Source organism: Schistocerca cancellata, chromosome 7 (genome assembly GCF_023864275.1).
Source record: "Schistocerca cancellata isolate TAMUIC-IGC-003103 chromosome 7, iqSchCanc2.1, whole genome shotgun sequence".
Taxonomy (NCBI): Eukaryota; Metazoa; Arthropoda; class Insecta; order Orthoptera; family Acrididae; genus Schistocerca; species Schistocerca cancellata.
In genome coordinates, this window is record NC_064632.1 from 285164647 (window position 1) to 285236735 (window position 72089).

General features: G+C 41.5%; 1 protein-coding gene and 1 pseudogene across 1 annotated transcript; one reads left to right on the plus strand and one right to left on the minus strand.

Moving 5' to 3' along the window:
• Positions 1-21403: 21403 nt before the first annotated feature.
• Positions 21404-26205, plus strand: LOC126092068 (ornithine decarboxylase 1-like). The gene is made up of 10 exons (XM_049907482.1): positions 21404-21649; positions 22005-22195; positions 22409-22593; positions 22734-22830; positions 23041-23117; positions 23252-23424; positions 23532-23829; positions 24444-24695; positions 24809-25017; positions 25139-26205. The coding sequence occupies exons 3-10, from the start codon at positions 22504-22506 to the stop codon at positions 25371-25373; spliced, it is 1431 nt and encodes a 476-aa protein (XP_049763439.1). The 5' UTR covers positions 21404-21649; positions 22005-22195; positions 22409-22503; the 3' UTR covers positions 25374-26205.
• Positions 26206-37991: 11786 nt separating this feature from the next.
• Positions 37992-40849, minus strand: LOC126092736 (ornithine decarboxylase 1-like; annotated as a pseudogene).
• Between the last annotated feature and the right edge of the window lie 31240 nt (positions 40850-72089).

Consider the following 72089-nt stretch of genomic DNA (forward strand, 5'->3'; position numbering starts at 1 on the left):
CATCTGTCATGCACCTCACGATGGTTTTCAGAGTATTCATGTACAGGAAGATGTAAAACTTTAATTGTGTGACCGTGCTGTCCATAGCTAAATACTTACCATACTTGAGACTCGCAATTAAGTTGAATTATAATCATCTTGCTGAGACTGGAAGATCTTATTTTAGTTTAATCACATTCTCGAATTAAATTTAGGTTAAAAAAACTCCACCTTCTGCAAAACAAAACTTTTTTGTTTTAGTTATTATTTCCGATATATGTTTCGACAAGTATGTGTCATTTTCTGTGAGCCTCGTTTTAATTACTGAAGATGTGTTAATTTAAAGGTTGTATTGTACAAAGTGGTCTGCTGTTACGAATTCTGCAACTTCAGAGCATGTCGTGTGTTTTGTATATTTTGTATCCTTAGTGTGCAGAATGGACCGGTCCGCACACAGTTTTAATCTGCCAAGAAGCTTTACCATTTGTGTGTTTCGTGAACTGCAATTACAGATAATGCATTTTCGCACCCTTTACTACTTCACTGTTACCTGGTATCGCAAGACTCATTGCTCAGTGAGTGCGGCGTCATAAGTGTTTCCAAATTTGTTTTGTGAATTAGAACATGAAATACCAGGTGATAACGAACTGTCAAAAACTGCGAAAAACGGTGCATATAATTACACACCTCAAAACACAGCAAGAATGCAAAATATGAAAAAAACGTGACATGTTGTGAACTCATTAAATGCGTAACAGAAGACCATCATTTACAACGAAACATCTAAATTAATGCAAATTCAGAAATAAAAAATAGATCCACAGACGATGACACATAGGAAGCGAAGCACCTAGGGATAAATATCGAATAAAAAGAAAAAACATTGAGTTTTGCAAAATGTGGAGCTCTTTAGAAAATAAATTTTAGTTAAAACGTGGTTGTGTGAGTAAAACTGCGACATAATTGGCAATTTAAATTTTTGAATTCAATAAACATGCAGTCAGTGTGAACGATAGGTGGTAGCAGAGACATTCTCTCTTGAGCAAGGGAGTAACTCGAATTACTTCGCTTGTAAAGGTCCGTCTTGACCAACCAATTCACAGTTACCGGTTTCGGCTGTTGCCATCTTCAGGTCTGTTATAAAAAGAAAAAAGCTGCGACAAACTAAGTTCAATTAGCAGAAGCTAATTCTACAAAGAGCCTAGGAATACATAAGAAATAACAAATAAATAATAATATGACCAACAACCACCCTATACCAGCCATACATACCATAAAAATATACTGATATGAGTATCATTGTCAATATCTGTACAACTACTATTGGCGATGGCCAGAAGGCATCCTGTATTTATACACATAACTCTAGCCAGTAAAGGACATCAACGCCGGGGTTGAGGTGTAATCAGTGTCGTAAATTCCCGTAGTTAAAATGCAATATGCGTAGTCATTAACCAAAATTATTTCATGTGGCAAAATAATCATCTGGCAATAAAACATAAACTGACATACAGTATTTGGAAATAGTGCTTGACATCCACATAAAACATGTAAAGGGTACTAATACACTGAAGGGCCAAAGAAACTGGTACACCTGCCTAATATCGTGTAGGGTCCTTGCGAGCACACAAAAGGGCCACAACACGACGCGACGTGGACTCGACTAATGTATGAAGTACTGCTGGAGGGAAATGACACCATGAATCCTGCAGCGCTGTCCATAAATCCGCAAGAGTACGAAGAGGTGGAAGATCTCTTCTGAACAACACGTTGCAAGGCATCCCAGATATGCTCAATGACGTTCACGTCTGGGGAGTTTGGTGGCCAGCGGAAGTGTTCAAACTCAGAAGAGTGTTCCTGGAGCCACTCTGTAGCAGTTCTGGACGTGTGGGGTGTCGCATTGTCCTGTTGGAATTGCCCAAATCCGTCGCATTGCACAATGGACATGAATGGATGCAGGTGATCAGACAGGATTCTTACGTATGTGTCACCTGTCAGAATCGTATCTAGACATATGAGGGTTGCCATATCACTCCGACTGCACACGCCGCACCCCATTATAGAGCCTCCGGCCGCGCGGGGTAGCCGCGTGGTTCGAGGCACCTTGACACGGGTCGAGCGTCTACCCCAGTCGGAAGTTCGAGTCCTCCCTCGGGCATGGGTGTGTGCTGTCCTTAGCGTAGTTAGTTTAAGTTAGTTTAATTAGTGTGTAAGCCTAGGGACCGATGACCTCAGCAGTTTGGTCCCATACAACCTTACCACCAATTTTCAATTTACAGAGCCTCCACAACTTCAACAGTCCCCTGGTGGCACGCAGGTTCCATGGATTCATGAGGCTGTCTCCCTACCCGTACACGCCTTCCGCCCGATACAATTTGAAACGAGACTCGTCAGACCAGGCAACAAGTGTCTAGTCATCAACCGCCCGATGTCAGTGTTTACGGGCCCAGGCGAGGCGTAAAGCTTTGTCTCGTGCAGTCATGAGGGGTACACGAATGGGCCTTCGGCTCCGAAAGCTCATATCGATAATGTTCCTTTGAAGGTTCGTACTCTGACACTTGTTGGTCCAGCATTGAAATCTGCAGCAGTCTGCGGTAGGGTTGCACTTCTGTCACGTTAAACGATTCCCTTCAGTCGTCAATCGTGTCGTTCTTGCAAGATTTTTATCCGGCCGCAGCGATGTCGGAGATTTGATGTTTTACCGGATTCCTGATATTCACGGTACACTCGTGAAATGGTCGTAAGGGAAAATCCCCACTGCACCGCTACCTCGTAGATGCTGTGCCCCGTCGCTCGTGCGCTGACTACGTTCAAACTCACTTAATTCCTTGATAGCCTGCCATTGTAGCAGCAGTAAGCGATCTAACAACTGCGCCAGACTTACATAGGCGTTGCCGACCACAGTGCAGTATTCAACCTGTTTACAGATCTTTGTATCTGAAAACTCATGCCTGTATCAGTTTCTTGGGCGCTTCAATGTAAAAAGTTCCTAGCCTTGTAAAGTAAATACTACATCATTCTGTAGAAGTCAGAATAAAACGTGTAAAAGTAACAGCAACTTTATTAATAGAAACCTTTCAACACTATAAAGCAATGAGACATAATCGTAAGTCGAAGATAATCAACAAGGCAACGACTAAGTTATTAATTTTTCGATGCTCAGTAGTCCATTCGGAGTGCTATCTCGGCATCAGTGGCGCTACCCGTGCTCTCTCTGTTACGTTTTTGTCTGTGGCGAAGCTCGCGAAAGAACGCCAGGTCTCCCTGCCGCTGGTGACCGGCGCACACAAGAGCGCACGCCAAGTTACGGCGCACGGCGCTGCTCACACTGCCAAGACTCAAGATGCTGAATACATCAAAATAAGCATTCAAGTTAACCTCGCTCTGTTCGTTCAGCAGTAATCCCGGTTGCCGTTTCTCGTGTAGAAAAATTTTCATTTCCTCCATTAGGTTGCATGGGGGCTTAATAAAATATAATGCAAATATTTTTTTTAGTAGTAGCTGTGAGTCCGTTTACGCAAGTCTCGTAACCGGCTGGCCCTGACAACTAATTGTTACGCTATCTGACTGCATAGAATGACAACAAAGAATGAAATGAAAATTTTCGTTAACACAATTACTTAATTAAGTCCCCAGCAACTATAAAATCTACGAATCCAACAAAGCACAAGTGTAACTGTTCTGTATGTGGTAGTATGACTCAACGCACATCTGGCACGGTTCTTCTTCAATAATCAAGAATTTTTAAATATCAATTATACTGACGTGATAAAGGAAAATTAGAAATACTATAACTGTGCAAGAAAACCAAAATTACACTCTAATACAAGAACACAAGCCAGATGCTTTGTTGACTGAACCTGTAATGAAGCATTATTCAGGACACACAAATAATAAGAAAATAAGAACATAGTTAGTTACCTTAATTTATATTGACGAAAAGCACTCAGATCATTACAATATCTCCATTGGATCAACATCTGCTATCTCTCCCATCAAATAACTGCATAACATGGAACAACACTCACTACTACCGCATATCACTCTGACTGCAGCTACAATCAGTGTCCACCACAACTGCTCGGCAAGAACTGTCTGCCACTACCTCTCAACACGCACTGCCAGTGGAGGCGACGGAACAATATTCTCTCTGGCGCGATTTTTGGCGCTGTGGCTCAGTGTAGCCACCTTTCATATGCCCTTCCTCCACGGGCTAGAATTTGATGGTATTTTTGCCAGCATTGGTGGTGAAAATACCACCAAATTCGTCAAAAAAACAATATACAGACAAAAATAAAAGATAATATTAATACGTAAATATCATATAACTAGATAAAATTTTGGCTTTGCACTGACCTTTCAATAGCCTAATATATAAAATACACTAAGCAATACAAATTCTTTCATACATGTGACTTTACATAATAGTTTACAGAAATATCATGTGGTTAAACAATTCAATCGATAACGTCAGCAATGACGAATATGAGCAGGTAAGAGTCTTATAACTTTCACAAACAGTAATACACAAAAAAATCAGTTAATACAAATATTCACAACAAGTAATTCACAGTTCCAGCAGTAGCACCCAGCACTGTTGAATAGGTGCTGACAGCAACAAGTGACATCATCTCAGTAGAAGCAGTTCATCAGTGGCACCCAGCATTGTGGAACAGGTGCAAACAGCAACAGGTGACATCATCTCAGTAGAATCAGTCCATCAGTAGCACCCAGCATTGTGGAACAGGTGCAGACTCCAACAGGTGACATCATTTCAGTAGAAGCAGTTCATCAGTGGCACCCAGCATTGTTGAACAGGTGCAGACACTATCAGGTGACATTATGTCAGTAGAAGCAGTTCCATCAGTGGCACCCAGCATTGTGGAGTAGGTTCAGACTCCAACAGGTGACATCATTTCAGTAGAAGCGGTCCATCAATGGCACCCAGCAATGTTGAGTAGGTGCAGACAACAACAGGTGACATCATTTCAGTAGAATCAGTCCATCAGTGGCACCCAGTAATGTTGAACAGGTGCTACAGCAACAAGTGACACCATTTCAGTAGAAGCAGTTCCATCAGTGGCACCCAGCATTGTGGAATAGGTGCAAACAGCAACAGGTGACATCATTTCAGTAGAAGCAGTCCATCAATGGCACCCAGGAATGTTGAGTAGGTGCAGACAACAACAGGTGACATCATTTCAGTAGAAGCAGTCCATCAATGGCACCCAGCAATGTTGAGTAGTGCAAACAGCAACAGGTGACATCATCTCAGTAGAATCAGTCCATCAGTGGCACCCAGCAATGTTGAGCAGGTGCAGACACCAAGAAGTGACTTCATTTCAGTAGAAGCAGTCCATCAGTGGCACCCAGCATTGTGGAGTAGATGCGGACCCCAACAAATGACATTAAACAACTATCACTGATTACACCGTTCCTAAGCACAAATTAAACATGTCCTAGTGGCACCAATCATGTAGAAACAGTACAAGTAACAGTCCATAATTTCATCCCTACTCAGACAGTTCAAGCATGAACAATAGTTTGAATACACTTACAAATGCTTTTACAATGCTTTTACACTAAACATACAAATCATAACAAACACACAAATGATATCAGATAATTGTTATATTACTATTACAAATACACAAACATCAGTTAATATTTTTGGGTGTCAGTGCAAGCCACTACAAACAAATAAAATAATATTTAGGAGATAGGTGGGTAGGATTAGGAAAGGAAAACACACAAAACACACTCACTCATCTTTCATCCACATTAAGTACTACTGTGTAATTGTATAGTGTTAACTGTCTGAATCCACTTCTGTCAAATTTCATGTTCATCATGTGTAACAAGTAGTAGTGACAGCAATGTATAACAGTCAATAATTGTTAAGTCAACGTCATAGTCATCATGTCAAGACCAATGTTTGCCAAGCCAGATCAAAATGTATGGTTGCTGAACAACTGTCAGTGTGCCAAGATATGCAATTCTCTCTCCAAAAAAAAGTACATACTGCTTAGTGATTTAACAAAGTGTGTGTAGACAATCTTCCTTCATTTTAGTGTTCTAGTCTGCTATCTTCATCCTCCTTGTTCCATATAGACCAACAAAAAAAAAAAAAAATATGCACCTCACTTATTTTACCTTTTATACACATAACTCCAATCAACTTCACATAATCTCAATACCTCCATAATACCTCTTCAATACGTCAATACATATAAACCTTAGCACCAATATCATTTCACTTCCATAACAACTCTTTCCTCAAGTCAGTCTCCTCGAATAAGTACAGATAAAATCCTAATGCAAACCTCCTCATCCCATACAATCCGAAGACACACTGTCAACACACAACCACTGTGTAATCCATCTGACCAAAATCTTCTACTCATTATGAATTATAAACAAAGAATGCATACATGGCCTCTAACAGACTTAGTTCGAATAACTCTCAGTAAGTAAGTACGATTACGGAGTGTGAATGATCCTAATATTTCACAGTGTGTACACCACTTCAAGAATTATGGCAAACAGAAGCAAACATTTGGAGTATTTATTGTGTCAAGTGTCACTTCCTATTTCAATTGCTCACGAAAAATGCAGTGTAATAACTGTGTTGGTATGTCATGTCGTTAGCTTCCTTCCTATTGGCATACATTTATACAGCTTTCCTCAAACCTCCAGCTCATGTGACTTCTATGAAGTTTCTTGTACTAATGTCGTTCGTCGAATTATAGCAGTTCATTTTCTTATCTTAAAATATAAAGCACTGAGCGTAAGCAAAACAAGCAACAGCGAGTAAATATACCAGTAGAGAACAGAATGTCAACAATTGGATGCAGCACAAATCTTACAACGAGGCTCTGCCAAGCGAACAATCTGTAAATAGTACCATAGTGTAACCTAAACTCTATGTTTGTACACTGTACATCAGCATTGCTATATACCAAATTAAAGTATAGTTATGACAACAAACAGAAATGTATAAATATGCAATCCATAGGCATAGCAGCAAACATATCTTACGTAATAAACAGGTCATTAGCATCGTATAACCGTAAGCAAATAAATGTTCTTATGTAATCTTAATAAATAAACATGAAGGCGCAAGCAAATAAGTAAACATGAAGGCGCAAGCAGATAAATCACAAAGTATAACTTACATACCTAACCACATCAGCACAATTAATCAGGTGACAATTATAATTTAAATAAATAGGCACAGCACGCACATAATTAAAAATATGACATCAGTGAAAAAGCAGTGCAGCCAAGCGATGCATAATATACACAAGTAACAATCCAGTTCATTAATAAAAATTGTCAAAATCAGTTAACGTACGCAAGCACGTCGCTTCACAAGTAATGTCATAGAACATGTAATTAGCACAAAGTATGAATCACGTAATCGCGAGCAGCAAATTACGTCTAAAGTACGTACCTAAGTGGAAATATGTTACCTGAAAAATAAACTCAATTAATAATTACCTTTTTAGTTTATTACTTTCTTCTTCGAAATGACATTTTTCCTGAAATTTTCTCGATAGCAAGTCGTCTTAACGTCGGACACGCACAGAATTTACCTGAAGTTCTTAAATATTTTATAGAACTGTATCCTGAAAAATACTGAATGTTAATAACAGAATTTATCAAGTCACTATAGCTTTATACTGAATTTAATCGGAGAAATTAGACTGTGTATTTATTTACGGCTGTCAGTGCATTCGCACTGAGCGCTCGATCAGCTGTAGGCGCGTGACGTAGGAAGTGATTGTTTGCGGTCAACGACTGTCCTGTGCGGCGCGCAGACTTCACTGTTGCTTTGAGTATGTGCCGCCGCCAAAACACAGCGCGGTATCCTTGTACTCTCCGTGTGTTTACATACAACTGTTAGTTTCTCACAAGTATGTCATTCCTAAAAAAATTTTCAAAAGTATATCATTCCACAAAAATTTTAACGTTAGATATATGATGTATTCCTTTAGAGCGTCGTGATTTAAGGGTTTCTACTTCAACAGTGTTATCATGAATAATTTTGCGAATCCTATATGGACCGTTATAAAGCAGAAAAAATTTCCGACACAAGCCTTTTCCTTTGTGAGACAAGCGATGAGACTTAATTAACACCTTCTGACCAACTGACAAGATTTTTAAACGACCAGGACGCTTTGCTGATTTCACTCTTCTAGCAGCCGCAGATGCAATATTTTGTAGAGCCAGGTTGACAACTTCAGAATGCCGCAGTTTCCGTGAAGGTGGAAAAGGAACGATTTCAGATATGCGATTTGTCGGTGCTTTGTTTTTTAATATCAGTATAGGCGGTAAAGAAGTTGAGTCGTTAGGAAGTTCATTCAGAATGTTTTGAAAAATATGAAGATACTGATCCCAGGTTCTGTGATTCTGATGACAATAAAGACGACACAATTTATTGATTTCCTTCATCCATCTCTCTGAAGCGTTAGATTGAGGGTGAAAAAGTGAAATGAAGATTGGTTTAATTTTACGACGCCGTAGAGTACGAAGCCAAATTTTAGAACGAAACTGTGATCCATTATCTGATATAACCTTATCAACATGACCCACTTCTTTAAGAAAATGTTTGATGAAAGCATTAGATACTGAACGAGCTGTTGCTTTGCGTAACAGTGTAAAACACACATATTTTGATGTCAACTCCACTGCTACGAAAATGTACGCAAAACCATTAGTAGATCGAACTACTGGACCGAACAAATCAACTGCAGCCATGTCCTTTAATTTTGCTGGAATAATAGGAAACAACGGTGCTCTGTGAGAAACTGTCGGCGGTTTAGCCTTTTGACATAATTTGCATTTGGCAAGAACAAATCGAATACGTTTTTCCATATTATTGAAGTAGCAATTTTCTCGTAATTTATGAAAGCATTTTCTGGGACCAAAGTGTGCATAACTGAAATGCGTATACCAAATCAGCTTATTAACCCACTCATCAGGAATACAAACCAACCAAACAGAGTTGTCGGCCGATTTTCGTTTGAAAAGAATGTCATTGCGAACTAAATAATGCTGTCTAATCGCTACGCTTTCCTTTCTCCTCCACTTATCCTTAATGTCCTTCCAGATTGGATCCTTATTTTGCTCCTTAGCAATATCCTGGAGCGAAGACGAAATAAAGTTCTCAAACGCAACACCTTGAATATACATCAAACAATAATTGTTTTCCTTGCTGTCCTCTTCAGCACTTTGTTTCAAACCCATAGGTGCACGTGATAAAGCATCGGCAACAATATTTGAAGAACCCCGTATGTAAACAATACTAAAATCAAATTCCTGTAGGTACAATGCCCATCGTGACAATCTGCCGTGAGTTAATTTTGTTGACATAAGAAATTCCAAAGCTCGATGATCGGTGTAGACCTTAGTATGTCTGCCAAACAAGAATGTCCGAAATTTTGTAAAAGCCCAAACAACAGCCAAAGCTTCAAGTTCCGTAATCGAATAATTCTTTTCTGATTTAGAGAGAACACGACTTCCAAATGCAATAGTTTTCTGGACTACAACGCCGTTTTCTTCTATCTCTTGAAATAAATGTGCACCTAGTCCTTTGTATGATCAGTCCGTCGCCAAACAAAAATCTTTAGATAAATCCGGGTGTGAAAGAAGTGGAGCAGCAACTAAAGCATCACGAAGTTGTTCAAATTCTGACTGAGCTTCCTCATCCCAACACCAATTAGATTTCTTTCCAGATAGTTCACATAAACGAGGTGTGGCCAAATCGTCCAATCTAACAAAGCGTCTAAGAAAATTACAGACACCAAGAAAACTACGAACATCACGTTTTGTGGTAGGAACAGCATAATTACGAATAGCGTCAAGTTTTTCTGGATCAGGAAGAATACCTTCTGTAGAAATAATGTGACCGAGAAATTTCACCTGAGAACGACCAAATTCGGATTTTTTTAAGTTCACTGTAATGCCAACTCTTGCAAAAATACGTAACAATGAATCCAAAATTTTGTTGTGCTCACCCCAAGAATGTTTAGCAATAAGAATGTCGTCAACATATGAAGTAATATTGTCACGAAGATAAACAGGTAAAATTTCGTTTAAACTACGAATGAATGCTGCTGAAGATACAGTAAGTCCAAACGGTAAATTCCAAAGTCACTTTTGGGTAAAACAGTCATATCCGGTTATTGTTTATCTACTCTCTAGATAGATTGATAGTCGAAGAGTTGTTTTGATAGATGCAAAGAATAGTAAAAGAGTAGGCAGCGGTACAGAAAACTAAAAGAGAAATAGCACCACTACAGCTCGGGGCCCTATGCTCGCTACGGCACATATTCACTTAAGAGTAGTGAATCCCCTGAGGACCTTAATATCTGCACATAAATTTCAGTTTGTGACTTAGTGGCAATTTTGGCGGAAGTGCGTACGTAAATTGATCTAACCATGCACATGGATGTATGTCATTCTTCGAGTTGCGGAAGATCTTAAATTTCCGAACAGTCAAAAAGTGTTTAGAGTCAAAGTTTTCGTCTCGTGGCGACAAAGACCTACCGCGTCTGTCCCAGTCCCAATGTCGATTATTGTCAAGTTCGCGCGCCTGTCTCTCTCTTGTTGCGTCCCGTAAATGAAACAAATTGTTTTCTTCAAACTCCTCTGGTATCTGTGATTCTAAATTTCTTCTGCTATCTTTTCCTACGATTTCGCCTTCAATTTGTTTGACTTGCTTTTTTAATGCCTCAAATTCCCTTTTCACGCGTTCATTAAATTTTCCCTGATTTTCAACATGTTTATTTATGCTCTGGTACTCTTCGGTTTCTGAAAATGGCAATGGAGCTGTATCATCTGAATCTCTGTCCCCATTTAAACTAAGATTTGTCAATTTATCTGAAATCTCCTCCACTCTTTCCGATAAGTCGCCAATTTGTTCTTTCTGTTTATTTACGTCTTCCGTAAGTGTCGCGACTCGCGTTTCAGTATTAACGCATTTAGTAGTTAACTGTTCATACTGTTGTGTTAGGTTATTTAATCTGTCATTTGGTACGGATTTCTCGATTCTCTCAAATATTTCCTCCTTATCGTGTGCACGTTGTAAATTTAACTCTGAAAAATTTTGCACTATCACGCGATCTCTTTCTTCCTGTTCTCTATCCTGTTCCCTTTGTCTAATCTCTACTGCAACCAATCTATTATTGTGAGCATTCAAAATCGGTTGTACCTCTTCTCGAATTTCTTTCTTTAATTCATCTTTCATATTTTTGAAACATGTCCCTATTCGTGAATCTAACCGTGTTTCCATTGTCCCCATCTGCGTTTCTAGGCGTGTTGCGACCGTTTTCAATTCAGATCCTAACTGTGATCCCAATGAGTCTAACCGTGTTTCCATTGTTTCCATCTGTGTTTTTAATTCAGATCGAAACTGCTCCATTGTTCCCCTATCTGTTTTTAATTCAGATCTAAACCGTGCTTCCATTGTTCCCATTTGTGATCCCAAATTTAATATTGCACTCATCAACTGCTCCGTGTTAAGTTGTTCGAAATTCTTTTCGCCCCTAACATTTCCCACAAAACTAACTTCCTTCTGCATAGCTGTAAGGCTATCTCTGTTCGATACTACTTCAGAATCCTCTATCGTTAATCTCGTATTCTGTGAATTTTCTGACTGAGAAAAATTTTGAAATGGTTCTGGACTATTCTCCCGACTTATTAAATTGTTTTCAACTTCATTATTCATCACACTGTTGTCCTGTGTTGGCGAGTTCGCCATGTTAACAATTTCGTCATTCTCACTATCCATCATTTTTGCCTTTTTCATCGACCGCGTAATCATTTACAAAATGTACAAAACTCGTCACTATATGAAATTTATACACAATGACACTTTATCACCAACAATATCAATCACACGAAATGCTTCCTTCAAACACGATTAACGAACAATAGAAGAATGACAATCACCAAATCTACACATGCAAAATAGACTACAATTACTAAACTACAAATTACTACAACAATACTACTATCTACTATTTTTTTTTTATTACAATCAGAAGAATTCCAAGGGACGATCCGAAGCAGCGGTCGCCACGTGCATGGGGGCTTAATAAAATATAATGCAAATATTTTTTTTAGTAGTAGCTGTGAGTCCGTTTACGCAAGTCTCGTAACCGGCTGGCCCTGACAACTAATTGTTACGCTATCTGACTGCATAGAATGACAACAAAGAATGAAATGAAAATTTTCGTTAACACAATTACTTAATTAAGTCCCCAGCAACTATAAAATCTACGAATCCAACAAAGCACAAGTGTAACTGTTCTGTATGTGGTAGTATGACTCAACGCACATCTGGCACGGTTCTTCTTCAATAATCAAGAATTTTTAAATATCAATTATACTGACGTGATAAAGGAAAATTAGAAATACTATAACTGTGCAAGAAAACCAAAATTACACTCTAATACAAGAACACAAGCCAGATGCTTTGTTGACTGAACCTGTAATGAAGCATTATTCAGGACACACAAATAATAAGAAAATAAGAACAGTAGTTAGTTACCTTAATTTATATTGACGAAAAGCACTCAGATCATTACAATATCTCCATTGGATCAACATCTGCTATCTCTCCCATCAAATAACTGCATAACATGGAACAACACTCACTACTACCGCATATCACTCTGACTGCAGCTACAATCAGTGTCCACCACAACTGCTCGGCAAGAACTGTCTGCCACTACCTCTCAACACGCACTGCCAGTGGAGGCGACGGAACAATATTCTCTCTGGCGCGATTTTTGGCGCTGTGGCTCAGTGTAGCCACCTTTCAAGGTTCAATAATTGTCCTTCAGGCGCCTTATGCAACACTTCCATATTACCCTGTACATTTCACCCCACATGTTTTTCTTTCTTATCCAAATATGTAGCGAATGCGCTCTTATTTTACTTATATGCGTGGTTTTTAAAGGGTATCTTGAAATTTCTCCCCATGTGACAGATCTATGTAGGGGTTACCCAGTAGTAGGATTTTAGAAGAATTATCTCGAAGAAAATAAGTTATTAACAAACAGCCAACACGAGTTCAGAAAATGTCGTTCTTGTGAAACACGACTAGCTCTTTATTCTCACGAAGAAATGAGCGCCATTGACAGAGGACGTCAAAATGATTCCATGAAACTTCCTGGCAGGTTAAAACTGCGTGCCGGACCGAGACTCGAACTCGGGACCTTTGCCTTTCGCGTGCAACTGCTCTACGGACTGAGCTACCCAAGCACGACTCACGCCCCGTCCTCACAGCTTTAATTCAGCCAGTACTTGCCCACGAAAGGCAAAGGTCCCGAGTTCGAGTCACGGTCCGGACCACAGTTTTAATCTGCCAGGAAGTTTCATATCAGCGCACACTCCGCTGTAGAGTGAAAATTTCATTCTAAAATGATTCCATGTATTTAGATTCCCAGAGGGCTTTTGAAAAGGTACCTCGCAAACGACATCTAATCAAATTGCGTGCCTATGGACCAGTGCCTCTGTCGTGCGACAGGATTCGTGATTTTCCGTCAGAATGGTCACAGGTCATGATAACTAAGGGAATGTCATCTAGTAAAACATAAGTAATGTCTAACGTTCCCCTCTGCTCATCTACGTAAAGGATTTAGGTTTAGGAAGTAATCTGAGTAACACTTGTAAGTGGGCTGCTTCTGTGTTGGCAGCGCTGTGTAGCGCTTTGCATTGGATGTTCGACTCGCTTTCTTTGTAAGAGACTCAGTGGCTGGTTGGACTCGTTGTTGGAAGTTAATCGACAGTAGTGTTGGGCAGTTGGAAGTTAGTCGCCAGCAGAGATGGAAGTACTGTTGAGCAGCTAGAGGTGAACAGCCAGCAGTGATGGATGTTAAATGCGAGAAGTTAGCATTGATGGAGGATAGAGGTCTGAAGTGTTAGCGTAGGCTAACGATCTGGAAGTATCCGACTTGGAGATTGAAAATTGTTCATGATTATATATCTTTGTATTGGATGTCACATTATTAGGGTAAAAAATACATTAATTGGTTTGCTACAAAATTTTTCCTTTGCTAACCACATGCCTATTAGTAGTTAGTGGCTTTAGTAGTTAGAATCGTTTATTTAGCTAGCAGTATTGACGCTTGCTGTATTGCAGTAGTTCGCGTAATGAAGATTTTTGTGAGGTAAGTGCTTAATGAAACGTATAGGTTATTGTTAAGATTTCTTTTTAGTCAGGGCCATTCTTTTGAATTAATTATTTGAACACAGGTTGCAATTTTTTTGAGCAGTCAGACTGCGTTGCGCTAGAATATTATAAGTCAGTGTTGAAATGATAAAAAAAAGTGAAGAGAAAGTAGGCTCAGTACGTTCAGTTTTACTCAGCTGTTTCAGAATCAAATAACGTATACGCTTCATCTTCTCAGTCATTCTGCAATTTAAGTACGGATACACACATTTAAATAAAGAAGTTTCACACTCTTAGATTGTTTGCAGATCATACAATCATTTACCATCTTATAATGTCATCAGATGATCAAAGAAAATTGCAAAACAATTTAGAAAAGATATCTGTATGGTGCCAAAAGTGGCAGTTGTCTCTAAGTAATGAAAAGTGTGAAGTGATCCCCATGAGTACCGAAAGGAATCCGCTAAATTTCGGTTACACGATAAATCACACAAACCTAAAGGCTGTAAATTCAACTGAATACTTAGGGATTATAATCATGAATAATGTAAGCTGGAACGTTCACATAGAGTGTGCGTAAAGCAAACGGAAGACTACAATTTATTGACCGAACACTGAGAAAATGCAACTGGTCTAAAGAGACTGCCTACACTACACTTGTACGTCCTCTTCTGGAGTACTGCTGTGAGGTATTGGATCCGCATCAGATAGGATCGACGGAGGACATCGGAGAAGTTCAAAGAAGAGCAGGTAGTTTTGTACTGTCGCGAAATCGGGGAGAGAGTGCCACGGATATGATACGTGAATTGGTGTGGCAGTCATTAAAACAAAGGCGTATTTCGGTGCGGTGGGATCTTCTGATAAAGTTTCAATCACCAACTTTCTCCTCAGAAAGTGTAAATATTTTGTTGTCGCTCACCTACAGAGGGAGGAATGATTATCGTAGTAAATAAGAGAAACCAGAGCTCGCGCAGAAGAGTCTGTTTTTCCCCCGCACTGTTTGAGAGTGAAACGGTAGAAAAATAGCTTGAAGGTGGTTCGATGAACCCTCTGTCTGGCACGTAATTGTGAATTTCAGAGTAATCATGTACATGTAGATAGATGACTGCTTTTGATACTCGTATCTGAAATTTTTATGGATGTATGACTGTTAGCCATGTTATTATTTCTTATTTATTATTTCTTGTGTATTCATTGGACATTTGTAGATTTAGCTTCAGCTAACTGAACTTACTTTGTCGAAACACTGCTGCTCCATTTGTAACAGATTTGGCTATAGCCGAAAGCGGTAACGGTGAATCGTACAACTTATGAAATCAAGACGGGCCTTTACAAATAAAGTGTCATAACATGGTTGTCGACTCATTTACAGACTTAATATCTTCAGTTGATAAGTTTCGAATTACAACTTAAATTTCTTCGGTAGTTGTATGTTGTTAGCTTCATAGTACACCAGAAAACATGAATGATATTTTTGAGTTAGTAATACTAGAAAATGTACCTGTAACCTTAAACGTAGCTCCTGTCAAATAAAATGTTATGAAACATACTCGAAAATGTGTTTCTTTGTGTAATAATTCCAGTGTTTCACAGCGAAGCCAGCTTCAGTGATTCAAAATACTCAGCTTAGAATCCTCCGTCATCCAGCCTAACGTGCTGGGACACACTAGCTCAACTCTTCCAACAAATTTTGGATAGCGCTCTCGGTAAGTCAACTTTGTTTATTCAATACCTGGCTAACTAATGTTAGTTACACTGTATAATTGTTGCGGCATTCCACGGAACACAAAATTTGTCATCTCAAGCGGAACGAGTTTTCGCCTTAGAGACAGACAAAAATAACCTGTCATGTCGCACCTGGGATTCCACGCAGATAACATATTCCTGCACACTCACAAGACGTTCTTTGAGCCCCGATGTAGAAGTGGTCGTCGACGGGCCACCATATCTGACTGATAAATGGAAAGTCCCTTTAATCGTACGACTTGAATTGACACACTCAACAGATTTTAATTTGTAAGTGGGTTTAATACAGTTTAATCATGATCGAAAATATTACTTAAATGAACTGTTTTGTCGAAAACTAGGCACAAAACAAATGAAATGTGGCGTTGTTATATTTAAATTACAAATTATAAAAGCTTCTAGAAACACTGAAATAAAACAAAATCAATAGGGCTATCTTTTTGTTTCTGGTAGCGTCTGTATCGTTGGCTTCAGTACGATTCATAATAATAATAAGAAAACAGATTTTATTCGCTCCTCGTAAAATTATTAATGATGCGTAAATTGTTAGTTAAAAATCCATCAAAAAAGACTAATTAAGACTCGAGAAAATGTTCCAGTCCATGAATTATGTTTTTATTCTAATTTTATTTTGCATTTCCTTGCTGAGTGCGAGGTAAACTCATTGATTATATCATTAAAGTCAAGTTTAGCTGTTGCGTGGCCTTCTATCATGACAGCTAAATTTGACGGTCTACTTTGAAGTAGTGGCAACGGCCTTGCCGCAGTGGATACACCGGTTCCCGTCATATCACCGAAGTTAAGCACTGTCAGGTGTGGCCGGCACTTGAATGGGTGACTAGCTGCGCCGCCTTGCTCTGCTGCCATATTTCGGGGTGCACTCAGCCTCGTGATGCCAATTTAGGAGCTACTCGACCGAATAGTAGCGGCTCCGGTCACAGAAAACCATCATAACGGCCGGGAAAGCGGTGTGCTGACCACACACCCCTCCTATCCGCATCCTCATTGAGGATGACACGGCGGTCGGATGGTCCCGATGGGCCACTTGTGGCCTGAAGACGGAGCGCTGCTTATTTTGAACCAGTGATTAATCTACAGAATTTTGGGCGCCGGAACGCACTTCTTCAACCATGAAACACCACCCGTAGCGTTCACTGCTTTTCTCGAAAAGTTGTAAGTGGTTGAATACTACAAAAAAAAATCATCATTATTCTCCTACTGATTCTAATTTTTTGAAACTCTGCTCAAGAATCATGTTGTAATAGGAGTTCGTATCACTATTTGGACATTACAAATAGTTGGCACTAAAAGGCGAAAACTGAGCTTAAACAACTCTACATTTCGCGTTAATTTGTCCGCTTTCAAGCGCCTCTAGCAGGTAAACGAATGCTATGGAGACACAGGTAGCAGGTCAGCTGCTTTACAGGTGTTTCTATTGTATACTATGAATGAACTATATTATGTCACAAGTTGTTATGGTTCCTCCTGTTTTTAACCTTTTAAGGCAACAGCCAAGAGGGAATAACAAGAGGGAATAATAAGAGTGGACGACTGAGAACGAAGTGCTCGTATTGAAAATGGTGTAAGACAAGGATGTAGTCTTTCGCCCCTACTGTTCAATCTGTAGATCGAGGAAGCAGTGATGGAAATAAAGAAAGAGTTCAGGAGTGGAATTAAAATTCAAGGTGAAAGGATGTCAATGATACGATTTGCCGATGTCATTGCTATCCTGAGTGAAAGTCAAGAAGAACTACATGATCTGCTGATTGGAATGAACAGTCTAATGAGTACAGGGTATGGATTGAAAGTAAATCGAAGAAAGACAAACGTAATGAGAAGTAGTAGAAATGAGAACAGCGAGAAACTTAATATCAGGATCGGTGGTCACGAAGTAGATGAAGTTAGGGAATTCTGCTACTGAGCCAATAAAATAATCAGTGACGGACGGAGCAAAGAGGACATCAAAAGCAGACTAGCAATGGCAAAAAGGGCATTCCTGGCCAAGAGAAGTCTATTAATATCAAATGTCGGCCTTAATTTGAGGAAGAAATTTCTGAGAATGTACGTCTGGAGTACAGCATAGTATGATAGTGAAACTTGGACTGTGGGAAAACCGGAACAGAAGAGAATCGAAGCATTTGAGATGTGGTGCTACAGACGAATGTTGAAAATTAGGTGGACTGATGAGGTGAGGAATGAGGAGGTTCTGCGCAGAATCGGAGAGGAAAGGAATAAATATATGGAAAACACTGATAAGGAGAAGGGGGAGGATGACATCTGTTAAGACATGAGGGAAGGGCTTCCATGGTAGCAGAGGGAGCTGTAGAGGGCATAAACTGTAGAGGAAGACATCCAGCAAATAGTAGAGGGCGTAGGTTGCAAGTGCTACTCTAAGATGAAGAGGTTAGCACAGGAGAGGGATTCGTGGCGGGCCACATCAAACCAGTCAGAAGACTGATGACTCCCCCCCCCCCCAAAAAAAGGCAACTGGAGCATGGTTCTTCATTGATACCACGCTTCGTAAAACACTTCTTGAGTACGGATGGTGCCATTTTGTATTACAGCTGATGACCGACAACGCGAGTGAGGAACTACCATAAAGATCAGATGGGGCAAGTCTTGTACACTGCGTATAGGGACAGAAGCGGCTCTAATTGGGGAGTGCTAGAGGAGCCAAACGCTGAGCACCCGATCGAACACTAGTTATTAATTCTTACCTGGTACTCAGAGCCACAATATTACTAATTTCGTTTCGCATATAAACATGGCCAACACATTCATTTTTATGAGCGACAACTATTTAAATACTTGTGGCCACAGTGTTTAACTAGGACCTCCTGCAAGCAATCATGACGTTGGGAATATTCGCATCCGTATTGAATACAGCATTATGTGCGGGAAAGGTAACAAACGTTGTTGGCGGCAGGGCAGCCGAAACCGACGAACGGCAAGAATCTTCTCCAAGGCTGCTCTCCTTCCACGCTGCCTCTAATCGCCGATCAGCTTGCAGTGACAAAAGTCATGCGATACCTCCTAATATCATGCCGAACCTTCTTTTGCCCGACGTAGTGCGACATTTCGGCTTGGCATTGACTCAACAAGTGACTGGAAGACACCTGTAAAAATTTTGAACCATGCTGCCCCCATAGCCGTCCATAGCTGCGAAAGTGTTGTTGGTGCTGGATTTTATGCACGAACATATGCGATTATGTCCCACAAATGTTCGATAGGATTCATGTCGGGCGACCTGGGTGGCCAAATTATCCTCTCGAACTATCCAGAATATTATTCAAACAGCGAGCAGTTGTGGCCTGATGACTTGGCGCGTTATCATCCATAAAAATTCCATTGTTGAATGGCTACAACTGGACTTCAGGTAGTCATCGGTTCAGTTGGAGGACAGAATCCAGTTCATCCAATCTGTACACAACCATTATGGAGCCACCACCATCTTGCACAGTCTCTTGTTGATAACTGCGCCAAAGACGAATCCTACCATCAGCTCACCTGGATCTATGGTTCCGTGAGGACTGCGCCACAGACGAACCCTACCATCTGAAATGGGGACTCATCTGACCAGACCACGAATTTGCAGTCGTCTAGGGTCCAACCGATATCGTCACGAACCCCGGAGAGACGCTGCAGGCGATGTCGTGCTGTTAGTAAAGGCACTCGCAGCAGCCGTCTGCTGCCATAGTCCATTAGCACCAGATTCCGCCGCACTGTCCTAACATATACGTTCGTCCCACATTTATTTCTGCTGTTATATCACGTAGTGTTGCTTGTCTCTTAGGACTGTTAGCTTCACGCAACCGCTGTTGCCCTCTGTCGTTAAGCGCCATTGCGTTGTCAGTGTTGAGACGTAATGCCTGAAATTTAGTATTTGCATGGGGGCTTAATTAAAAGAATTAATGAATAAATGCAATAATTTTAGTAGCTGTGTGACCGGTTACGAAGTCTGGTAACCGGTTGGCCCTGACTAGTATTACCACGCAATCTGACTGCTTAAAATAAAAATGAAGAATGACAAGGAATTTTCGTTAACACAATTGATTGATTAAGTACTCTGCAACTATAAAAGCTACGAAACAAAAAAGCACAAGTGTAACTGTTCTGTGTGTGGTAGTGTGACTCAACGTACATGTATCTGGCTCGGTTCTTTCTCAACACAACAAATATTTTAAACGCCATTTACAATGAACCAATTGAAAAACCAGTAATACTATAATTGCACATAGAAACCAGAATTACAAGTCTAATAAATGAACATGAGCCAGACGCTTTGTTGATTGTACCTGTGAGCAAGAGGCATTGTCATTAAAGAAAACTGTAAAAGCTTTTTACCTCATACGAAAATTTTCCATTAGACCAGTTTCATAAATCAATAGCCCATCTCCTTTCTGAAAAACACTGTGACAATTGCAACTTCTTCCATCTATACATTACACCAACCGAACAGCATCTACTCTCTCGCCCAACAGAACAACTACTGCCTTCGACATCCTCTGAACTACTACTGCACCAGTGGAGGCGGAGGAATAATAATCTTTGGCGCAATCTCGGGCGCTGTGACTCAGTGTAGCCACCTTTCATATTCTCGGCACATTCTTGACACTATGAAATACTGAATACCCTAACGATTTACGAAATGAAATGTTCTATGAATCTAGCCCCTACTACCATTCCAGGTTCAAAGTCTGTTAATTTCCATTTTGCGGCCATAATCACGGCGGAAACCTTTTCACATGAATTACCTACATCATGTAGATGTAGAGACCTGAGTACAAATGACAGCTTCACCAATGCACTGCCCCTTTATACCTTGTGTACGTGATACCACCACCATCTGTATACGTGCATTCCACTACATGATACCATGACTTCTGTCGCCTCAGGGTAGTGCTGTAAATGAAGATTCTACAAAATGGCTTTTAGTATAAATCCTAAAACAAAATACCCCAATAATTTTTGGATACTAGGGCATTCTGGATTCGTTTGTCAGCGTTAACTTAAACGTCAGCTGAATCGCCAAGGTAATGCCCGCACTCCGGCAATGGAAAGCCACGAACGTGTCTGCGTACGAGTATCATCTCAGAACTAAGACAACAAGTAATAATTCATCGACTTCCGGAACCGTTACACGGCTAGCCTGTCCGAATCGACGTCACAGTGCGCCCAGTCGTTATGCAACGACAGCGACATCATATGATTTTTATCAACATTCTCACGGCTACTTAACAGTCTTGATGGAAGAGATAGGAGCTCCGTCCATTAATGATCACGTAGACCGAAGGTGACAACGAGTAAAAATAGCGACAGTATCATACTGAAGTGTGGCTACCTGTGGAGAGGGGGGGAAAACGTCTGACAGGAGTCCATTCTTGGACGAGTAACGCCACTTTCCAGATAAGAATTGTTCCCCACGGCCCATTAGCACGTTCTCCATGGTATATATAGCCACATTTGGTCTGGCGAAATCACCAGTGTCCACTTAGGGACATCAGAAGGCAGACGCTCTTGGAAGCGAATTTACTTTCGCCCAGCTATACGACATCTTACGCCGAGACTGCACAGATAACTCTGTGAAGGGTGCAGAGTGGTTTGCCGACCATACTTTTATAACTAGTGACCAGATCACCGGAATCTCACACCAGTTGCCTGGTGTATGGAAATTACAGTGAACGGCCTTAGTGAATGTGTTCAAGAGCTTTGAGTGTGCAACCTGGGCTGCACATAAATGAGGTAAGTCACGTTTAATTTACAGCTCCCGTACACTCCTCCATACAAGCTTACATTATAATTACCAATGTTCCACTGTAACACGGCACCCTTTGTCTAGAAGTACCACATATTGCGCTGGTGTCACTGAAGGAGGTTTGTTAGATCACCATACACCCATTTAATATCAACAAAAATCCATTCAAAGCTATCTATTTTGGTTGCTTTGGGTTAATGCCGTAACACATGAGATTTTTCTAAGTGTTTAGAGTTTCCTTTAATAGTGATATTAACATATGTATGGTAACATTACTATGGAACAGGTAGTGTGTTGTGATGCAGAAAACACACTGCTTTAATGGCGATGATTCTTTCACAGGGTGCTGTGACCTGTGCTCAACTGCGTCAGGGCCCAGCAACAGGTTTCTTCTTATACAAATCCAGCTGCCGACTGTACCTAAACGGGGAACCGCCTTGGGTACCACTCTTCTGACAGGCCAACAAGAATCTCTCATCTAATTTATTCTGCCTTCAAGTACAAATTGACTGAATCTAAGTGAGGGTTGCTTCGTAAGTATTTTACCTCACTGCTGAATACTGTTACACTATACCTTTCACTTTGCGTGTTGTAACAGTGCTGAACACACACCTTTCGAAATTACATGAATTTTTTGCCGATGGAATACTAATACTTTTTTATTTTGGTTAAATCAATGAGACTTGTTTCTTCCAAATTAATTATTTCAATACATGATAGACTATTGATTTTCTCTCTCTTTACAGTTCGCTTATTCCAACCAGCTTTTCTTAAAATCAAATACTGATTGATCATACCTTCTCCCAAGTATCATCTACCACTGATTCAAACAACATCCATCATGCAGCTAGGTAAAGTTGATGAACGTATTCATGTCATGGATGCCAGTTCAAACGCCTGGAGCGTCATAAAGGACATTGCAGAGTCAGGAGTAAGTACAGATGGCTTTTAACTGTCATAAATAGTTTATGATTCAATGAATTTTGATACGTCCATTTCAATACACATGTCATTGTCTCGGTAGCTCCTTACGTGAATCCCTTCTCACACATGGAATAACTTTTGTTTTAGCTTCAAGAGGAAGCATTCTACGTCTGTGACATTGGTGACATAATAAGCAAACACAAGGAATGGAAAATTAAAATGCCTAGAGTCCAGCCATACTACGGTATGTTTCCACTTCTCAGCAACAGTAGCAGTAGCACTTTCTATTCTCTAAGTTATGACTGAAATCAATTCTGCGAAGAATCTAATTTTCAAAATATGAGAGATATCACATACATCAGCTACAGCTGTCCTATGACAAAGCTATCTCCTGTTATTAGCCAGTACAAAATAATTATGATAATACAGTTGCTTACTCCCATTATTTTTGCAGCGGTGAAATGCAACGATAGCCTCACTGTGATTGAGGTTCTGGCTGCACTTGGAACTTGCTATGATTGTGCTTCAAAGGTGAGTGTACATTTCTATCATTCCTGATAAAAAACAGGAACTTATTTTGCATTATTAAGTGTATAGAGGACAAAATACAACATATGAGAAACATACTAAACACTTTTCAGTAAATTCGTATTACTTTGTTACAGGCGGAAATTGACAGAGTTCTTTCCGTTGGTGTCGATCCAAGCCATATTATTTTTGCAAATCCTGCTAAACCTGCATCGCATATTCGCCACGCAGCAGCTGTAGGTGTTGATCTGATGACTTTTGACAGTGACTGTGAGCTTCACAAAATCAAGACCCTATTTCCTACTGCCAAGTGAGTAAATGGAAATCAGAATCTACTTTTCATATTTATGGATACCTAGATCTCTCCCTTGCATAACATATTCGGTAACAACCTTTTCCTATTCAACTATGTTTTAGGCTGGTGCTACGTATCCGGTATGATGCTGCCGTCGCTCAGTGCCAGCTTGGGAACAAGTTTGGATGTGACCCAGACTCAGATGCGCCACGACTTATGAAACTGGCTCAGTCATTGGGCCTAGACATTGTGGGCATCAGTTTCCACGTCGGCTCTGGCTGTGACGATCCACCAGTATTCTACAAAGCCATTTCTGCCGCTCGAAGACTTTTTGATCTGGGGTCATCTCTTGGGTTCTCTATGAGTTTGCTTGATCTTGGTGGTGGCTATCCTGGCAACAAAGGTGCCCATTTAGATAAGGTAATGTTAGGAATTCTTAGCTCTCTTCTTACGACGGAACGCAAACTAGCATTTCTGACTCTGTTTTGTAACGGGTAACCCGTCTAAGCAGCTGAATTATCTTTCATCTCTTTTCTTCCCTCAGAATTTTTGAATTTATAACAACAGACACTCAAAATACTACTTTAAAGCACCTATGTAAAACATGTTATCTTAAAATCATTTATTCTTCTTATTTTTAGTTTCTTTGCTTTCGTAGCTCTTTACAATCAATTACCACAGCTTTAGACTAATTTGTTTTTACACTTTTGGTATACATTTCTGGATAGTTGGAATGCTTATTCCATTTTCAAGCCGCTTATCACTTTAAGAGATATGTTTAGCAAAGTCTGTCATTCTGCTGCAGATATACGATTTTTGATAATGGGTTTTCATGGAGACGTCTGGCACTAGTGTCAGCACTTTGGTAACTCCAATCAAATTGATGCAATTTTAGTACATTGTGAGCTTCTTATATTGCTTCCTGCCCATTTGCTGCATAATTCATTACGCAGTTTTCTACCAAATAAGCTGGCGTTTGTTTATTAAGAAGGAATACTATATGCTGTATCTCAAGATTATTTCCATATTTCCAGATTGCAGAGGTGGTGAACAGCGCCCTCGGAGAGTTCTTTCCTGAACCAGATGTTCACGTAATTGCAGAACCAGGACGTTATTATGTTGCCTCAGCTTATACTCTTGCTACAAATGTTCACTCCAAGAGAGAACTTATCAACCCAAAGGATGGGTCCATCACATCAGTCATGTACTATGTAAATGATGGAGTGTACGGCAGTTTCAATTGTATTCTGTATGATCACATGAAAGTGACACCAGTGCCTCTCAAAGTAAGTCAGACAATATTTGTGTATTATTTTCTCATATGCTATATAACACCGACATAATTAAGAAATGAAAGGAAAAGTGATCATTGCTCTAACACGCGATGTTTGTTTTATAGGCAGCTGGACTTGAAATGCGTCCGTGTTCTGTCTGGGGACCAACTTGTGATGGTCTGGATCAAATAGTTGAGTCTACTATGCTACCAGAGTTGGATATAGGAGACTGGCTGATTTTTGAGAATATGGGTGCTTACACACTGCCTGTGGCGTCTCCATTCAATGGCTTCCCTGTTCCCAAAGTGCATACTGTGATTGACGTCCAAGGCTGGTAAGTAAGGTTTTCCTTTTCCAGAATCTGACGGTCGTCGCAAATATTCAAAATATCTAAATAGGTTGCAAGATTAATTTGTTATTGTAACCTTACTTATTGTTTCTGTAAATCCATACAGGTTGCTGCTCAAAGACCGACTACCCATGACGGAGAATCATTTTGTCATTGGAAACACACCAGCAAATCTACACCTGGGTCTATCCATAGATGGTCAAGGCAACATTGATGAGTGGGATGAAGTTCACATGCCTGTTTCATCTTCTGATGATGAGATTATGGATGATCACATGTCACATTCAGCTGTAGGCTCAAGCATCGTATATCCATTCCTTCAGATGGGACAAGTCAATTAGGATCGGATGGAGGCGTCTCTGCACCTCAGTTACAAGAGATCATAACGTACTAGGTTATTTTACTCCTCGTTTGCAAAAAACGAAAAAATTAGCTGTTTTCTTCTGTGGCTTTCTGTTTCTTTTGTGTTAAAATCTCACTGCATGTAAGATGATGTATCAAGTGACCGTTTTGTGTACTGCAGCTCAATGCCTGAAATTTGTTTAAGGGACTAATACATGAATCTCAGAATACCTTAAAGTATAAAGGTTTCTCCAAAGTCCTTTCAGGTACTCAGCTGTCTGCCAAGCTATCATTGCAAAAGCCCAAGCAGAATAGAATGTATGTATACACTCAATACCTGAATAGCATCTACATTGTTGGAACCAGAGGGAACAAATAAAAATCTGTCACTGCCGTGTGTGATGTGATTTATGCAAAGTGATAATTTGTTGTTGTAAAATGTGTAATAGTTTCAGTTTAATGAAACTCATCACATGATAACTTGGGTGCAGAGGTAAGAAACAATTCCATGTAAGGATGTTCCTTTAATGACAGTTTCCTTCGAGACAGTTTTTCTGTTTAGCTTGTAATTAGAGGAAATACCATCTTAAGTAGCAGTTTCTAATGTTGAGAACCTTGTCCTAGAAAGATGTTAAGTCTTTGTAAACTGTTATACTGTTGTCATATTAATGATGTTCTTCACGACCGAATACTGTAGCAAATATATTTGTCTCTAGTGCTATTTGAGGACGTAAGTTGAGGTATGGATACAGATGAGTTTATTTGGAAAGCGTCTTTGTGGTTGAATAAGTGAAGAGGCAGCATCTTCGCTTGAATTTGTGAATTTTTTATTTATGGTCTTTTATAATAAATCTAATTATTTAAACGAGTATTTGTTATATTTTTCATTTACGCCATTATAGCCTAATGGCTACCATACAGAAGTACAACAAAGTGATTATCATAACAAGCGTCATTCTACAATTCTGCTGAGAAAATTTCTCATCGTAAGAAAACCAATAGTGGTAGCAGGTTGCTAAGGGAGTGCTGCTGCATTAATGTTAAAATATTAGGGAGACGTATTTACTAGGAGTTCAAAAGAAGCCTTCAGTTGAAAAAGAGTCATTTGGATTGATTTTAATAACAACACAATGAAATCAAACAATTAATTAAGGGACGGGAAGTGCACAAATGTGGAAAAATGACTAACTCCAGAAGCAATTCGAATTGTATTGTATTTAGCTGGAAGAATGCAGCCTTGGTCTCACAACCAGAGATGATATCAAACAACACCGACACTTACATAATGAATATAATAATAGTTAATCTGTAAATCATAGTCACCATCGGATCACTCGCATGCCACCTGATTTCTCCATGTAAGATAACTTCATAAATCAAATTAGATGCATCTTACAGAACAGTAGAATCCTTTGTCACACAATATTCAGAGACGTCACACTGCATTTAAAATTACTTATATGCGTATCACAGATTAGATTAAGATACATGCAAAAACTCAGGTATGATGTCTGGACTGTAACTGAAACAACTGAATCGTATTGGCACAAAACAGTCTTCCAGCTAAATGCAATACAGTTGAGATGGCTACACTTCCTTTTTATTGAATTAGATGTCAATTTGTAATGTTAAGTGGATATACTATAACAGTTTTGATACTAAATGTAACACTTCTGTCACTGAATGTAACTGGGTTTTCTCTTTTGATGCTGTCAATTGTCAGGATGAGCATTCTAAAGCATTCTGTCAGGGTGAAAATATTAAATAAATTAACTTTTCTCTCTTAACAACATGTGGGCAGGGTGGGTTCTTCCTTGGCTCGGGTATGAGGTAGAATGAAACAGCATTTTTACATAAGATAACTTTTATTGAAAGTTCCGTACCACTGTATCTTACTGAATGTTCTGGTTCGGAGAGCGGCAGCTGTGTCGTTTGCGTAGCCTTCTGCTGCGGCAGCGGCTGCGTCTGATTACGCGTGGCGGTGTGTATCTCGTGTCGCCGTCTCGCCCAGTTGATTGGAGACGCGCAGCGCGAGGTGGCCCGTTTAATTATTGCGAGCGAAGTCGTGCATCGGATGGTGATACCTTGGATGTGGCGTCCCAGTGTTTCTCTTCTCTAAGCGGCCACGTGTGTTGTGCGTCGGCCAGCGGAGCGGCGCGGCGGGGGAAGGCCAGTCTCCCGGACTCGAACAACGGACTCCCGCTTGCCAGTTTTCGGCTGTCAGATCTTCATCCCAGCTCACAGGTGACTGCTGATGTGAGGCCGTCTCCTTCCCGTCCTCACGAGTCACCCGGGTACGTAAAAATCAGACTTCAAATACCTCTCAACTTCTGTCTTCTGGTGCCGAGGCTGCTGCTTGCTATTCCATTACAGCGGCGGACTTGGTGCGTCTGTGCATGATGCAGTCTCTTCTTGCATGACGGTCTTCAGCACCGAAACTGACTGAAAACAACTACTACGCTTATTCACTTCTTCGTCTTCTTCGTCTCTCGTCTCCGTCTTCGTCTCCGTCTTCATCTGTCGGGCCCACCGCGTCTCGCGTATTTATTCACTTCAGTTCACTGGAGGTGAACGACTTCACGGCCATTGCCTCTTCTGTCACGTTGAAAAGCTTCTCGAAGAATCTTCTTAACGTCGGTCATTGGCTCTTGGGATGTAGGCGAGGGCCTTTGCTCACATGTGACAACTGAGAAACACGTGAGCCGGTCATTGCCTCTTCTGCCACGTTGAAAAGCTTCTCGAAGAATCTTCTTAACGTCGGTCATTGGCTCTTGGGATGTAGGCGAGGGCCTTTGCTCACATGCGACAACTGAGAAACACGTGAGCCGGTCGGGCGATGCCCTGACGGCTGAATCGACAGCGCCCGCTTATGTGGAACTTGGCTGACTTCACGGTCATTGTCTCTTCTGTTCTGCTGTTCTGCCCGCTGAATGCCAGTATGTAACTCTCTGAACTAAACCAAGTTTTTCATTTATGTTCTAATTTCTACTTCACTTTGATTTCACTAATTTATTTACTTAAGTACCGCCCAACAATACATATTCGAAAGTTAAATTTTCATTGTGAAAGTTCTCAAAGATAACATCGTCAATATCTAATTTCATTTGCTTCTTTTCTTGTTTTTACATTTTGGTAATCATAGGCACTTTGGATTATGATTTTTCAAAAGCTAATACGCTGTAACTATTGTAGTTAGTACAGAAATATGTATTTTTGCTTATTCTGAATTCTAACTGTTAATACCGCAAAGGCTTTCACAGATCATTAGCAACTACTGTTTCCTGCATTTCAACTCCAAAATGCCGCACAGCAATCCAAAATGCTACACAACAGTTCACATTGCTATGCAATATTTACATCCTAAACATAACTTGGTACTTGTAACAATACGGTATAACATAACACTCCCTTTTAAGCTCTCTTAAATCAACCCTCCTCTCTGACAAACACTCTACTTCTCCACCTTGTTTCAAAGTTAGAGAGTAATTTGGAGCGTATTTGCATAAATTCATCAAGAGGCTTGTTGTGGCTCTATCCAGTTAGGTGAGGAGAATGAAGTTGCGGGGTTGTCACATAACTGTCACAATGTTTTATAGGATGCAGCTGCAAAGGGCCGATTGTATAAAGCATTTAACCTTAGATTAAGACGGAAAAAGACCTCAGATCAAGCTTAACCTGGAAATCTGCGTTGTGTAAACCTTAATCCTAGATTATATCACCGGTAAGTCGCATCATATCTGAGTGGCGATAATTCGCAGTTCAGAGTCAGGTTAAACTGCAGTCGTCAGTTTATGTTGTAGTGGCATTACGAAACATCGCTTTTGTTTTTAGCAAGTACAAATTGAAATAATAAAGAAAGTTGCGGTCAACACAAGAAAGTGGTAAGTAAATAAGTTATGTGACTACACCATTCCCACACCACCCATGGTCGAAACACTATTTTTCGATGTGGAAGGTTAAGTTAAGGATATCACTGGCTTTTGTGTGTGCGTAATGATTAATCTCACAAACGTTTGTGGGAGACGACTCGTAATTTATGTGATTAGTTCAGGGGCATTTTATAGACACTTAGCAGCAGAGTGTGTAAGATAAATTCGAAATATTTGCAGTGAACAGTTAAGTATGCGAATTCTGATAGCAGTCAATAACGATTCAGTATCTCTTATACACAGTCAATAAATTTTTTGGGTTTGTGACCGCATCGTCAGTGTGCTTACAGTAAACGAAAAAATAAAACGCCATGAAGAAGGTCACTTGCAACAGTGACCGAAATGTCAGTAGTTTTACATATTGACAATGCGGTCACAAACCCAGAAAAATATTACTGACTGTGACAATGGCCACGGAAATGTACGTGTATATCTTTTATGCATATTCTCTCTTGGCTCGAGTAGCAGTAACTATGCAATTCGTATTAAATTTTTAACTACCCAACTAATTTCCTTCAACTGTCATGACACTCCAACGTACGTTGATGAACAGAACACAAAATAGTTTTTTAGCAATATAACGTTACACAAGTAACAATCCTTCAAATATTTCAGTCGCTCAGAGGTTGTGTTGTGGACTACAGCGTAAAAAATCTCATGTTCGAACACGTCAGTTCTCTGAAATTTTTTTTTCCATTTTTACAACTTTCTATATTGTATTGGTCATAAAAATATTGTAACAATACCATACTCCCTGTTGTCCGAGCGTTCTGTACTTCTCCCGGCCAAAATTCTCCAACAAACCTACTTGATGTGAATTACATTGCTTCCTTTCGTTTACTTTACAGATATCTGAGTATGAAGATGTGTCTGCTTAGGACGACGATGAGATCCAACGAGCTCCCCGCATGTTCCATGAAAGGGAATTAAATGATAAATAATTTAAGCTGAGGTTTCGCTTGGACTAAAATACTGTGCAGCAGTTTTAACTAAGGTTGAGAGAGGATCTGCTGAAACCAGCCACTGACTCCAATGTACATGCTGCTTTTAACATTGCTGTTTTATGTTCCAGGAAGCTTTTTCAGATGGTGGTTGGCAACTTCTTCAAAACAGACGTAGCAACAGCTTGCAGAGCTGACGTAAGGAAAATCCAACAATATTTTTATCAGATAACGCGTTTTCCTCTTGTTTTACGCGCTATTGACTGTACCCGCACTCCCATCAAATCTCCTGGTGGCGAAAGTGCGGAGATATTTAGGGATCGTCAAGGGTGGTTAAATGTCCAAGCAATCTCAGACGCTGAGCTACGATGTTCCAGTATTGTGGTTAGACTACCGGGATATGCCCAAGACAGCAACATTTTCGAAAACTCACGCATACATGCTGAGTTGGATTTAGGAGAAATTGCGGAAGGGATATTCCTAGCAGACAGTGGCTATCAGGATTGCAGGTATTTTGTAAAAATTGTTTTGTTTATTTATAGACACAATCACATGTTTGTGACACAGTCATAACCGGTTGCGGCCATACAATGACCATCTTCAGATTCTAAAGGTGGCATACACTGAACCTGTGGTCATTGTATGGCCGAAACCGGTTAGGACTGTGTCATAAACATGTGATTGCGTCTACAGATAAACAAAAAAATTTTTACAAAATAATCAGTCAGGCACTCCATAGACAAAGTGTCGTTTTATCCAAAATTGCAGGTATTTGTTGACGCCGATACTCCGCGAAGAAATGGCGGCTAAGCGAACCTGTAATGGGCCCACAAGAAAAGCAGATCAGCAGTTGGCAGTATGTTCGGAGTGGCTTCTCTGTTTAAATCAAAGTAAATCGCGCAGCAGTTATTATAGTTGCAACATTTGTCCTGCACAATACACACTGACGGAAAAAATCGCAGCATAAAGTAGGACTTGCGCGACGTAAACGAAAGTTCGTAAGTGTGTTTCTACATTTGAAAGATGATATCTATCAAATTTCGCGCCAGTCGCATAAGATTGGCGCTATTAGCGCCACAATGAGGATGCAAATCAGCTTGCAGTCTCGTTTTCAAATGGTTCAAATGTCTCTGAGCACTATGGGACTTAACATCTCAGGTCATCAGTCCCCTAGAACTTAGAACTACTTAAACCAAACTAACCTAAGGACATCACACACGTCCATGCCCGAGGCAGGATTCGAACCTGCGACCGTAGCGGTCGCTCGGTTCCAGACAGAAGCGCCTAGAACCGCTCGGCCACACCGGCCGGCAGTCTCGTTTTCAAACTGATTAAAATTTGCTAAAGTTTTTACCTGTTGTTCTAATATGTGAACAGGAACTTAATTGCTCATTTACAACCTGTTTGGTAAATCATTACCGCCTCTCATAAGCGAATGAAATATTATACTGGGTTCAGTGCAGAAATATTTTTTGGAGGACGACACTTTTGTCTGTTTGTTACCTTTACTTAAAATAAGCACAAATCTTAATACATCCATACACAGCGTTACAGTATGAGAACTCGTATAGCAGATTGTTCAAACACAATAGGAGTACGACCAGTGGTAATATTTAGTGCTGAAACTTCCTGGCAGATTAAAACTGTGTGCCCGACCGAGACTCGAACTCGGGACCTTTGCCTTTCGCGGGCAAGTGCTCTACAAACTTTTTTTTTTTTTTTGTTAATTCTCATTTTGTTCTCTTTTGTTCGTTGCATCTGCTCGGGGCGGACGTCGTAAGACATCCGTTTAACTTCGTTGTTGATCGGTTAACTCAGTTTTTTTTTTTTTTATTACAAAGGGCAGCTAACCCTCTGACCAAACACGCTGAGCTACCGTGCCGGCATCAACTGAGCTACCGAAGCACGACTCACGACCGGTACTCACAGCCTTACTTCTTCCAGTACCTCGTGTCCTACCTTCCAAACTTTACAGAAACTCTCCTGCGAACCTTGCAGAACTAGCACTCCTGAAAGAAAGGATATTGCGGAGACATGGCTTAGCCACAGCCTGGGGGATGTTTCCAGAATGAGATTTTCACTCTGCAGCGGAGTGTGCGCTGATATGAAACTTTCTGGCAGATTAAAACTGTGTGCCCGACCGCTGCAGAGTGAAAATCTCATTCTGGAAACATCCCCCAGGCTGTGGCTAAGCCATGTCTCCTCATTATCCTTTCTTTCAGGAGTGCTAGTTCTGCAAGGTTCGCAGGAGAGATTCTGTAAAGTTTGGAAGGTAGGAGACGAGGTACTGGCAGAAGTAAGGCTGTGAGTACCGGCCGTGAGTCGTGCTTCGGTAGCTCAGTTGGTAGAGCACTTGCCCGCGAAAGGCAAAGGTCCCGAGTTCGAGTCTCGGTCGGGCACACAGTTTTAATCTGCCAGGAAGTTTCATATCAGCGCACCCTCCGCTGCAGAGTGAAAATCTCATTCTGGAATATTTAATGCTGTTCCCTCCACTGTTTCGCGAAATTGTCAAATTTATACACAGCCATAACTTATTGTTGTGGCCAGCTGTTGTCAGTTGTTTCATGCGTACCGCTTGCACACGCTCTGCGTGAGCCAAAGGTCGAACAAGCTCGATACTGCACTGAACGCAGCGGCGTATCAGGAAATCTCGAGCCCGTTCGAACGCGTATATCGTTTTCTCAGCCCTAAAAAGAATCCATGCTTGTGTGTTGCGTATCTATGTGTAATTAGAGGTTATTTTTAGTTCAAATTACGCTATTGTGTGCTATCACAGTTTATTATCTTAGTACAATATCGTTCTTACCAGCTCAGTGAAAATATATTTTCATTTTCATTGCCATCAACGAGAACAATATTTTCATTTGAAGTTACTGTCTCCTCATTCACTGACGTGAAAGAACTACAGCCTTCAGTGTTACTTGAATCTCTGTCGGAACTAGGACGTAACGTACAATATTATAAACTACATTTTAAGCAGCAAATTCGCTTCAAAATATTTACGCGAACGTATTAATAATGCTTACAGACCACTGCATGTAACTTCTGGATGAAAATCAGCATTGTCATCGAACGGATTAGAGACACGAAAAAATTTTGGTCTGGAGGCTGCAATGAGTTCAGTCCACTTTCTGTAACCGCAGACCTCACGGATTTACCTCCTCCTGTTTATGCTTTTCAACCTTGAAAAAATTTCACTCTGTGTTTGCTCCAGTTTATACACCACATGGAATTCCATGACGATGAAGAGTGCCGCAATAATTGTAAAGTGAGTCTTACGATTATACCTCGTCATGCACGATTGCTTTCGTGGTCATTTTCTTAAAACACTGAAGCGCCAGAGAAACTGGCATAGGCATGCGTATTCAAATACAGAGATATGTGAACAGGCAGAATACGGCACTGCGGTCGGCAGCGCCTATATAAGACACACAAGTGTCTGACGCAGTTGTTAGATCGGTTACTGCTGCTACAATGGCACGTTGTCAAGATTTAAGTGAGTTTGAAAGTGGTGTTATAGTAGGCACACGACTGATAGGACACACCATCTCCGAGGTAGCAATGAAGTGGGGATTTTCCCCGTACGACCATTTCACGAATGTACTGTGAATATTAGGAATCCAGTACAACATCAAATCTCCGACACTGCTGCGGCCGGAAGAAGATCCTGCAAGGCATGAACCGTCATCTGCGACATTGGACTGTTGATGACTGGAAACATGTTGCCTGGTCGGACGAGTCTTGTTTCAAATTGTATTTAGCGGATGGACGTGTACGGGTATGGAGACAACCTCATGAATCCACGTACCCTGCATGTCACCGGGGCTGTTCAAGCTGGTGAAGGCTTTGTAATGGAGTGGCGCGTGTGCAGGTGGAGCGATTGGGACCTCTGACACGTCTAGACACAAATCTAACAGTTGACACGTACGTAATCATCCTGTCTGATCACCAGCATTAATTCGTGTCGGTTGTACATTCCGACGGGGAATTCCAGCAGGACAGTATGACACCCCACACGTCCAGAATTGCTACAGAGTGGCTCCAGGAACACTCTTATGAGTTTAAACACTTCGGCTGGCTACCAAACTCCTCAGACTTGAACATCATTGAGCATACCTGGGATGCCTTGCAACATGCTGTTCAGAAGAGATCTCCACCCCGTCGTACTCTTGCCGATTTGTGGACTGCCTTTCAGGTTTCATGGTGTCAGTTCCCTCCAGCACTACTTCAGACATTATTCGCGTCCATGTCACGTCGTGTTCCGACATTTCTGCGTGCTCGCAGGGGCCCTACACGACGTTAGGCAGATATACCTGTTTCTTCGGCTTTTTATAAAACTTTTTCAGACACTACCAGTCACAATCTGTTTCAATGTTCTGCGAATTAAAGACAACCGCAGTTTCTTCCCACGCCTGTACCTTGTCGGCTGTAGGCGCTTAATCCGTGTCTTTCTTTTTTGCGTTCCATGGTGTCTTTGGATCGTCCAAAAATGATTTCTAGAAGTGAAACTTTTTCGTATTCGGAGAAATTTTACTATACCTCCATTTTATGTTTACTTCCTTCCATCCTTGTAACACACCTTCGATAGTCAATATTGTATATCTAGAACTTGCTACAATTGCAGATTATCAAGATAGAAGTGAGTTTGAACGTGGTGTTATAGTCAGCCTAAGAGCGTTGGGACACAGCATCACCGAAGTAGCGATCAAGTGTGGATTTTCCCGAACTACCATTTCACAAGTGTACCCTGAATGTCAGGCATCCGGTAAAACATCAAATCTCCGACATCGCTACGGTCGGAAAAATATCCTGCAACAACGGGACCGCCGGCCGGAGTGGCGGAGCGGTTCTAGGCGCTTCAGTCCGGAACCGCGCGACCGCTACGTTCGCAGGTTTGAATCCTGCCTCGGGCATGGATGTGTGTGATGTCCTTAGGTTAGTTAGGTTTAATTAGTTCTAAGTTCTAGGCGACTGATGACCTCAGAAGTTAAGTCGCATAGTGCTCAGAACCATTTGAACCATCTTCCGGAGCCGAAGGCCCACTAGTGTACCCTTGATGACTGCATGACACGAAGATTTACGCATCGCCTGGGCCCATCAACACCAACATTGCACTGTTGATGACTGGAAACATATTGCCTGGTAAAATTGTATCGAGCGGATGGACGTGTACAGGTATGGAGACCACCTCATGAATCCATGTACCATGCATGCCACCAGGGAATTGTTCAATCTGGTAGAGGCTCTGTAATGGTGTGCGGCGTGTGCAGTTGAAGTGATATGGGACTCCTGATGCATCTAGATACGATTCTGACAGGTGACACGTACGTAAGCATCCTGTCTGATCACCTGCATCCATTCATGTCCATGGGGCATTCTGACGGACTTGACCAATTCCAGCAGGACAATGCAACACTCCACACATCCAGAATTGCTACAGAGTGCTCCAGGAAAACACTTCTGATTTAAAAACTTCCGCTGGCCACCAAACTCCCCAGACATGAACATTATTGAGCATTTCTGGGCTGCCTTACAACTTGCTGTTCAGAAGAGATCTCCACCCCATCGTACTCTTGCGGATTTATGGACACCCCTTCAGATTTCATGGTGTCAGTTCCCTCCAGCACTACTTCAGATATTATTAGAGTCCATGGCACGTCTTTTTGCGGTACTTCTGCTTGCTCGCAGGAGCCCTACATGATATTAGTCAGATGTACCACTTTTTACGGCCTGTCCGAGTATATCAGCGTTGTAATTACAGACAGGGTGAACGTACTCGAAGAGATTGGTCTGGTCTTCCGTATGTTTTTAATTTTAATCAGCGTAATAAATACATATTCGCTTTTGTTTAGTTCCACGGTGATTATTGTGCTTTTCATTTTTAGTAAAAGTTGGCTTAATTAGTCCATTTCTGTTCGATGCAAGCATCTGTAACGAATTATATCGTCTTTCTTACGCCCCAAATTGGACCAAATTGCTGCGAGTGAAATCTTTAGCTGTTGTTTCTGCGATTCTCGAGGGACCAATCTACCACGGTACAAGGTAGTCTTAGTGTCACGCTCAGCTTACTCGAAACGAGCTGGTGAACACGTCATTTTGACGTCACTTCCGAGTCTCCGGAGCCGCGCAGGGCTTAGGTTCGTGTCCATGCCTTGGATGTTTCATATACACTGGCCCGGGCGACGAACCCGGTTAATGGCGGGCGCACTATTTCAATACATTGGCTGCATTATTCCAGTTAAAGGCAATACAATACATGTTGCAATTTTCTTAACTTTCAGCAGTTCCAGTTCTTTGATTCTTTGTTTGGCATTGTGTTGTCACTATCATTACTCACTACAAACCAACCCGGTTAATGGCTGGCGCACTATTTCAATGTATTGGTTGCATTATTCCAGTTAAAGGCAATACAGTACATATTACAATTTTCTTAACTTTCATCAGTTCCATTTCTTTGGTTCTTTGTTTGGCATTGTGTTGTCACTATCATTACTCACTACAAAAATTCTTCAGATCTTAAGGATTCTTTTGAATTAGTAGTAAATAAATCTCCCTAAGTTTTTAACGTTAATACGGAAGCACTTTGTTAGCTACTTGCTATCATTGTTCTCAGGACTATGTTATGGAATACTGCCTTTTTTAATAACTTTACTTTACTTCCATACATTATCAATTTTCTCAGAATAATTTATAATGCCACTTGTTAATGGTTTTGCTCTACTTCCATACGGTACTCATTAGGTTATAATGGAGTAAAGGCAAATAAAACAAATATTTATTTAAATAACACGATTTATTATAAAATATGGTACATAAAAAATTACAAAATCAGGCAAAGATGCTGCCTCTTCACTTATTCAACCACAGCAACACCTTCCAAATGAAATCAACTGGTTCCATATCTCAAGTTATCTCACCCAAATATCAGTGGAGACAAATGAATTTCCTAGTGCATTTGGTGTTAAGAAACATTATTGTTTTGTTAAAAGTATAACATTTTACGAAGAATTGAACTAGTTCTAGAACAAAGTTTCCACCATTTGACAACGCTATTATGGTGATATTTCCTCACATAACTAGCTAAGAAAAACTGTCTCTAAGTAAACTGTCGTTAAAGGAACATCTTTACATTGAGTTATTTCATTCCACTGTACCGAAGTTATCATGTGAATAGTTTCATTAAACTGAAACTATTATGTATTATACATAACAAAATAGGATTTGCCACAAATCGTACCATACACCTCAGTAACAGATCTTTGTTTATTTGTTCTGCTTCCTATGGCGCAGATGCTATTCATGTGTTGAGCGTACAACAGAATTCTCTAATTGGGCCTAAATAAATACAATTTATGCTTTTGCAGTGAGATATCTACAGACAGGCGAGTGCCCGAAATAGCTTTGGAGAAACCTTGATAGTTTAAATTACTCTGAGATTCATGTTTTAGTCCCTTAACCAAATATCAGGCACTGAGCTGCAGTACACTAAAGAATTTTAATGAATATCTGCCTTCCCTGTCACACCTAACTTAATAAAATGTAACTTACATAGGTGTTGTGTTGTATCCCTGCCATGACTGACAGTTTGTCACTTGATACATTGTCTTATACGCAAAGAGATGCTGACACAAAAGAAACAGACAATTGCAGGAGAAAATCGCTAAGTTTTTTCGGTAAGGAAGAAGTAAAATAACTAAACGCATTATCATGTACTGTCACTGAGGTGCAGACATACTTCCATTCGGTTCTAATTAACTTGTCCCATCTGAAGGAATGGATATATCACACCTGCGCCCAGAGTTGCAGGCAACATGTGGTCATCCGCAACTTCATCATCAGAAGATGAAACAGGCATGTGGACTTCATCCCACTCATCAATGTTGCCTTGACCATCTATGGATAGACCCAGGTGTAGATTTGCTGGTGTGTTTCCAATAACAAAATGATTCTCCGTCGTGGGTAGTAGGTCTTTGAGCAGCAGCCTGTATGGATTTCCAGAAACAATAAGTAAGGTTACAATAACAAATTAATCTTGCAACCTATTTAGATATTTTGAATACTTGCAACGACCGTCAGATTCTGGAAAAGAAAAACCTTACTTACCAGCCTTGGACGTCAATCACAGTATGCACTTTTGGAACAGGGAAGCCATTGAATGGAGACGCCACAGGCAGTGTGTAAGCACCCATATTCTCAAAAATCAGCCAGTCTCCTATATCCAACTCTGGTAGCATAGTAGACTCAACTATTTGATCCAGACCATCACAAGTTGGTCCCCAGACAGAACACGGACGCATTTCAAGTCCAGCTGCCTATAAAACAAACCTCGCGTGTTAGAGCAATGATCACTTTTCCTTTCATTTCTTAATTATGTCAATGTTATATAGCATATGAGAAAAAATACACAAATATTGTCTGACTTACTTTGAGAGGCACTGGTGTCACTTTCATGTGATCATACAGAATACAATTGAAACTGCCGTACACTCCATCATTTACATAGTACATGACTGATGTGATGGACCCATCCTTTGGGTTGGTAAGTTCTCTCTTGGAGTGAACATTTGTAGCAAGAGTATAAGCTGAGGCAACATAATAACGTCCTGGTTCTGCAATTACGTGAACATCTGGTTCAGGAAAGAACTCCCCGAGGGCACTGTTCACCACCTCTGCAATCTGGAAATATGGAAATAACCTTGAGATACAGCATACACTCTCACTAAACAATCACCAGTTTATTTCGTAGAAAACAGAGTAATGAATTATGCAGCAAGTGGGCAGGAAGCAATATAAGATGCCAACAATGTGATAAGATTTCATTATTTTGATTGAAGTTACCAAAATAACAACACTAGTGCCAGACTTCCCCATGAAAACCCGTTATCAAAAATCGTATACCTTCAGTAAAGCGATAGACTTACTATCTCTCAACGTAACAAGCTACTTGAAAATGGAACAAGCATTCCAGCTACCCAGATATGTATACAAATGTGTGAAAATAAATGAGTCCAAAGGAAGTGGTAATTGGCAGTAAAAGCTAAGGAAACTAAACAAAGATGAAGTAATGGTCTTAGTAAACATAACATATTTAATATTACTACATTAAAGTGAAAACTGAGTACTTATTGCCATTAGGTCATCAATTCTGAGTGATGAAAAGAGTTGAAAGACAGTTAAATTCCTCAAAAAAGGGAATAAAGTTAGCATTTCCAATATGGAGTCAGAAATGCTAGTTTGTGTGGCCTCATAAAAAGACAGCTAAGAATTCCTGACATTACCTTGTCTAAATGGGCACCCTTGTTACCAGGATAGCCACCACCAAGATCAAGCAAACTCATGGAGAACCCAAGAGCAGACCCCAGATCAAAGAGTCTTCGAGCAGCAGAAATGGCTTTGTAGAATACTGGTGGATCGTCGCAGCCAGAGCCGACATGAAAACTGATCCCCACAATGTCTAGGTCCAATGACTGAGCCAGTTTCATAAGGCGTGGTGCATCTGAGTCTGAGTCACATCCAAACTTATTTCACAACTGGCACTGAGCGACGGCAGCATCATACCGGATACGTAGCACCAGCCTAAAACATAGTTGAATAGGAAAATGTTGTTACCGAATATGTTATGGAAGGGAGAGGTCGAGGTATCCATGAATATGAAAAGTAGATTCTGATTTCCATTTACTCACTTGGCAGTAGGAAATAGGGTCTTGATTTTGTGAAGCTCACAGTCACTGTCAAAAGTCATCAGATCAACACCAACAGCTGCTGCGTGGCGAATATGCGATGCAGGTTTAGCAGGATTTGCAAAAATAATATGGCTTGGATCGACACCAACGGAAAGAACTCTGTCAATTTCCGCCTGTAACAAAGTAATACGAATTTACTGAAAACTGTTTGGTATGTTTGTCATATATTGTATTATATCCTCTATACGCTAAATAATGCAAAATAGTTCCTGTTTTTGAACAGGAATGATAGGAATGTACACTCACCTTTGAAGCGCAATCAAAGCAAGTTCCAAGTGCAGCCAGTACCTCAATCACAGTGAGGCTATCATTGCATTTCACCGCTGCAAAAATATTATTTGTAAGTAATTGTGTTATCCATAATTATTCTATACTGGCTAATAACAGAAGAAAGCTTTCTCATAGGACAGCTGTAGTTGATGTAGGTGGTATCTCTCATAGTTTAAAAATTACATGCTTCTCAGAATAGATTTCAGTCATTACTTAGAGAACACACAGTCCTAATGCTACTGTTGCTGAGAAGTGGAAACATACCATAGTATGGCTGGACTCTTGGCATTTTGATTTTCCATTCCTTGTGTTTGCTTATTATGTCACCGATGTCACAGACGTAGAATGCTTCCTCTTGGACCTAAGACAAAAATTATTCCGTGTGTGAGAAGGGGATTGACATAAAGAGTTATCTAGTCAACGACATTTCTATTGAAATGGACATATCAAAGTTAATTGAATCACAAGGTATTTATGACAGTTAAAAGCCATCTGTACTTACTCCTGACTCTGCGATATCCTTTACGACGCTCCAGACGTTTGAACTGGCATCCATGACATGAATACGTTCGTCAAGTTTACCCAGCTGCATGATGGATGTTATTTGAATCAGTGGCAGATGATACTTGGGAGAAGGTATGATCAATCGGTATTTGATTTTAAGAAAAGCTGGTTGGAATAAGTGAACTGTGAAGAGAGAGAAAATCAACAGTCTATCGTGTATTAAAATAATTAATTTGGAAGAAGTAAGTCTCATTGACTTAACCAAAATAAATATTTGTATTATACCGACCAAATATTCATGGAATTTCACAAGGAACGTGCGTTCAACATTACAATAACACACAAAGTAATAGGGATGTGTAACAGAATTAAGCAGTGAGGTAAACTACTTACGAAGCAACCCTCAGTTAGATTCAGTCAATTTGTACTTGAAGGCAGAATAAATTAGATGAGAGATTCTTGGTGATCTGTCAGAAGAATGGTACCCAAGGCGGTTCCCCGTTTAGGTGCAGTCTGCAGCTGGATTTGTATAAGAAGAAACCTGCAGCTGGGCCCTGACGCAGTTGAGCACAGGTCACAGCACCCTGTGAAAGAACCATCGCCATTAAAGCAGTGTGTTTTCTGCATCACAACACACTACCTGTTCTATAGTAATGTTACCATACATATGTTAATATCACTATTAAAGGAAACTCTAAACACTTAGAAAAATCTCATGTGTTACGGCATTAACCCAAAGCAACTAAGGTAGAGAACTTGAACGGATTGTTGTTGATATAAAACGTATACCGGTATATGGCGATTAAATGTGTGTATTGCGATCTAATATGTCCTTCAGTGGTGCCATCGAAAAATGCAGTACCTCTTGATAAATCGTGCCTTGTTAGTTGGCACATTGTTCATCAGGATGTAAGCTTTAGCAATGTCTTTAGAGCAGCTGAAAGTTTAAGGTCACTTACCTCATTAATGTGCTGCTCAGGATGCACACTCAAAGCTCTTGAGCACATTCACTAAGGCCGTTCACTATACTTCCCATACACCAGCCAACTGGTGTGGATTACGAAATTCAGGTCACTAGTGCTCAAAATGTGGTCGCCAAACCACACTGTGTCCTTTACGGAGTTCTCTTGGACTCTTGGCGTAAGGTGTCTTTTAGGTGGGCGAAAGTAAATTCGCTTCCACAACTTTCCGCTTTTGATGTCCGTATGTGGACACTGGTGATCTCGGGAAGACCAAAGGTGGCCTTATATACTCTGGAGAACATGCCAGGGGCCGTGGGGAACAGATCTTATCAGGAAAGTGGCGTTATGGGACAAGAATGGACTCGTGTGGCGTTTTTCCCCCTCTCCACAGGTGGCCACACTTCTGTATGATACTGTCACTATTTTTACCCTGTGTCACCTTCCCTCTACGTGATAATTAATGGACGGGATTCCTATCTCTTCCATCAAGAGCGTCAAGTAGTTGATGGGTCGGTGATAAACTTTGTCTGATCACGTTACCGTTGCATAACTACTGACGGGCGCACTGACACCTCGATTCCGAGGTCATTTTAGCCGTGCTACAATCTCCGAAAGAGGAAGAATTTTTAATTACGGGTGCTTGCATCGAAATGTGAAACCTGTGTGTTCAGAAGAACAGTCTAGAGTTATTGCACCTGTAATATGCGTTTTTACTGTCGTTAGGAAGCTGGAACTTCATGTGAGCCATTAAGACAGCAAACTCGCGGATGGTACGTAATTGTGTATGTGAATAGCTGCGTGAGATGAAGATTTTCTCGCAACAACTGACAGTATTACTGCATTGTTGCGCTGCTTGTGGACTGCAGTCTAATATGTATTACACGGTGTCCAGACGTTGATTATAGTGTTGTTGTGATTTCTGTGTTCAAGCGTCCAGTAAATTATTTTATTCTTACTTGAAACAGTTGCGAATATTTATCCACAATGTCAATTCAAACGTACACGCGTCTACGACATTTGTGGAATATATCTAGACCGGAAATGAAAGTGGCAATTACGTCCTATTCTTATCGAATCTTCGCACTCTTTTTATTCTTTTATTCATCCACAATAAACCTTACAGACAGTCGTGTACATTAATTCGTCAATGCGTTCGCGCACTCATGGCACACAAACAGAATATCTGGGTGCATACTGTATGTAAAACTAAGAATATTCATCAATCATACTGCAGTAATTAAAGTACCTTTAAATGAATTTTGGATTTACCTGCAAATTACCGTAGGTTTACAATAACAGAATTTGTACTCTGTTTGAAAGTCTGTTACTTTCCACATAATTTACAAATTCTGTGAAGCAGGGACTCAAGACCTCTAGTAGGGACTCAAGACTCGTGAGAATGAAGAAACGGCTTTTATCTCAATTTGGAAGAATTTTGTAAATTTGTGTAGCACGATTTGTATCGAAGAAATTTATATTCTTACTCTTTGGTTCTGAAAAGTTACATTTTTGCCTGATATCACGTTGATGAACATTCGTTTTTTTTACTCTTTTAAACTTTTCTCATATGTTTACAAATTTCTAGTATCTAGATACAGAACGATGGGAAGGTTGCAGACTTCACAGAGAAGGGTCTGCAGGAGTCCGTTTAGCGAACATACTACTTGTCTTTTATCTGGGTCAAAAAGGTATAATTCATTATCTGTGGACAAAGCAAACATGTATCCACCGAGCGGCAGGAGAAAGGGAGATGCCCTAGAAAAATCACAACACGGCCCACAAAACAGACGGACGAACTGGTATTAATTAAGTACCAGTTTCAAAGAAGCAAGAATAGGTAATGGGTGTTATCTGGTACCAAGTATGTACCCAGAGCCATTTGTTGTTAGATCTTAAAACTAATTCTTTAGTCATGGCGAAACTAGTAAGAGCCTTTCGTCCTCATCCCTTCCTGGGTACGGTTAAGATATGAAGTAATAAATTTGAGCAGTGTGGAAACTTGCTGCTTTTCTCCGCTTATAGTGCAAGAGTAAGCCTCCCCCCCCCCCCCCCCACCACCACTCCCATGTACATTCACCAATATACGTCGATGCAACTTGTACAATGTGTTGCGAATAGAGTTAGTAGTAAAGAAGTAACAAATTAAAACGTCATGCCTGAATAACTGCAGAAATGTAGTAAGCTCTTTTCTTTCATCATTTTGTGGGGCATCTCAGAGAGAAGAAGTTTCGAAAAGGTTTGAAATTTTGTGTAATGTTAGTTGGAAGTTGGTAAGTGATCTTGTTCTCAAATACTGCGTGTATACAGTCTGGCTAGGGTGGCCGTAACTCTCCTCAACAAAACCGAGACAAGTTCATATTCCGTTTAGCAATTAAATACAGCGCGTTGTCGATGAAATAAGTAGTACAAATATATTTGGCATTGTTTCTATGTGAAAAGCTTTACAACGCGATTACTTTTATTACGCCAATTGCACTCTTTCGATTAGTATAAAGCGTCAAGGTATGTCAATATTTTGTCACTGAAGATTAATCAGGGTCGGCGCAAGGGTAATTGCCGCCCCGTGCCAGCTGCAAAATCGTCACCCCACCAATTTTTTTTAAAAAAAAAGGTTTGTGGAATATTCAAATCGGTCCAATTTTTGATATGTGCCCAAACATGACTTGAAAAATTACTTGTATGTTTTAAGCAAGTCTGGCTCTTGAAAATAATTTTAATAAACCATGCGGATTTATGGTTATCGTAAATGAACATGTTTTACGGTTGTGTACCGATAACGTACTCCGGGGGAAACGAAATATAATTCCAACAAAATTTAGGATTTACGTGTTAACTTAATTTGAATGATAATGTATGCAACAGCTTGTTTTGCGGCGAACAAAATAAAATCCAACACAATAATGAGCAACGCAACTGAATATTTAACCAAACATTAGGCAAACTGAAGCTTCCTGGCTTTCGCTTGCGCAAACTCTTTCACTCAATCTGCGTAATTTAAGCTCTCTGTAGTCTCGTGTTCGACATATATAGCTACAAGTTCACTTAAACAAGTTTGGCTCATCGTTGATCTGAGATAAGTTTTTATCAATTTTAGCTTTGAGAAACTTCTGTCTCCGATCGGAATGGTCACTGGGAGTGTGGAATGCGCCAAATCATCTTCAGCTCGTAAAATGCGCATCACTTGTTTGTGTCGCCTCAACTTATCATCAATTTTTATGTGCCACAAGAATGAAGAGATTAAGTTGCGTATATAGTTTTCTTATATTTTTGTGTTAAAATGTCGTAGAATTGTGACACCTGATGGTGGAGCAAAGCTGTCCCCTATGAAGTCAGCGAGTTTGGAACGCCCAGCCGACTGCTGAAGCGCGTCGTGCGGCAAAGATAACAAGTACGATGGAACTGGCCACTACGAACGTTTGCCGGCAATTGCAAAGAAGAAACACTTATTGCTAAAAAGAGAATTAACGTGATATGTTCGTTTCCAGAGAATGTTTCGGCTTCTCCTTGTAGAATTTCAGCAGCAGTATCCGAGCATTCTTCGATTAGTGAGCCTCGAGAGAGATTATTTCAAGGGTGGGATGAGATCGGCTCACACGTACTATACGTGCACCAATCTGCAACGGAGATAGAACTCAAATATATTCAAAGCAGTTGTAAGTCGTTTAGAAAGGTAATTTGGGACAATTATCGGCGTATGCAGAAAGTGGTAATTTTGCCGATTTTGGTAAAGTGTAGACTCACCATGTATAGGAAAAGCTCCAATTTATTGAAGTGTGAGATTAGTTTCTCCGAGTTGTGATCAACGGTGCGTTTTGCTGCTTAATATCTACGCGATAGCAGGCGAACCTTATTTCAATATTATGGTGAGATTTTCCGTTGGATGGTGCATGAGAAGAGACCTGTGTGAAGCCCTTTAGTTATTATGTGACTGAGGATTAAAGCACACAGTAAGGGATAGTAACGTTGCATTGTATTATTCTGGCTGTGTAGGTGTACGCAAGAACTAAGGAATAGTGACTTAGCGATATTTGATGAGGATTTAATGTGTGACTTCGGACTTAGCGTCGCAATATAGTAAATTCCGGAAATCTCATTCGATGCTCTGAATGTATAGTCTATATGAACGGTCATCCTAAGTAATAGTTATTTATTGAGAAACAGTCGTAGTTTATTGACAATTTGATGGCTTTTCCCCTTGTCCCTAAATGACAGATCAAGAGCCATTTTAAAGAGAACACGCTAATTCTCTCTGAAAGAGATAATCGAGTGTGGTGTTTTGAGTTGTAAACATTGGTGGGTCGCGAAAGTCAATGCCTGAAGTGGTTGAGCTTCGTTTATTTGAAGTTCATATAGCGAAAAAGTGGCGGTGACACTCAGGTTTTTCTTTTATTTTTTTATAGCATTTTCGCTTACTGAGATTTCTGCTAGAAGACCAGCAATCGTAAAATAAAATGCTGATTTGTGCCTTTAAATGATTTAACTGAAGGAAATAAAGAAAACGGTTTTAAACTAAAAAAGTTAGTACCCAACTTGTCCTTTATCTCCAAACTGTTAAAAGAAAAAATAATCAAAGCCCTATTTGAAAGCAGACTAATCTCTGGAATATATCATTTCGGAAAAAGTAAATCCAAATGCCAATAAAGTAAAAGACTGGAATATTGGTAAAAGCAAAGTTCAGAGAAATTAAGGAGCAGGAATTGTATTTATTAATCTTTAGACAGGGAAAGCAAGTTTGCGTGTTATGGAAAAGTGATCAATTATAAATGAAAAGTTATTCCATTTAATTCTGAAAAGTTGAGATTAACGAAATAGTTTATTACGATAAAATGTCAATAGAGTCAAGGATATTGTTGTAACAAGGCGCTACATGTAGAGGTTGCCGTTGATTGACAACGAAACATGAAGAGTATAAAATTATATCTTTGCTTTGTGAACGTATTCTCAAATTTACGTAAATATTTATAACGTTCACGCAGATTGGGTGTGTATACGATTATTCGTTGAAGCTGTACAAGAGAAGCAACAACAAGAGGCAACGGATCTATACGACATATTCATCAGTTGTATACGAAAGCTATCGTTTCTGGTACCTACGTTATAGAGAAAGTTTAGTTGTGTCGTCAGAGTACACACAGTATGCTTCACTGTAGGTTGCTGTTATTGGTGAAGTAAATAACTACATCATTCCTACTCCCCGTGGACTCTAACATTTCGTATTTTTTCTGGTGACAGATACTAGCTTTGGTGGTAGTTTATCTTTCGAATCTAGTGAACCCTGATAGATGCGTTGTTGTAATTAATATACAAATAGTTATCACCGACCCCATTATACCACAAAAAGTGTTATTGTGTCCGTTTCTTCGTACATAGTGAATTCGTAACGAGCTGTAGTGTGATTTATAGCGTGAGAAGCTGAATATCAAATCTTAGGTGACGTCGCTGAGTTAGTACAGACGATTACCTCAAGTAACACAATTTATATCGTTGAGTACAGGCAAGGGCTTGTCAGAAAAACTTATTGTAGTATTACAAGAGTGAACTACATTGGGCGACGATGCTTTTCACCTACGTATTGTAGTGCTGACAGAGCTTGTTCATACAATGTATCTCCGACGAGTTAGTGGTAACGAAAGGGGGGCGCAGTACAAGTGCTAGGACAATTGGATTGTTTGGAGGAAGAGATCAAACATCGAGGTCATCCGTCTCATCGGATTAGGAAAGGACGGGGAAGGAAGTCGGCCGTGCCCTTTCAGAGGAACCATCCCGGCATTTGCCTGGAGGGATTTAGGGAAATCACGGAAAACCTAAATCAGGATGGCCGGACGCGGGATTGAACCGTCGTCCTCCCGAATGCGAGTCCAGTGTGCTAACTACTGCGCCACCTCGCTCGGTGCTAGGACAATTCTTAGAGCAACGTTAACACTGCGGGAAGAATTATGTGTTCCTATAAACTGACATTTTGTTCAGGGTTTCCCCAACGTTGAAAGCACTTAAAATTCTTCTCTCAGCTCCAGTGCATCAACGTCTCTTGACTCGTTCTCTCGGAAACCGCTGCGAGGTTTCTATACTTTTCGTCCAAGCTACCGATAGGCGTCTTCTTCAGCTTGCCGATGTCGTACAGAAAATCAAAATGATCGCAAAGAGACGTCAGCTGAGTGAATCTCTCGGCCAAATATGTGGTAACTGCGTTAAGAACGACAACTGCAGAATCCAATCTTGTAACGTTTCGTTGGATTCTCTAACGTTTCATCCCATTCTTTGTAAGTTAAGTGTCTTGGCTTCTTGCGGGGAACATTTATCCGCGGTAACGTTAGAAAAAAAGTGGTTCAAATGGCTCTGAGCACTATGGGACTTAACTTCTAAGGTCATCAGTCCCCTAGAACTTAGAACTACTTAAACCTAACTAACCTAAGGACATCACATACGTTCATGCCCGAGGCAGGATTCGAAACTGCGACCGTAGCGGTCGCGTGGTTCCAGACTGTAACGCCTAGAACCGCTCGGCCATAACGTTAGAACTTTTAACTCTGTGTCCAGTTCTTTGAAATCCATCAAGAAAGACGCAAACTTTCCTTCCGATTTACAGTTCTCGAAATATGCTTTCGTATTTCCAAGCATTTCCATGGTCTCAGAGACATTTATGTCAATACTTTGAAGGGTCTTATTGACTACACTGATGTGAAGCAGTACGTCGTACCAGATTACCAGAGAAATGAGAAAGGTGTAATTAGATTCGCAAGTGCCGTGGCATCGTGAGCGGTAATGTCATCGAATTCTTCTCATACATGAATAAGCGCTTGATGAGCTCCTCCAATTTGAAACTTCAGGGGAATATGTGCATCGATACGGCTTTTCCTTTTCTGGAGACCAGAACGCTTGCCCTTCATGTTTGCCCTTGGCCGCTCACATTGCACAACGAGGCTTCCTTTTATCTTCCAAGAACTTGAGTACGACCTGCATCAAAATGGAGCTTGAAGAATCAGGCACTGGAAGAAATCTCAGGGAATGCTCGCGAATTCGGACATCGTATACGCCTTCGAATCGTATCTCTTGTGCGACGCTTCCTACAACTGTCACGTGCTCTACTTCTGAAACCGCTGGTATTCGATCTAGAATGATACTTCATTAATAAAATGTTGTTGGTTATAGATGACCCAGTAAGATGGATTATTCCGTTCTGTGAGTCTTTTCCAAGGTAATGATGAACTTTGTTCTCCCATTGCTTTGTTCTGTGCAGGTGCCTCATCATCACAGCGTCGACCTTTCAACGAGTTTCAAGAAGTTTCCGTTGTCACGCTGAATGGTTGTATCTGTAATTCCTCTTAAAGGCAGACATCGCTGACCCAAGAAGTTCAGTATCGCTATAAAATACTGAGAAACTTTTTCTCCGTTCCGCTTTTAGTCGCCTTTGATGACGGGCGTTGACAGTTGGCGAATTTTTCAGTCCTTCAGAAAACACCCGATATACTTTTTGTGCTAATTGACATGCTCGTTAGACTCCACATTACTTTTGAGATAAGAAGCAAGGTGACGCAGACGCTTATACCGTTTTTTGCAAGTTTTACTATAGATGATGAAAAAAGTTTGCAACAAAAGCTGAAGACAGCATGCTTGCTCTTTGAGTACACCAAGCAACGTCTATCTGGTTTTTCTAGACTCTTCGAAGAACAGTTGTAATGCACAGGGTTGAAGCGCCTGTTGTTGCGAGTTTAGGACAATCTTCAGCTTAAAAATGCAGTCGGGAGGATCTCACATGATCAAAGTCGTTAGAACGCAATCGTTAATCATTTCCGTCCATCTTCCAGCATCAGAGTCAACTATGTCTTCAAGTTTAGTTTCGCCTTCAGTCCCATCTTCTTTGGCGAATGCAGCAGCTGATGTCCCTCCGGTATTTTCCAACTCTGGTTGCCTAATTTTAGTTCTGCCTGATGTGTAGTTATTGGAGCTCCCTTCATAAACGAGATCTTCAGTCGATTGGACGCCTGTTGAACATCTTGTGGATGGTACACTGTCAGCACTGCTGCTGTCTTCGGCGATCACAGGGATGTTCTCGTCAGTTTTTTGGTGGTGTCCTGAAGATGAAGACGTAGCTTCAGTAGTTGCACTAGTTTCTTCCTTCTGTGGCTCAGCATCCACCTTTCCACCTTCGATTCAGCTAGGTCGTTCGCTCTTCGGCTTGAAATGTCGTTGTGGTGCATCCTTTTGCTTCTTAAGCGCCCGTCTTTTTCTGTACTCACTACCTGGCAGTCTTTTTCTTTCGTCAAACATGTTTCGATCCGACCTGTAAAGAAACATTACGTGAAACTAACTGTTGTCGGTGATTGTTTAGTATTTATATTCATTTGGCCTTCCTCTTCTCCGCTTTGCCCATTTATTAAACTAAAAAATTAAAGACAAGTGGGTCGAATTAAAGAAATTAAAGGTACTTGTCTCGTGGAGCTGAGGAATCCTTTTCTTGTCCTGCAATTCATTGAGACTGTTTCGCATTTCATCGAATTTACAGTATTTCCTTACTGGATTACTAATTAGGCACTCCGAATTTTTGTAGACTGGGTTTCTGGCAATTTTCGGAAATATTTTTTCTGTATTAAAAATCCTTAAATTCACACATTAACAAATCACATCAGAGTATTATGAAACTTCATGTTGCGAATTATTAATGACGTAATAAGTTGAAATTTATACAAGGGGCGGGTTAAAGTACAGGGTGATTCAAAAAGAATACCACAACTTTAAAAATGTGTATTTAATGAAAGAAACATAATATAACCTTCTGTTATACATCATTACAAAGAGTATTTAAAAAGGGTTTTTTTCACTCAAAAACAAGTTCAGAGATGTTCAATATGGCCCCCTCCAGACACTCGAGCAATATCAACCCGATACTCCCACTCGTTCCACACTCTCTGTAGCATATCAGGCGTAACAGTTTGGATAGCTGCTGTTATTTCTCGTTTCAAATCATCAATGGTGGCTGGGAGAGGTGGCCGAAACACCATATCCTTAACATACCCCCATAAGAAAAAATCGCAGTGGGTAAGATCAGGGCTTCTTGGAGGCCAGTGATGAAGTGCTCTGTCACGGGCTGCCTGGCGGCCGATCCATCGCCTTGGGTAGTTGACGTTCAGGTTTCATAACTAACCTTTTTCGTAGGACTCTCCATACAGTTGATTGTAGAATTTGCAGCTCTCTGCTAGCTCTGCGAGTCGATTTTCCTGGGCTGCGAACAAATGCTTGCTGGATGCGTGCTACATTTTCATCACTCGTTCTCGGCCGTCCAGAATTTTTCCCTTTGCACAAACACCCATTCTCTGTAAACTGTTTATACCAACGTTTAATACACCACCTATCAGGAGGTTTAACACCATACATCGTTCGAAATGCACACTGACCAACTGTCGTCGATTCACTTCTGCCGTACTCAATAACACAAAAAGCTTTCTGTTGAGCGGTCACCATCTTAGCATCAACTGACGCTGACGCCTAGTCAACTGCGTCTCAAGCGAACAAATGTACAACTAAATGAAACTTTATAGCTCCCTTAATTCGCCGACAGATAGTGCTTAGCTCTGCCTTTTGTCGTTGCAGAGTTTTAAATTCCTAAAGTTGTGGTATTCTTTTTGAATCACCCTGTACAGTCAACAAAACAAATAATTTGTTGATTCAGCAATTTAAATTTAAAATTCTACTTAAACAATCAGGTTGTTCAATCTGATTTTAGCATATATTACACCCGCACCTGCAAGGATTTATGTTTTTCAATAAAATACTTTCAAAGAAACATTAAAGCTCTAACAAAATGGTTCAAATGGCTCTGAGTACTATGGGACTTAACATCAGAGGTCATCAGTCCCCTAGAACTTAGAACTACTTAAACCTAACTAACCTAAGAACATCACACACATCCATTCCCGAGGCAGGATTTGAACCTGCGACCGTAGCGGTCGCGCGGTTCCAGACTGAAGCGCCTAGAACGGCTCGGCCACACCGGCCGGCCAAGCTCTAACAAGTTATATTCTTGGTTGATTGGAAATAATCCAACCTATGAAATAATTTATTGTTGGCAAGGTTTTAAAGGTAAATCCACAGAAATGGCTGGATCATTCAGCATCGTTAACAAAACATTTATTTATCATACTCTATACAAACAAAAATAGACTGCCGCATGTGTGAGACATCATCACCTGAGAACGGCTAGACCACTTTGGTTGATTTTTGTTTCCCTTCTATTAGTAACTGGTGTTTTTGGTATGAACAAGAAAATAAAAGCCGCGCTGAGTGGCCGTATGGTTTGAGGCGCCATGTCACGGACTGCGCGGCCCCTCCCGCCGGAGGTTCGTGTCCTCCCTCGGGCATGGGTGTGTGTTGTTCTTAGCATAAGTTAGTTTAAGTAGTGTGTCAGTGTAGCGACCGATGACCTCAGAAGTTTGGTCTCTTAGAAACTCACACACATTTGAACATTTTTTTGAAGAAAATAAAAAGAAATTACATTTAGTTTGACAGTTCTGCTGTCACATGTTTTCATAACAAAAAAAGTTTCATATGTAATACGTAATAAAGGGTAAGAGCTGTTACCACAAATTTCATTAAACTCTTGACTGATTTACTTCCAATTTTCACACGATACTCTAAGAATGTTTGGACAGACGTAGCCTATATATTTTTGTAATATATTACATATAGAAACATATACCGCATACATAGTGGGGAAACATTGTTACCAAAAATCTCGAAAAGTGCTTCACGTATTTACTTCAAATTTTTACACGGTGTTCTACTGAACATTGAAATGGAAATGGACGTAGAAAGGGGACTGGAGGAGATGAACATGAGAGGGGCGAGGAGGTTGTGCACAGAAAGGTGGGGGGGGGGGGGGCGGACCCGATGTAAGGGGGAACTGAACATTCAGCAAACTGCCGAAACGAATTGTGTATTTTGCAGTGGTAAAGAACGCAACAATAGCTGGAGTGGTTCTCTTAAAAATAAAGACAACAATTGACAAGAATGGCTTCCTTAGGCTAACTCCACACTAGGCGATTCTCTTCGCCGAAGTTGAACGATTTTTGTTGCGCTGGATATGGAACTCGTTGTTGCAAACTGAGGGCGCCACACAATGCGCTGTCACTGTCGTACCGTCGACTTTCCGCTCGCGACTGTCGCTGCCGAATGGGACTGGGCCTATTTTGGGAGTGACAATAATCGTCGGCATCCCTGCCTCACTGTGCTGTTTTTACAGCCAGTCGCGCAGCAGCCATTCAGTTCTGCTTCGGCTGTGTGCGGCAATGTCCGACAACTCTGTAAATGACGTTCCGGTGGATCATTTGGACAGTGAACTGACAAAAAATTGAGGTGGAGAAATATTCCTGTCTCTACAACATAAAATCGCAAGATTATAAAGATTGTCTGTTGAAGACAGAAGCATGGAAGAAGGTGTGAGCAGATGGTGTTGGGGCTGAGAAGTGGAGCTCATTATCACTGGAGGGTCAAAATGCATTAGATAAGATAATGTACGTACTAGCATATAGGTGCGTGCAAAGTTTGACAGCAATCGGGGTAACTTTCATCTAGTCAGCTCACCAAGGAACTGATCTTTCCACACAGCAGAAATAGTTGCAAAACATATCTCTAATGTCACAACCACGGTTGCTACCTCAGAGTCCATAGATTCCAGAGAACAGGTTAAAGTATGAAACTTCCTGGCAGATTAAAACTGTGTGCCCGACCGAGACTCGAACTCGGGACCTTTGCCTTTCGCGGGCAAGTGCTCTACCATCTGAGCTACCGAAGCACGACTCACGCCCGGTACTTACACCTTTACTTCTGCCAGTATCTCGTCTCCTACCTTCCAAACTTTACAGAAGCTCTCCTGCGCTTCTGTAAAGTTTGGAAGGTTGGAGACGAGATACTGTCAGGAGTAAATCTGTGAGTACCGGGCGTAGTCGTGCTTCGGTAGCTCAAATGGTAGAGCACTTGCCCGCGAAAGGCAAAGGTCCCGAGTTTGAGTCTCGGTCGGGCACACAGTTTTAATCTGCCAGGAAGTTTCACTCAGTATTTTCTTTCTAAGTTATGAGTTACCCCAGTATATTATTCCGTACGACATTACTGAGTAATGCGAAATACGTCGGAAGGTTGATTCGTATTTCCAAGACAAGCAATTATACGAAGAGCAATAGTAGCTGAACTTAATTGATTGAAGAAGCAAAGTAATATGCTTCTTCCAGTATCTCCTTATTCCTACCTATGTAGGTTGGGCTCACCAACATATTTTCGCATTCGGAAGAGAAACTTGGTGACTGAAATTTCGTAAATAGATCTCGCCGCGACGAAAAACGTCTTTGCTTTAATGACTTCCATCCCAACTCGCGTATCATACTTTTTGGCACCCTTTCGATGTCCTCCGTCAATGCCACCTGGAAAGGATCCCACACCGCGCAGCAATATTCTAACAGGACGAACGAGTGTAGCGTAACCTCTCTCTTTAGTGGACTTGTTGCATCTTCTAAGTGTCCTGCCAATGAAACGCAACCTTTGGCTCGCCTTCCCCACAATATTATCTATGTGGTCTTTCCAACTGAAGTTGTTCGTAATTTTAACACCCAGGTACTTAGTTGAATTGACAGTCTTGAGAATTGTACTATTTATCGAGTAATCGAATTCCAACGGATTTCTTTTGGAACTCATGTACCTCACACTTTTCGTTATTTAGCGTCAACTGCCACCTGCCACACCATACAGCAATCTTTTCTAAATCGCTTTGCAACTGATACTGGTCTTCGGATGACCTTACTAGACGGTAAATTACAGCATCATCTGCGAACAACCAAGAGAACTGCTCAGATTGTCACCCAGGTCATTTATATAGATCAGGAACAGCAGAGGTCCCAGGACACTTCCCTGAGGAACACCTAATATCACTTCAGTTTTACTCGATGATTTGCCGTCTATTACTACGAACTGCGACCTTCCTCACAGGAAATCACGAATCCAGTCGCACAACTGAGACGATACCCCATAGGCCCGCAGCTTGATTAGAAGTCACTTGTGAGGAACGGTGTCAAAAGCTTTCCGGAAATACGGAATCCAGAAATACGGAATCAACCTGAGATCCCCTGTCGACAGCGGCCATTACTTCGTGCGAATAAAGAGCTAGCTGCGTTGCACAAGAACGATGTTTTCTGAAACCATGCTGATTACGTATCAATAGATCGTTCCCTTCGAGGTGATTCATGATGTTTGAATACAGTATATGCTCCAAAACCCTACTGCAAACCAACGTCAATGATATAGGTCTGTAGTTCGATGGATTACTCCTACTACCCTTCTTAAATACTGGTGCGACCTGCGCAATTTTCCAGTCTGTAGGTACAGATCTATCGGTGAGCGAGCGGTGTATATGATTGCTAATTAGGGAGCTATTGTATCAGCGAAATCTGAAAGGAACCTAATCGGTATACAATCTGGATCTGAAGACTTGCCCGTATCAAGCGATTTTAGTTGCTTCGCAACCCCTAAGGTATTTGCTTCTAAGAAACTCATGTTAGCAGCTGTTCGTGTTTCAAATTCTGGAATATTCCATTCGTCTTCCCTGGTGAAGGAATTTCGGAAAACTGTGTTCAATAACTCCGCTTTAGCGGCACAGTCGTCGGTAACAAGTACCATCGGCACTGCGCAGCGAAGGTATTGACTGGGTCTTGCCGCTTGTGTACTTTACATACGACCAGCATTCCAGGGCTTCGCCAGACACACGTGCTTATCGTCAGTGGCACCTACGCAGTGAGGAAAATTTGTAGTTTTCTCAAAATTCAAAGCTACTTCTTGTAAGTGCGCTTTCGTTGGCATTGGCATAGACTTTAGCTGTAAGCAGCTCCAAATTTATCTGCATGTATCTTCAATTACAGAAGCAAAAGTTGAGCGATCAGCTAAAAACCGTAGTATAGAGACTTCACGGAGCACCCCATTCCCAAGATACCTGTTATAAATTACTAGAGTATAAAACGGAGTATCAGGTTGATGGAAATTAATTTCTGTGAGTAGGCGTAAAAACAATTGTTTATAACGTTCCTACAGGAAAAGAAGAAAAAAAGCGGCGGAAAAATATGTGTGATGCATATAGTAGCCGCCTGAAAGAACTGCAAAAAATTAAGAAGAGTGATAACACAATGAAGGCAAAAAAAAAAAATCTACCGTTGACAGATGTCTTTCCTGCAAGAAGCCATTGAATTCAGGCAGTAAGTGAAACGTTTTTTCTGCAATTTTGTAACATTTAAATGTATTTCCAGTTGATATGGTAGTTACTTAATACAGACTTACTATATACTTATCACATCACACAAATTCGTACAGTATAAAGTGGTATGTGGGTTTTTCCAAAAATGTTTCTTTTAATTTCAGGACCTCCGGAAATATGAATGATACCTCTGCCCTTGAGGACGATGAAACGGAAAACTGTAATGAAGACAGTGTACCTCCACCTTACACTGCTGCTAAGCTTTCCGCTCCTAAAGCAAAAAAATAAACTTCAGGACCCATTTGAAAGAGACTTGATAACAGTTTTGACACAAAGTTCAACTTGTGTCACAAAGGCATCCTAATGAGTTGTTTTTGAGATCTCTTTTTCCCTTACTTAATAGAAATGACTACCAAGTATAAAGTAGACCTTCAAATAACAACACTAGAATTAATAAAATCTTACAGCCGAAAGACTGCAGACAGTAGCACTGCTACTGACGTTCACAAATACTGCTCCGTCAGGTACGTCAATACCGACAAGCAAACCAAGTGCTACACTCCTGAGAGGCCAGTCACTCATTTTACACCAACTGCTCGAGTGGCAGATGAAGACGCGATTTTGTCATTTGAAGATTACAAGTGATTAAGCAGTTGACATGAACTTGAAACATAACATGAACGAGTAACGTCAACTCTTTTAAATCGACCTATGAGGGTTGCTCAGAAAGTAATACACCGCTTTTTTTTATTCAACATTTCTTTATTGAACGGAATTATCTACACAGCCTTTTTTTCCACGTCATGTTCATCCCATTATATGGCCTTCCTCCAGCGCGAAACAAGGGCGTGCATGCCCTGTTGGTACCAATCCTTGTCCTAGTGGCGGAGCCAGTGCTTCGCTGTGTGAATTACCTCGCTCGCCATCCTCAAAATGTCTTCCACGAATGGCATCCTTTAATGGCGTTTGTCCTCGTGAATGACAAAATCAACTCGCTGCAACATGTCAGGTGTGACAGCTGTGGATGGTCTCCCCGACCGTTCCAAATTGTGGAGCTCCGCCAAAACGCCTTCTGATGACCGCACCCTCCGTGCCCACCAACTGTACTTTTGTCGGCAGCAGATGCGCCATAGACTTTGCACAAGCGTTTGTGAATATTCCCCACAGTTTTTTTCTACGCAGTGAGAAATTCAATGACGGCACATTGCTTGTGACGTACATCACCTACAGACGCCATTTTGAAACTGTGCTGCAGCTACGCGATTTGTCAGAAGTGACGGAAACTTGGCGCGCTCACTCAGGAGACTTCAAATAATACATACGTAACGTTTCGCATTCGTGGCATTGTTTTCGGCTGCGAAAAAAATGCAGTGCATTATTTTCTGGCAACCCTCGTAGTTTATGTTAATGTTATGTTAAGTGTATGTTCATGTTAATAAATCACTAACTCTGTATAAAGTCCTCAGGGTTAATGCAAGTTCTTCTTCTACACCAACACGATCACGTAACTTAGTATCCTTCTTTAGCAGGTTGGTTTTAATATTCGACAGCAGTAAGTCGAAAGATGCTACGGTCATGCGGTAATCATAAGAGCAATTTCTCCTGATAATTCCTAAGTTTCTTGTGTAATAACGCAAACTTTCCTTCACTCGGACGATTCATAATAATTGGATGAATTCGCATTTTTCGTTGGCGACGACAAACTACATATAATGCTACTGTAGCTAAATTTTTAAGTTCTGAATGACAGCCCATCATGCATGGTGTCTCTCGTGGCTGTTTGTAACACAACTGGAGAAGCCACCGATTTTCGTCACTAGCGCGGCATCCAGTTTTGTCGGCGTGACTTCATCCGTCGCTATTATGATCGTTAGAAGTGTGGAGACTTTTTCAGCCGCTATTATTGAGGGGAGGTAAACGCCTAGTGTGGCATTAGCCGCGGTCACATAAACTCAACAGTGGCTACTCTCAAAACAAAATAAGAAAGAAACGTGTCCCTTTTCCGCCTCATCTTGTCCAACAATGGCGGTAAAACAAAATTGTCAAGGCTTTCGTGGCCACTTGTTGACAAACTACCTATTGGCTTCTGTCTCGGGTTCTTCGGCCGACGTTCATCTAATGATTTTTCTGACGTTTCGCCAGCACGAGTGGCTGGCATTGTCAAAGCTTCACCCTCCATTGCCGGTGGTGAACTGGAGGCGAGCTCGCGGCCGCAGACTATATGTACCTGGCGCGCCAACGTCCGAGGGCTTCTCCACGGTCATTTCCGGTGCGGTTCTCCTCTTGTTACCTGCGACGGTCGTTCGCTGCAGTACGGGAAGCCAGGATCCGTTTACCTTAAGGCTTTCCTCTTTCTTGTTGAAACTGTTCGCGTGTTTTTGGATTTCTACAGCTTCTCTGAACAAGCGCGTGTGATAGTGCTTCTCTACAGCCAGAACTTTCGTGTCGGCGAATTTTATTACGTGGTCGGTCTCATTCAGTGTGTGCTCTGCCACGGCCGATTTCTCCACCTGCCCCAACCTGCAATGTCGCTTATGCTCTTTGATCCTGGTATTAATGGATCGTCCAGTCATTCCGACATAAACTTTTCCGCATGTGCCTGTGCTTCATGGAACAATTCGAAGCACAGGCACTGGACTCGGCGACTTGCAAACCTAAGGTGTGGTACAGGTACGTCGATGATACTTTCGTGGTGTGAAGCCATGGTGAAGAACAGCTCGGTGAATTCCTGAGACACTTGAACAGCCTCCATGCCAACATAACATTTACCATGGAAGTAGAAAAGGACAAGAAACTGCCATTGCTAGATGTGCTGGTCACAAGGGACGGCGAAAACCTGGGACACAGCGTGTATCGAAAACCGACACACACGGACCGATACCTCCACAAACTGTCAAACCACCACCCGAGCCAGAAAAGAGGCATGATTAGTATGCTCGTAACGAGAGCAGGACGAATATGTGAGCCTCAACACCTCAAACGAGAAATGTAACACCTGGAAACTGTTCTGAGGAGAATTGAGTACTCCACAAATTACATTAGAAGTGTAACAGAGCCAAACACTCGGCGAAGTAAGGAACCAGAAAAAGAAATGTTGGGTACGGCCTTTCTGCCATACATTCCCAGAGTGACAGACAGAATCGGCCGTATATTACGCAAACACGGCGTAAAGACGATTTTCAAACCGACAAGGAAGATCAAAGAGTGTCTTAGATCGGCGAAGGAGAAAAGAGAGCCACTTGCAATGTCGGGAATATACCGTATACCTTGCACATGCGGAAAAGTTTATGTCGGAATGACTGGACGATCCATTAACACCAGGATCAAAGAGCATAAGCGACATTGCAGGTTGGGGCAGGTGGAGAAATCGGCCGTGGCAGAGCACGCACTGAATGAGACCGACCACGTAATAAAATTCGCCGACACGGAAGTTCTGGCTGTAGAGAAGCACTATCACACGCGCTTGTTCAGAGAAGCTGTAGAAATCCAAAAACACGCGAACAGTTTCAACAAGAAAGAGGAAAGCCTTAAGGTAAACGGATCCCGGCTTCCCGTACTGCAGCAAACGACCGTCGCAGGTAACAAGAGGAGAACCGCACCGGAAATGACCGTGGAGAAGCCCTCGGACGTTGGCGCGCCAGGTACATATAGTCTGCGGCCGCGAGCTCGCCTCCAGTTCACCACCGGCAATGGAGAGTGAAGCTTTGACAATGCCAGCCACTCGTGCTGGCGAAACGTCAGAAAAATCATTAGATGAATGTCGGCCGAAGAACCCGAGACCGAAGCCAATAGGCAGTCTGTCAATGGCGGTAAACTTGCCACTGCGCTGTCGCCCCGCAGATGTGGCGACCGTTTTGCCGCACGTTTCGCATGTGCCCTGCGCCTCCCTTGGATTAATGGGCAGAATTCAGAACTGGCATTACCGTATTATACTGGATGTCAAGAATGACCCTAACTGATTCCAAATTTAACTTATTTCTGTCTTCAATCCAGTAAGTATTCATTACTGCATTAACATTATGACCAGGAAGACTACCAGTTGAGAAGGAAGCGGTAACACCGGAAGTACGTTGGAAGAGGTGATAATTTTATACAGTAGGTACTTCCTTCTTTGATAAAGTAAAATGTAAACGATAGTTTTTGAGCGCCAACAATTCAAATTAATCGCAGTTTGAAGACATCAGCCGGGCGTTAAAACTGTATTTCCTTGACTTTTGTTCAAAATCCTGGACTTTCAGTCAGCCAGACGTTATTTATTTACAAAACCCGGTGCAATCCCGGTGTTCTGGGAAATATGGCAACCCTGTTGATGGGTTACATCGAGGAAAGCACTCATGTTCCACCTCTACCACAGAATGTCGAAGACTTGCAGAACTGCACCACAGCAGCTATTTTTCCCTCCATTCCTAATATACTGTGTAGCTAATGGGCCGAAATGGTCAACCGATTGGATGCGTGCCGTGTGATGAAGTGTGGACACGAAGAACATTCGTAAATATAAGAACGTAGGCTTCCGCACCCGGTGTCATATTGATTAAAATTCATCTGGGTATTATGCCACGTCATTGCTAAAACTAACAACAATAATAAACTAAAACCGACGTTTCGGCCTAATTACAACGGCCTGCCTCAGGGCACGACTGGTTTTGCATGGGGATAGGTGCTTCTATTTATTACAGACTATCGATGTCTGACGTCACTGTTGTAAAACTTTTAATTGGCCCTCTAATATGATTGGCAAGTCATGACGTAAGGGAAGATGGAAGAAAAAAGGCTATTCGGGGATGTCCATGTCGTCAACGATTGGTAGCTGTCCGCCAATCAGCGTTCAGCTTCTGGTCTGCAAGTTTTCCTCCTGGTGTGCGCAGAAGTGGACTGACTGTTGCTCTACAGCTGTTTGTGGAGATACGTCCGTGTCCCGTGAAGCTTCTGCCCCGCGACCGCTCGCGGCCCGTTGACTGTGATGGCCGGCAGCCAGGACGCCGGGAGTTTGTAGCCATCTTCTCTGTTGGTGTTGTCAGGCTGCTTAATAATTTCGATCGCCTCCCGCATTTTGCGTTCTCGCATACACGATTCTTTCCGCCAGTACACGGGCTACCTAGAACCTGATAGGTTGTCCACAGTCACGGTGGTGTTCCGCTAGCGCCGATTTATTATGTTGTTTTAATCACGCATAGAATTCGTGTACTGCTACTCGTAAGCTGATAGGTCTCCCTGTTTCTCCTATGTAGGCAATAGTTTGTAAACACCTGCAGTGTTAAGATTGTTGACTATGTCCTTGGTGGAACCTATCATTTCGTGGATCCTGTGACTGCTTCGAAAAATCGGTTTGAAACCTCGTCGGCGGAGGATGTTGCCTAGCCGTTCACTGACACCTTTTACATACGGTAAGTGTACCAGTGGAAGCTTCTCTTCTTTGCCTTCTTCTCATGTTCTGCTCCCTTTGGTTTTAGCTACCTTTCGTATGATGTCATCATAGCCGTTGGCACGAAACGTGTGTTGTAGCTCCTTTAATTCTTCTTTGATCTTATTTTCAATGACCCGGCATAATACCCAGAAGAATTTTAATCACAACATTCATAAAATTTGTAATAAAACTCTGAGAGCTTTCCTTTCACTAACTATATTGTCGCAGAAAAAGCTGAGCAGCGCAGTCGCCGTAATATAGTGCTTATGGTACTAGATTGTAACGTGGAAGGTCGTGAGTTCAAAACTCACCTGAATTAACGTTTTAATTTCTATATTCGGTTCGAGTACATTCTAGAAGTATCCACAAATGGCAAGAATCATTGTACTGAAATGTTCTGTAGCTGTATATATACTGTATGTGTACTGGCCGGAGGCAGTTCGCTCCGCGCTCTTGTATTTGCAAGTGCTCAATAAACCTTCGTTAAGTGAAGTTAGTGTTCGTCATTCATCTACTTACACATTCTTCTACGTGACAATATTACGACCAGGTCCAACTACAATCATCCAGCCACAACTTAGGGGTGTTCATTGCTCATGGAGATAGCTCACTGTAAATATAACTTGTGAAATATTAGTTCATTTTATTATGTGACTGAATAAAAAGATTTACTTAACTTGATACAGTTCTTCGCCACAGAAGTGCTTGAGCATTTACAACTGTAATTGACTATTAGCGCTTTCACTGATGGACAAAATCACAAACTCATGTCTTGAATTACAATGTTCAGCATTTACAAAAGTACATTTCCGTAAGTATATCCAACTTCAATAACCCTTTAGTCCTACTCGATAACGTTGACTCCTTAAGCTGAGCTCATGAACTGGGCAGATTGCTTCCATGTTCTGCTCTATAATGAGCTCCATGTGAGAGCGCTGCTGTGCTGAGAGAGAGGGCGTGGATTCTTCAGCCTCTCCCACTGGTCGTTGCAGGTTGCAGCGAGACATCGGCAATACCTGTGGAATCAATATGTGTTGTCAACTATTGCGTGGCGCTATGATCTTCAGACGCTACCACAGACAGTTTAATTTGTTACTTACTTCTTGACCATTTATCTGTTCCTATTTTTGGAATTGTGACACAGGCTATACAGTTATATTGTATTTCCTCAGACAAATGGTGCTTACCTCTATTTCGAGAAATCGAACGTCCACATTCCTGTAGATTGTCTTACAATGCACAAGAGTCAACAAAAAGACAATCGATGAATTATTTAAACGGCTACACATGTATGTGATGCTTTCTGATACATGAGTAACAATACAAACTAAGCTTTACTTACTTGGAATTATGAACAGCTTTCAGACCGTGATGTTGTTTCTGTATGGGTTGGAAAGAATCCAGTCACCCACAGACCTAAACACTACTCGAAAGAGTAGCCTCATCGGGTACAGCAGACTTGCAAAACCTCCTGACTGCAACAGATGAGCACTAATACCAGAGTCAGCAGCATGCATCCACTTTTGGCCATTTAAATCACAATAGCATGAGGGCAGCGTGCGACAGATGTCATCTTCAGCATGGGGTATACTATATGCTTAAGATTGCATGTCACATGTCATATTTCGATGTAGTCTCCATGCACGTTTTCCACCGCTTCGGTAGTGCATACATACCACAATGAAAGAATTCTTTTGGTCGTGTGTGTAGCCAGTCATGCACCGCGGTTTTCACCTCTTCGTCGCTTCTGAAAGCCTGCTTCCCATTGGAACTCTTGAGAGCACCGAATAGATGAAAGTCACTAGGATCTAGTGAATAAGGAAGATATACCAGACATTCAGATTTAATCTCCTGAAAAGTCTCAGTTGTCTTATGGGTCGTATATGCTCAGGCGTTGTCATGCTGTAGCGATACTCCTGAAGTAAAAAGTCCTCGTTGTTTACTCCTCACTGCAATGCAAAGTTGATTTTTCAGCATGTCTGAATAAGAAGTATTGGTTATCGTCACTCTCCTAGCCATGTAATACTCCGAAGTTACTCCATTTGCACCCCAGAAGAGAATGAGCATGACTTTTCCTGCAGACGGTTGAGTGCAGAAACTCTTTGGTTTTGGCGACGAGCTGTGGCGCCATCCTTTGCTTGACATTTTCGTATCTGTTTGGTGATAGTAGACCCAAGTCTCATCACTTGTAACAGTTTTTTCCAGAAATTCGTCGTTTTCACTGTGGAAACGATGCAAATGTTCTTCACAGGCATCGACGCAATGGTCTTTCAATTCAGCTTTCAACTGTCATGGCACCCATCTTCTAGACATCTTATTGAAGTACAGTTCATTCTGCAAAATATTCTACGCTGAACCAATACCAATCTTCAAATTTGTCATTATTTAGTTCAGAGTTACCTATCTGTTCTTTACAAGCTACTCCACTAATGCAATGTTCTTGTCCGCAGTGGCGGCCGGTGGGTTTTAGATTAAGGGGGCGACTGAACAGTCACATGCAATATTTTCTCTCTTCAGAACGTTTCTTGAAGGGGGGAAATATAGCATTTATGTATTAGCAAGTGACGTGATTTAAGCCATCACCTAACACAATTTTTACTCTGATAGTAAAACATAAAAATTGACGCACAAATAAATAGCTTTTAATATTTTCTGCAGGCAAGACACTGATTTACAGAATAAAATGAAAACGGCCTTCTTACCTTAGTTAATAGTTTGTATACGAACTCCATTCTCCTCTCCTTCCCTGCAGCAAAGCGATCAGTTACAAATTCAGTAAAATAATGCACATTCAAAAATGTTTTCTCTATAAAGCATGTAGCTAATACACTGTCTCTCTTCTATCATTGTATATATAGTGAAAGTCTTTATTCTTTTCAGTGTGTAGAAACATCTCTCACTTTCAGATGTTATCACTGCTATTGAACAAATAATTTGTAATAGTTTCACTTATTTCGATAAAACAGCTTCTAAGTTATTTTCGTAGATACAATTCGGAAGTATTACAGCTCCATTTGCGGTCTGGAAATCACTTCTGCTGTATATCACTGTCAATTCCTGTCGCAGTACATTTTCGCTAAGGCCAAATGATTTAACTGTTGTCTGAAATCCATTGTCTTTGAGTAACAGATTGTGTTTTGGAAACAAACATGGCTGGAATAATGTAGCTGCTGAAACTTGATTGCTAAATACGAAACGCTCTCGGGTCAGGGATTTTCTCTGCCTCGTGATGACTGGGTGTTGTGTGATGTCCTTAGGCTAGTTAGGTTTAAGTAGTTCTAAGTTCTAGGGGACTGATGACCTCAGATGTAAGTCCCATAGTGCTCAGAGCCATTTGAACCATTTTTGAACGAAACGCTCGTCAGTGTTAGCCATAACTTCCTTTGCAACAATTCTACGTGTGTTTACAAAACAGAAACGTTTTGGACAGGCGATCTCTTCATTGTCATTCCCGTTACCCCTAAGATGATGAAAATGAAGGGAATTTGTCATTAATTGTATGGCTTGAAATCAGAGACATTTTTAAGAGCTTCATGCTATCACCATCTCTACATTGCAGCTGATAAACAAAATGTCGCAGTGAGACAGAAGCTTACTGTAAAACTCAAGCCAAAAGAGAAACTCTTGGACATTGTTGAGAAGTTTCTGAAGTCCAACTGCTTTCCTGGTTATCGAGTAATCGCTGCTGTCATCATCCTCAACGATCCCAAGGCACTCAGCTATTTCTTTTTTATACTTAAATATGGTATCACACATCGCATTTTAAAATTTAATCTTGTATCAGTATTTCTTGGAATACATTTCTTCACAAGATTATCCAGTGTGGCAGTTCCCTTTACTGACTTTGAGAAGAAAGTAGAGAATCCCTGTAAACTGCTAAAAATATGCGAAGTTCTTTGTGTTGCGTTGCACAGCGCTCTACAATGACGTCATATTGGTAGGCATAATAGTGTACAAAATTGGCTCTTTCATACACTCCCTTTACTCTTGCCTGCACTCCATTGTGCCTATCAGTCATAACTGATGCTCCATCATAACTCTAAGCTATTAGTTTTTCTGGAGAGATGGTAATCTTTAATCTGTTAAGTTCGTTTAACACTTCACTGCTTATTCCCGCAGCTGTATGATCTTTGAGTGTTATGAACTTTATGAATTTCTCATATACTTCCCTTTTAATTCAAAGTGAACAAAAAATACGAGCTGAGACAAGGTTGCACAATCTGTCGTTTCGTCAACTTCAATTATGACGTAATCCTTTTGCGACATTTCTTTACAGACGAACTCACGGCGACTAGCATAAATAGAGTCCAGCAGCTCATTCTGAACTGTTTTGGAAAGCCCCAAAAATACGTGATTATTGGTCTTTTCAACATGTTCCTTCAATAAGGAATCTCGTTCTGCCATCAGATTGTCCAAACCATGAAAAATACTAGGATTCTCTGAAGCATCCATTACGTCATGTCCCCTTAGTGCAAGTTCAAACTTCCCACAGAACTTGATACAGTCGATCAGCTTGCTAAGGATTTAATGATTCTTAGAAACATCTTCATTAAACTTCTTAATCATCATTCTGTAAGCTGTTTCCAGCTGACATCCTATATCATACTTGCCAAGCATAACAAACTCGATGCTACTGTTTATGTGAAGTAACTCAATTTATATTTTTTTTAACTTTGTCGACCAAGTGTTTAATGTCTGTTACCCCATCTGTGGTCCAAGCAAGTTCTGCGACATTTATTAGCAGAAACGTGTAACACAAGAAAGCATTTCTTCTTTCACAGCCACATAGCCAGTCCGTGTGTTTATATGAAGAAGAAGTAAATTTTCTGGTAAAGCAATTTTCGCAGTTGGACACATTTTGATATGTACAATGTTTAAATTAGGTCTTGGTGGTCCTAATCTTTTCATTTCCAAATTTCTTCCAAACATAAGATTTTGACAACCAGTAGCTAAAATACTGTTTACGCTATTTACAGCATTCATTTTAAACAGAAAAACTAGCACATCTGTTAGTCACTAGGTCTCACTTCCAAACAATGTGATTCACAACGAAATAACAAAAGTACTACCACAGGCGAGGCATTACGCGTTTAATTCCCCTGTTTCGTGAGGATGCCGTCCCAAGCAGGCCTACGCAAAGCACTGTCCCCACCCAACTCCCAACATCTCCACACGCATCCACTGCGTGTCTTTAAACCACCGGAACGGTTCGCCGGGAGTCCGACAGCCAACCAATTTCAAAAACATCGATCATTCACTTACAGGGGCTGGTAGTCTACCCGTTATAAAAACATTTATCATTTGCATACAAGAGCTAGTGGCATACGAAAATTAAATGAGTCGATTTTTGATTTAAGTTTCGTACATACCGCAATAATTCAAGTGATAGATATTACTGGGAGGGCGTCACCATGGAGGCCCCAAGAAACATCTGCCACTGGTTGTCCCTCTCACTACGCGGTGAGCCTGGCCTGGTCTTTGGGCATCCTCTGAACAAGTTACACCGATTTTAAACTTCCTACACCGCTTGCAAATTTTCTGCAACGACAAACATGAATCGCCATACTACGCTGTCAGTCTGCGATGGATTTCGATTATTTAGACACCTTCGCTACACAAAAAAACCATCACAAATCGCTGTTCAATGGCAGTGCATGTTAACAGTCTGGCAGCCATCTTGTTGTGGACGCTGCAGCCTTCACCTCCATTGTAGCATCATTCTGCCACCTGTGAGCCACTTTCTGAACCTCAGGAAAGGGTACTGTCACCTATCAACTCCATCACACAACTTTTCGAAATTTTATGGAACTTTTAAGGTTTTTATTTGACTGATCTGTTTGTGCATGACGATTGAGTTTATGATTTAGAAATCACATTTCTATGCGAGCTGTTTGTGAGAAAACGAGATAGTTTCGTGTAAGAAGGAAAAATAGATACCAGCACATGCCTGGAATGGACAGCGCCATGTCTGGGGGTTACCAAGGCTGTGGTTTGTAGTTCTGCGGTATTCCTGCTCGCTTTGGTCGTGATACCATGACTGTCATGTGAAATGAGGACCGATGAGTTCAGAAGGGCAATACTCTAAGCTATATAGATTCTCAGCGGACCTCCAAGATTAGTGGCCCGGAGGGCAGACACACTGTTGGCTTTGGCATACAGGTTTACACAGGACTGTCATGTACAGGGGATGGACGAAAGTATGGTAACACTCGTACAACACATTTATATGCCTAATATGGTATAGGAAAGCGGTTGGCACACACAACACCTGCCAGTCGTCTAGGAATGGATCAGTACAAGTCCCACGTGGGGGGGACTTATACTCCTCTTGCAGCAAAATAGTGACAAGTTCAGATAACCATGATGGAGATGGATACAGATCAAGCATCGTTCTTTCCAAAGTAGACCACAGAGGCTCAGTTATATTGAGATCTGGTGGCTGTGGACGCCTAGGGACATTCGAAAGTATCATCCTCATTCTTACAAAACCTATTATGAACGAATTGAGCTGTATGAACAGGTGCTCTTTTGTCTTGGAACACAGCATCACTATTGGGGAACACATGTTGTACCATGGGATGGACCTAATGAGGCAAAATGGACACATAATCCTTGGCAGTAATGCGCCATATGAAATAACCATGTCACCCTTGGATTACTACAATATGGTTGCCCAGTTCATCACCGAGCCCAAGCCAAGTCCCAGTGTTGTAACAGAAACTCCGCCAGAAGTGAAACAAGACTCATCTGACTAAATCACTTCCACTAAATCACTTTCTTGCAATACCCTATAGACCAGACTGTTTGGCTTTGGCTACGCGTTTCCTTTTACAGGCATTTGCGTCACTGATGAGTGATTTCATAATTCCCGCTTGTCCTGCAATTCCCTATTTCTAGAGCTCCCTTCATGTTGTTTTGATGCTGACTGAGTTCGCGAGTGCGACATTCAGTTGTGCAGTAACTTTTGCGGTTGTCTGTCTCTTCAGTGACCATCCGTCACAATCACTCAACACACAATTTTGTTTGTATTGTGGCTTAGGGGGTTGATGGTTTTCCGCTTTCCCTGTATGAGCGACAAGTCTTCAAAACGGTGCCTCTAGAAGCACTGAACGGTTCAGTTACCTTGCTCATAGAAGCACGCACCACACAACCATCAACAAATTTTTCGTATTCGAGGTCACTTAGCTCCCACATAATGCACTTATAACTACACAGAGCACTGTTCTGACCATGACTGATACTTCAGTGTACTGAGGACATTGCATATGTTAGTGGTCAAATAATAGAGCGCATCCTGCAAGTTTCAGTAGCAGATGCATTTATGTTCAAGCATGTATCCCTCGATGTGCTTCCTTTTTTTTTTGTCCGACCCCTCGTCCATAGTTCAGCAAATCGGCTTGCTAGCTACAAGACAGGTTTCCACGCGGGCAGTGCGGAGATATCTGGAGCACCACGGACTGCTACTATGGCGATTACTGTCGCGGCTTCCTTTGATGCAGTTGCACAGAGAGGCGCGCTGGCAACAGTGCACCCAGCGACAGTACTGGGCACAGGAGCAATACCAAGCAGGGATGGGACATAGAAGGAATCACATCGAGTTTCGATACTATCTAAATTGCCATACCGACTATCGACGCCGATGAGCAGTCGAACAGAAAACATGGAATTTAGATACGTCAGTGGCAATAATTTAGTTTTAAAATTCAGATCATAACTTATGATTGCGTGTGTTATTTAAAACTGTGAGGTTTCGGTTGTAAGACTTAACAAAAAATTAGGGTAAACCATATCTAATTATACATTCAAAGTAGCGGCGATGTCTCCTTGGGCTAGAACAGGCCCGAGGTATTCCTGCCTGTTGTAATTGGCGACTAAAAGGGGCCTCCCACTTTTTGGGTCTACAAGTTCAGGTCGCATTTTATGATTTGACCTCCCACTTTCCAAATTCTACAGAAGTGCGGGTCATTTGGGGAACGACGCCTTACTTGATGCGCCAGTTATCCATAGTGGAATTAGATTAAATCTCCTGCATCTCTTCTTGTCATGGCTTTGCATCTCCACCTGCAATTCAGCTAACTGGGCAAGGACACCTTCCGTGGTACGTCCTCTTGCGCCTCCATGACAATCTTCGATTTCTTGGCACCCAACATCCAGCACGGAAGCCAGTCCGTTGTGGTGGGGAAGGCCGCTGTGGCCGAGCGGTTCTGGGCGCTTCAGTCTGGAACCGCACTACTGCTACGGTTGCAGTTCGAATCCTGCCTCGGGAATGGATGTGTGCGTTGTCCTTAGGTTAGTTAGGTTTAAGTAGTTCTAAGTCTAGGGGACTGATGACCTCAGATGTTAAGTCTCATAGTGCTTAGAGCCATTTGAACTATTTGAACCAGTGTGGTGGGGCCATCATGTACCCACTTGGTGGTAGCCCCCTGACAACACAGGGATTGCACTGCTGATGCCTGAGCTGTGAACTCCCCAAGTATGCTAAGGTGTAGATGACCATCTTCTCAGGGCATCAGGACTCCTGTCAACAGCCATTGTGCCAGGTGACCTTTGCTGTGGCTGGGTGGCGCCCGTGGGGAGAGCTCCTGATCGGAGTGGGTGGCATCATGGCAGATGACCTGCAATGAAGCGGACCAAGTTATCTTTTGCTGAGGACTGAATGGCCCCAGCAGTCTCTAAAAAAGGAAAAGTTGACTTTAATGCTGAGAGGTAGGACCCCAAATCATTCCCCTCCTTAGCCACATCACTGAATGGACGTAGATCCATGGACAAGAAAGAGCCTTATTCACCAAGGTATTTAGTCTGCAGCAGAACGGATGGAGACTTCTTCCTAGCTATGAAGCTTCAATTTTTTGTTGAATATCTTGAGGAAAAGTTTGGGGAAGTGGCTGTGCTGTCAAAAATGAGAAGTGGGGCAGTCATCATACAGACAGCATCCCCCGCCCAGTCCTGGCGTTACTCGCCTGTGACTGCCTGGATGATATTCCCGTTTGCGTCACCCCCCATAAAAGCATCTACATGGTCAGGGGATTATTTTCCATCGTGACCTCCTCCTGCAGTCTGACGACGAACTCCGCGCCAATTTAGAATGGCAGGGTCTTCATTTCATCTGCCACGTTTACAGCAGACCCAAAGACAATAGGGTTGTTACTAATGCCTTCATCTTGGCCTTTGATAGTGATTCACTGCCTGAAAATGTCAAGGTCATGGCTTACCACTGTGACATCAAACTCTACGTCCCTCCCCATATGCAGTGCTTTAAGTGCTGGAATTTCGAGTACATGTCTTCCCGCTGCAATATCAGTGCCACATGTAAAGACTGTGGCCATATACTGCATCCAAATACTCCATGTTTGCCACCTCCAACTTGTGTCAACTATGGAGAGAACCACTCCCCCTGCTCGCCATATTGTACAGTGCTCCAAAATGAGCGGAAAATTATCGAGTACAAGACCCTGGACCAGCTAACTTTCCAAGAGGCTAAAGGTAAATTTGAACGATTGCTCACCATTCGGTTGACATCCACATACGTTTCAATAACGTCGACATCACCCTCTCATGTGCCAGTAGTTTCACACTCCTTGCCACATACAGTGGATCCTCCAGGCCGCCCGAATACATCTGCCCCCTTGGTGGTAGGGGGCGCATCTTCTCCTGTTGCTCCAAAAGCACCTACTTCAGGAGCAATACCCCCCAATCGCCTGGGACATTGGTCTTCTCCCCCAAGCTGGAGATACAACAATCTTCTCTGGTGCCTCTCGTAAGGAGGGGGTCCCTTGGAACCTTCCCTTCCAAAGTCTCTACTAATGCCACAGTGGACACTCGCCAGTGGCTGAAGGAGGCTCAAGCTGCTGGCCAAAGGGCTTCACAGTCTTCCTCTTTTTCTGAAGATACTTCGGAGATGCCCTCCCGGCAAGCCCCTACAGAGAAGCGAGAGAGTAAGCAAATGAAGAAGAAGAAGTCTAGTAAGAAATAGGATCCTCCAGTGGTCCCAACACATCTCCTCCCTACCAGATCTGCATCTGAGGATGAGGTGGAGATTTTAGCTTCTCCCAAGGACCTGGCTCTCACCGACACCTCATCTGCAAAGGAGACAAATACAAATGCTCAACCAGTGGCGACAGATGATGCTACAACACGACCTGTCTCCTTGGTCACTACATGTCTTCCCTGATTCCAGAAAGCGTCATCCTCCAGCGGAACTGTGGCGGTTTTTTCTCCCACTTGACTGAGTTATGTCAACTTTTAAGCGTTACACCTGCTTTTTGCATTGTCCTTCAGAAAACCTGGTATCTTGCAATGCGGACCCCAACCCTTTGTGATTGTCGGGGGTACTACAAAAACCGTCCTGCCTGTGGCAGACTGTCAGGTGGAGTTTGCATCTTTGTCCTTACCTCTCTCTGTAGCGAACCTGTGCCCCTTGAAACAACTTTAAAAGCTGTGGCCATCAGGGTCAGGACAATACAGGAAATTACCATATGTAATATCTACCTCCCTCCAGATGGTGATGCACTGCCCCATGTATTGGCTGCACTTATTTTGCAACTCCCTCCACCTATTCTCCTTCTGGGTGTTTTAATGCCCATAACCCTTTGTGGGGAGGAACCAAGGTAACTGATTGTGGCAAAAATGTTGAGGACCTCCTAACTCGACCTTTTCATCCTCAATGCAGGTGCCCCCACACATTTCAGTATGGCATATGGCACATATTCGGCCATTGGTCTCTTGATTTTCA

What these genes read in the sequence shown, in the direction of transcription:
- LOC126092068 (XM_049907482.1), top strand. Translation starts at nt 22,504, where the DNA reads ATGCAGCTAGGTAAAGTTGATGAACGTATTCATGTCATGGATGCCAGT. An exon ending in AAGGTGCCCATTTAGATAAG is followed by an intron (nt 23,830 to 24,443) that starts GTAATGTTAGGA and finishes CCATATTTCCAG; the next exon opens with ATTGCAGAGGTGGTGAACAG. An exon ending in GTGATTGACGTCCAAGGCTG is followed by an intron (nt 25,018 to 25,138) that starts GTAAGTAAGGTT and finishes AAATCCATACAG; the next exon opens with GTTGCTGCTCAAAGACCGAC.